At 47.9% G+C, this 70,359-nt stretch overlaps 2 protein-coding genes and 1 non-coding gene across 4 annotated transcripts; 2 read left to right on the top strand and 1 right to left on the bottom strand.

Moving 5' to 3' along the window:
* Positions 1–36,396: 36,396 nt before the first annotated feature.
* On the top strand, positions 36,397–50,641 carry RTN2 (reticulon 2). 2 transcript variants are annotated; one of them, XM_049787280.1, is made up of 10 exons: positions 36,397–36,592; positions 39,495–39,539; positions 39,658–40,155; positions 40,252–40,497; positions 46,692–46,899; positions 47,103–47,241; positions 47,377–47,446; positions 47,535–47,581; positions 49,909–49,967; positions 50,136–50,641. In XM_049787280.1, the coding sequence occupies exons 1-10, from the start codon at positions 36,559–36,561 to the stop codon at positions 50,206–50,208; spliced, it is 1,419 nt and encodes a 472-aa protein (XP_049643237.1). In that variant the 5' UTR covers positions 36,397–36,558; the 3' UTR covers positions 50,209–50,641. The 2 variants fall into 2 exon arrangements, with proteins under 2 accessions (XP_049643237.1, XP_049643238.1); XM_049787281.1 differs by having other exon boundaries at positions 36,398–36,592; positions 40,252–40,494.
* A 4,279-nt stretch (positions 50,642–54,920) lies between these two features.
* On the top strand, positions 54,921–55,007 carry TRNASTOP-UCA (transfer RNA opal suppressor (anticodon UCA)). The gene has a single exon. It is a non-coding gene; the product is annotated as a tRNA-Sec (tRNA).
* A 4,237-nt stretch (positions 55,008–59,244) lies between these two features.
* Positions 59,245–64,443, bottom strand: FOSB (FosB proto-oncogene, AP-1 transcription factor subunit). Its single transcript, XM_049787298.1, has 4 exons — positions 64,226–64,443; positions 61,675–61,989; positions 61,315–61,422; positions 59,245–59,928 (listed from the first exon to the last, which is right to left on the bottom strand). Exons 1-4 carry the CDS (start codon positions 64,349–64,351, stop codon positions 59,464–59,466), a joined length of 1,014 nt encoding a protein of 337 aa, XP_049643255.1. The 5' UTR covers positions 64,352–64,443; the 3' UTR covers positions 59,245–59,463.
* Positions 64,444–70,359: the final 5,916 nt, after the last annotated feature.

Genomic DNA, 70,359 nt, shown 5'->3' with positions numbered 1-70,359 from the left:
GCCCCAAGAAGGTAAGTTTTAACATCTTAAAACAGTCATCTCTGGCTAGGTCCTAGGTTTCCATACTGATGTTGACTGAGGGAATAAAAAGTTAAATTTTCCTATCAAATTTCCTTTTCCTGAGTGAACAGGTTTTTTTGTGTAAAGGTCATATAAAGGAGACAATCTATATCAAAAAGAGCTGCACATTTTATTCCTGGTAAAAGTTCAACAGCACAATGCTATATTCTGGCCAAACCTTTTTGATGTTCATTCTGAGGTAAAAATGAACAGTCAACAATTAACAAATGGAGTCGGAGAGATAGCATGTAGGTAAGGCACACTTGCCTTGCACACAGAAGGTCGGTGGTTCAAATCCTGGCATCCCATATGGTCCCCTGTGCCTGCCAGGGGCGATTTCTGATCATAGAGCTGGGAGTAAACCCTGAGCACCACCGGGTGTGACCCAAAAACAAAAAAAAAATTAACAAGTAATAAGTACTATGGCATTTTAAAGGCAAAAAGAAAATAAATAGTTTTTAAATGTGTTTGGTGCTGAGTTTTCCAGGTATAGAGAAATATAATCAAGGCTATATTTGCCTGTAGAAGTCCTTATGTGAGGAAGTAAAAATTTTAAATATGGGCCCGAAGAGATAGCACATGGCATTTGCGTTGCAAGCAGTCGATCCAGAACCAAAGGTGGTTGGTTCGAATCCCGGTGTCCCATATGGTCCCCTGTGCCTGCCAGGAGCTATTTCTGAGCAGACAGCCAGGAGTAACCCCTGAGCAACGCCGGGTGTGGTCCAAAAACCAAAAAAAAATTTTAAATATACACACACTTAATAAATACAGCAGATGGTAGATTCATCTTTAGGCCAAGACATGTTTGTTACTAAGCATACAGAATATCAGTTCACTAACAGAAATCTTGATCAGTCATCTACCCTGAGGGAAGACTTCTCAGTGGGACTTCTGAGGATATTTCTCTTCACCTTCACTATTAGACATCTTGGTCAGTCATCTCCACTGAGGAAGGCATCTCAGTAGGTCTATTGACGAGGTTTTGATTGAATGGTGGGAGGTTCATATTTAGTAAGCATGAACAAAATTGCCTTGCACTGTCAGAAATCATGGTCAGTCATTCCCCTAAGAAAAGGCTTCTCAGTGGGCTTTTGTTTGTTTGTTTGTTTGTTTTTGTTTTTGGGCCACACCCGGCAGTGCTCAGGGGTTACTCCTGGCTGTCTGCTCAGAAATAGCTCCTGGCAGGCACGGGGGACCATATGGGACACCGGGATTCGAACCAACCACCTTTGGTCCTGGATCAGCTGCTTGCAAGGCAAACGCCGCTGTGCTATCTCTCCGGGCCCTAAGAAGTCACTTTCTTTTTCTCAGTGGGCTTATTGACAAGATAAGACCGTGGAAGGCGATAATTCCCTCTTTTTTTTTTCAATGTTTAGAAGTATGGTTGCAATCTCAGTCATGTCAAAATGTGACTTACAGTTATATCCTGTTGAAGCTGTTTTATATCTAAGGTCATAGCATTATGATGCCATACTGTTGAAGTTCTTTTAAGCACTTCTATAGTTTTTTATCAAGTAATAGTAATTTCATAGTTTATTGCGTTTAACCAATCTGCTAGCTTCTGATTTCTAAACTCACTGGTTTACCATTCCCAGGCCCTCTGCCCCTGATGACACCAGCAGCTAGAAAGTAAAACAATTGATTGACGCCAGTGAACTACAGACTAGCTCAAAATACAAACAGACCTTCACAATGTGAGCTGAGATCAATGGTGTCAGGAAGGGGGTCTGAGGATTGTATCCTTTTCTATAAATGTTACTGAATGGTGGGAACTAAAATTTATGTGGACCTGTGGAATGTTTTTTTTTTTTTGGGTTTCATAACTATTTTATTTTCTGTTTATTTTTCTTTTTTTTGTTTTTTTTTTTTCCTTTTATCACCAGTGCAACATTCCCATCACCAATGTCCCAAGTCTCCCTCCTCCCCACCCGACCCCCGCCTGTACTCTAAACAGGTTCTCAATTTCCCTCATACATTCTCATTATTAGGACAGTTCAAAATGTAGTTATTTATCCAACTAAACTCATCACTCTTTGTGATGAGCTTCCTGAGGTGAGCTGGAACTTCCAGCTCTTTTCTCTTTTGTGTCTGAAAGTTATTATTGCAAGAATGTCTTTCATTTTTCTTAAAACCCATAAATGTGTGAGACCATTCTGCGTTTTTCTCTCTCTCTCTCTGACTTATTTCACTCAGCATAATAGATTCCGTGTACATCCATGTATAGGAAAATTTCATGACTTCATCTCTCCTGACAGCTGCATAATATTCCATTGTGTATATGTACCACAGTTTCTTTAGCCATTCGTCTGTTGAAGGGCATCTTGGTTGTTTCCAGAGTCTTGCTATGGTAAATAGTGCTGCAATGAATATAGGTGTAAGGAAGGGGTTTTTGTATTGTATTTTTGTGTTCCTAGGGTATGTTCCTAGGAGTGGTATAGCTGGATTGTATGGGAGCTCGATTTCCAGTTTTTGGAGGAATCTCCATATCGCTTTCCATAAAGGTTGAACTAGACGACATTCCCACCAGCAGTGGATAAGAGTTCCTTTCTCCCCACATCCCCGCCAACACTGTTTATTCTCATTCTTTGTGATGTGTGCCATTCTCTGTGGTGTGAGGTGGTATCTCATCGTTGTTTTGATTTGCATCTCCCTGATGATTAGTGATGTGGAGCACTTTTTCATGTGTCTTTTGGCCATCTGTATTTCTTCTTTGTCAAAGTGTCTGTTCATTTCTTCTCCCCATTTTTTGATGGGATTAGATGTTTTTTTCTTGTAAAGTTCTGTCAGTGCCTTGTATATTTTGGAGATTAGCCCCTTATCTGATGGGTATTGGGTGAATAGTTTCTCCCACTCAGTGGGTGGCTCTTGTATCTTGGGCACTATTTCCTTTGAGGTGCAGAAGCTTCTCAGCTTAATATATTCCCATCTGTTAATTTCTGCTTTCACTTGCTTGGAGAGTGCAGTTTCTTCCTTGAAGATGCCTTTAGCCTCAATGTCCTGGAGTGTTTTACCTACGTATTGTTCTATATATCTTATGGTTTTGGGGCTGATATCGAGGTCTTTAATCCATTTGGATTTTACCTTCGTACATGATGTTAGCTGGGGGTCTAAGTTCAATTTTTTGCAAGTGGCTACCCAGTTGTGCCAACACCACTTGTTGAAGAGGTTTTCTTTGTTCCATTTAGGATTTTTTGCTCCTTTATCAAAAATTAGGTGATTGTATGTCTGGGGAACATTCTCTGAGTATTCAAGCCTATTCCACTGATCTGAGGGCCTGTCCTTATTCCAATACCATGCTGTTTTGATAACTATTGCTTTGTAGTAAAGTTTAAAGTTGGGGAAAGTAATTCCTCCCATATTCTTTTTCCCAATGATTGCTTTAGCTATTCGAGGGTGTTTATTGTTCCAAATAAATTTCAAAAGTGCCTGGTCCACTTCTTTGAAGAATGTCATGGGTATCTTTAGGGGGATCGCATTAAATCTGTACAGTGCTTTGGGGAGTATTGCAATTTTAATGATGTTAATCCTGCCAATCCATGAGCAGGGTATGTGTGGGGGGAGGTCAAACCCCTTGTTGATGGTCTCCAAGTCAAAGAATGATTCCCAAAAAGATAAATTGAATCCCATTCTTCTGTCCCCCCTTTTGGGGGAGACTTTGATAATAATATCCGACGTGAATAATCAACGAATGCAAAAGATTAGGGGGCCAAAGGTTCAGCAAGGAAAGTCTTTTGTCAGTTGCAGCCAGCTCCAAAAAGCAAACCGAACCAGCAGTCAGTTCTGGCAAAAGAGCCCTATGCCTCCCCAACAAGCTATTTATTTGTTTCCTTAATCACCCCCACCTGGAAGATCCAGGTGGGATGACAGGCAAAAACATTATTATAACAATCACACAACAATTCCCCCTTTTTTGTAAGCAAACAATAATAATATACAATACAATACAATAATAATATACAATACAATACAACACTACATAATTACAAATACAAAACTTTAATGAAATATTAAATACTATAAAATTAAAAACATTAATTTCAATTAATTAAAAACATTTAATTACACTAATCATAAATTAAATATACTTTAAAAGATTTTAGTCATAAAAAAATACAAATATATAAGTTAAATTTTTTTTTACTAGGTTCAAAGTTACTCTCAAAAAATAAGGAGTATAGAACTCCTAAAAGTCCAATCAAAGACATTTGATGAATCAGGAAAGACGAGTTGTAACTTGATATAGAACACAGCACTGGAACAGTTAATGATGTATTCCTCAGTTCGATATCAGGAGGCTTGCAATTGTGATGAGATTCCTACAAATAAAACGTTAAGAACTAGAAAAAAAAGATGAATTGTAAGAAATAATAAATTAAGGCATAAAATATCAGGAAAAAAAAACCATAAACAAAAATTATAAAACTGATAAACATGAAAATACATACTGTACAAAATTATGGGAATAACACTCATTTATAATTGCCAGAAATATCTATTTGACAGGAATCAAAATAAAGCCAAAGAAAAATTTGAATTAAATCAAAAAGAAAAAAGAAAAAACACTTTGAAAATATAATAATGAAAAAACTGTTTAAATGAATATTTCAAAATAACAAAAAATTATAGTAACAAAAAAAAACTTTTTAAATCAAAGTCGAGTAAATCTAGATGATCAAGAATTTCATATACACCATAACCATAACATTCTATAATGCAAATATGAAACAATAAATGTATTATAATCAGTCATCAATAATGAGCACTGTGAACAGAGTCTACCCAAAATTATGGTTATATCAAAACTATGATTATACCTTCATCTCAAAATCTATGTTGAGAGCAATAAAACACTGATGTTACAATGAAAAGTCAAAAGTTGCCAAATGAACATATATTGATACACAATCATAAAGCAACATTAACATGATTAAGAATCTTTCTTTCATATAGGTCTTAAGTAACATCAATATATTGCAAAATCTTCTAATTAATAGTGACCTAAAACAATACTGAAATTAAGGCATAAATACATCATACAAACAACCACAATGGGGATTCATCGTATTCATTCCTATTAAGCAATCATACCTAAAAAATGACCAGTAAAACATCAATGATAATCAACAAATAAAGGAAATGATCATTAAGTATTCATAGTAGATCTCTGAGAAATATAAAACAAGATATATGCTGCTGTAGATTTTACCGATGCAATAGGGATCTTCTTGATCTTCTTATCATCAAAATTGATCCAATACTGTTCTGTGGCAATTTTACAATATGAAGTACAATGTCCATAATGAACTTGACCAAAATGATTTGATACTGATGATAAATTATATTTTTCAATCTTGTTATTATCTTCTTGAGTGAATTCTGCTAAATTAAGGTCTTCCAAAGGAAAATCCACATAAGTGTATAATTTTTTAATCTGTTTTCCATCAAAAGCAAAACGTTTCAAATGAATTATCAATACGGGAGGTATTTTCCATAAATATGTTTTCTTTGAAAAATCTCTTTTAGTATTGCAATTATTACAGTGAATTCTATTGTTATCTCTCAAATCTTCTTCTTTAAAAAATTCAACAAGGCATTCCTGTAAAGTACATTTATCTGCAGACTTGACAGCCAGGGACAACTGAACAAATGTTTCATAAACCTCAGACTTTTGGTAACATGTAAGACACTGTAGTATAGATTTAAACTGTCCTTGAAAGGTATCATAGATAATAGATTTGCAAACTCTAAATTGTTCATATTTATCATTGTCTATGAAGTGTACAGTTTCATCTGTTATTGAATTTTTAAGCAAATCTTGATGTAGTCCTTCTATAAGAAACATTAATAATTCGTGAGGATCCTGTTGGTTGTGTCCAGCAAATTGGTCATTGAGTAAACTTACTGTTGCTTTGAAACTTTCAGGATTGAAATACTTATGGCATCCATTTCCCATGATTTTGATAAGATGACCAAATTCATCTGCTAATTTACCTTTATGTCCCTTTGGATTTTCTCTGTTAATATCTTTTTTATAATAATCTTGATAAAAATACTGAGTCAAGTCTGTAATATTATACAAGCATTGCAATATTGAATTCATGTAACATGAGTTACCCAAATTTTGTAATCCAGTGAAAACAGGTTTCCGTTTTTCTGTTTGTAGTCCAGACTGTAAGGATTTTTCACTTTTGTCAGATTCACTGAGAATATGAGGTATGAAAGTTGATCCTTCACTTACTTTCCCAGTCACCTCAGCAGCACCACAACTGTCAATATCTTGAGCACTCTGTACTTGATGTGGGGAGGAGTCTATAGTCCCAGCAACCTGACCTTGATCATCAGTGCCAGTCCGATTTCTAACGAGACGCAAGGGGACCCAAAATTTCTTAGGAGGGTTGTCATTTGTAGAAACATAAGCATAACCCCTCCCTCTCAAGAGGAGATAACCAGCAATCCATTTTTTATCCTCTTTTATCCAAATTGGAATATTTGTTGTTTCTTGTCTCTGATTATCTTCTTTAAAATGTTTTTCCCCTGCTGTATAGCTCTCTCCCTGAGGTAAATTTAGATAATTTAGTGTAATGAGAGTCAAAGATAACAGCTCCATTGGCATCAAACCTCTTTTTCTATTCTTTTGCAATTGAGTTTTCAGAGTTCTATGGGCTCTTTCCACAATTGCCTGTCCTTGACAATTGTGGGGAATTCCTTTAATATGCTTTATCTGCCATTCATTACAAAAAAATTCAAAAGTTTTACTTATATAAGAGGGTCCATTATCAGTCTTAATAGAATACGGAATACCCATAACAGAAAAACATTGTAAAAGAAAACTGCAAACTGCCTTAGATTTTTGGGAAGACATAGGAATTGCCCAAATAAATCGAGAATATGTATCCACTACCACATGAAGGTATGGTTTTTTGAGAAATAAGTCTGTTTGAGTTACATCCATTTGCCACAATTCGTTAGACTGCAAGCCTCTTGGATTTGCTCCTGCTATATGGGTCTTTTGTGCTAGCGGGGCACATATGTTACATCTTTTTATAATTTCTCTCGCTTGCCTCCATGGAATTTGATAATTTACATGTAAACGACGAGCATTTGTGTGTAAGGCTGAATGTTCCTCTACAGGTGATTTAAATATAGGCATTGCCAACAAATCAGCAGTTTTATTTCCTTGAGCCATTGGCCCTGGAAGGCCTGAATGAGCTCTAATATGTGTGATGAAGATAGGTTCAGTTCTTTTTTGAATAATGTGTTGTAACTTTTTTAATAAATTCTGTATAATAGGACTATGAGAATTGAGGGAGGCAGTGGCTATCACCGGGCATAAATTTACAACATATAAAGAATCAGAAACGACATTCATGGCTTCAGATACATTTTCTAATAGATAAATTAACGTTGCTAATTCAACTTTCTGTGCAGACTTATATTTGGTTTCTATTGTTATGTTTATATTTTCTCCGGTTATTCCACCCCGTCCCCCACTTGATCCATCTACATAAAAAACTTTTGCATTGGGAATAGGAGAATCCCTCACAATTGAAGAGATAACAAACTGAGTCTTTTTCAAAAAGTCCCAGGTCTTTCCTTTTGGATAGTGAGAAGAAATCTCTCCTGTAAAATCTGAGAGAGCCCTTTGTAGAGATTCATTAAGAGGCAATATTAACTCAATTTCCTTTTTTGGTATTGGCAATACTATTATATCTGGATCAAAACCTAACAAAGATATTGATCTGAGTCTTGCTTTGATAATCAATTCTGAGATTAGTTGCAGGTAAGATATCACAGACTGAGGCTGTTTGTTATGTAAATACACCCATTCCAAAGGACCAGCCTGTTGCATTAAAGCTGCAGTAGGTGTTTCTTTTGTAGGGAAAATTAATAAAAATACCTTCTCTCCAGGGATAAATCTTAAAAGAAATGATTTTTGCAGTCTGTTCAAGAAAATGTCCAATTCATTTTTAGCAGCTTGTGTTAAATTTCTGGGACTATCTAATGCAGGATTACCTTCCAAAGTTTTAAACAGATTAAACAGCTCTGCATTTGAGATTCCTAGTGCTGGGCGGAGCCAATTTACATCACCCAAAAGTTTCTGAAAATCATTAAGCGTTTTAAGGTTCTCTTTTTTTTTTTTTTTTTTTTTTTGTGGTTTTTGGGTCACACCCGGCAGCGCTCAGGGGTTATTCCTGGCTCCATGCTCAGAAATTCTCCTGGCAGGCACGGGGGACCATATGGGACACCGGGATTCGAACTGATGACCTCCTGCATGAAAGGCAAACACCTTACCTCCATGCTATCTCTCCGGGCCCGGTTCTCTTTTTTTATGGAAATTTTTTGTGGACGTATTGATGTTCTGTCCAAAATAAAGCCCAAGTATTGATATGGTGGCATGGTCTGTATTTTTTCTAAAGCTATTTTCAGTCCTGCCATTTGCAAACAATTGATCACATAAGCATATAATTTCTGTAAATCTGTTTCATTATTCATTGTAATTAAAATATCATCAGTATAATGATAAATTATAGCTTGGGGAAATCTTTCATGAGCAGGGCTCAAAATTTTGTCCACAAAATGTTGACACATAGTTGGTGAATTTAGCATGCCCTGAGGGAGAACAGTCCATTGAAAATGCCTGCAAGGGTGAGTATTATTAATAGAAGGAACTGAGAATGCAAAACGGTGTTTATCATCTGGGTGAATAGGAATATGATAGAAACAGTCTTTTAGGTCAATTATAATTAGTGGCCATTCCTTAGGGATTACTACAGGTGATGGTAAACCTGTCTGTAATTTTCCCATAGGTACCACAGATAAATTCACAGCTCTCAGATCCATTAACAATCTCCATTTACCAGATTTCTTTTTTATGGTAAATACAGGTGAATTCCATTGAGAAAACGAAGGCTCAATATGTCCTAATTTTAGCTGTTCTTCCACTAATTCTGTCAGCACCTTTAATTTATCAGTTTTAAGGGGCCACTGGCCTATCCAAATTGGTTCATCAGATTTCCATTTTATTTTTATTGGTGCTGGGGTTTTACTGGCAGTGGCCCCTACCAAAAATTTTGGGTTTTTAATTCAGAAGAAGGTTCAGGCTCACCTTGAGCTAATGGAATATGGAATTCTGCCTTCCATTGTTTATGCAAATCACGGCCCCACAGGGATGGTGAGAATGGGCCCACATGAGGTCTGATTATAGCCTTTTGATTTTCTGGGCCATAAAATACCATGGTTCTTGTGCTTAACAAGCAAGAACTCAGGCCTCCTATTCCTTTTAACGAATATGGAATTTCTTGCAGAGACCAATTTTTTGGCCATTCTTTATCAGAAATTACAGTGACCTGAGCACCTGTGTCTATCATGCCATTAAAGACTTGCCCTTCTATATTAAGTTTAATCATTGGATTTTCATCTTTACATTTAGTAATCAGAGCCACTAATGGGTTTTTGGCAGCCCCTGGATCTGTGCTTCCAAAACCTCCAGTTCTTATCTTATCTGAAGTCCCAAATTTAACATAAGGTATTATTACTATTTGGGCAATTGTCTCCCCTTTTTTGAAAGTCCAAGTAACAGGCACATTGATAACTACAATAATTTCTCCCTTTGAGTCTGAATCAATAACACCTGTGATTACTGATATACCTTTTACATTAAGGGAACTTCTGCCCAGAATCAAACCCATTGTATCTGGGGGTGGTGGTCCCACTATGCCTGTGTGTAGCATATAAGGGCATTCTCCTGGATAAATTGTAATGTCCACTGGGCAAGTTATATCAAGCCCAGCACTGCCCACAGTGGCATGTGTTAATTCACTGATTGAAATTAATCTTCTTGGGCTGGGCTGGGGAGAATTATGGTTTGATGACTTTGCCCCTGATTTGTAAGGACCTGGGGATTGGCCCTGTAGCCGTTTCCCTGTTTTTTAATTGTAGATCCTGGAGGAACTGAATTTAACAAAAGATGGCAATTCCTTTTAATATGCCCTTGTTTTCCACAATGGTAACAAGAAAATTGTCTTCTAGGGTTTGTATTAAAAGTTCTTCCTATGTTATTACTATGGGGATTTCCAGATCTACAGTCTTTCGCCCAGTGGTAACCCTTATTACATTTTGGGCAGAGACCTGGTTTTCGGGCAAGTTTTTGTCCCCTTTGGTAAAGAGGTATATTTCCTTTAGTAATTGCAAAGGTTTGCACCTGATCTGAATTTACTAATGAATGGGGTATATCATAAACATTCCTACATGCATATAAAAATCCATTTAAATCAGCTTTTTCCTGCAATGGAGCCAATACCAATTTGCAAGCTGAATTAGCATTATGATAAGCCAAACATTTTTCTAGAAATTTCCTCACCTCATCATTTTTAACTTGTATTTTTAAAGCATCTTTGAGTTTAGCCACAAATTCTACATAAGGCTCTTGGGGACCTTGGATGATTCTTAAAAAGGTTCCCTCACCAGTACTGTTAGTATCAATTCTTTCCCATGCAGATAATGCAATGTCTTTAATTATTTTTGAGATTTCCTTTGGTAAAGCTGCTTGTGTCTGTATATCTGAATATTGATTTTCTCCCATTAATAATTCATATGAGAGATTAACCCCTGCCACTCGTTTTTTGGTTCCATCTGGACTATATAGTTTGGATTTCACACCCTCTGCATATAACATTTCCCATTCAGTTCGCTGTTTAGATGGCAGGCATATTTCAGCAAGTTTTTTAAAGTCATGCAGAGTCCAAATTGATTTTCGACACCACATGCTTAGCACCTCCTGACAATATGGAGAGGTAGCCCCATATTCTTTACATGCTTTCTTAAACCGTTCTACATCCTCCATTTCAAGAGGTTCATAATTTGAAACATATACTGTTTGAAATGGAGTTGAGGCTGGATTAGCAGAAGTACCTTGCACAGGACTCTGATGCCTGAGGTGTGGAATACTAGAATGTGGTTCATTGTCTGAGTTGGCATTAACATGTGAGTCCATACTGTGAACAGAATCAGGACTCTCTTGTGGACTTAGCACTGGAGGCTGATCATCAGTGTCAAGATCTTGATTTGGATTATGAGTATCTAAATTACGTGTCTGAGTTGATTTTTTACCGGCAATTTTTTTGCTGCCAGTGTCAGATTTATCAGCCTCTATCTTAGTCTGAATTTTCGTAGGAAAAATATTTTTATTGTCCATACTAGTCATCACTTTACAATTTCCACATTGTCTATTTCCTAACCACCAGCCAATGACTATGCATATGGTAGTCATATTAGCCAACACAGAAATTCCACAAACTATGACTAATGGAGACCACTCAAGCAATGCAAATATTGGAGTAGAAATTTTTGATTGAATTGTAAGCAGCAACCATCCAACGACAATGATATTTACTAGTATCAAACCAAATGGTTTATATCCAAGCAGAGTAATGCACTTGAGTAATGCCAAACCGATGTATTTAATAACAGATGGCATAGTGAGCGTGAGTATCCATAATAACCAGCCAAGGATCTCCAGAGGTGATTTCCAATAAAACATGTCACTTACAGTTCCAGAGGGTCCAGATTCACCTGTTCCGGGCGCCAAATGTGGGGGGAGGTCAAACCCCTTGTTGATGGTCTCCAAGTCAAAGAATGATTCCCAAAAAGATAAATTGAATCCCATTCTTCTGTCCCCCCTTTTGGGGGAGACTTTGATAATAATATCCGACGTGAATAATCAACGAATGCAAAAGATTAGGGGGCCAAAGGTTCAGCAAGGAAAGTCTTTTGTCAGTTGCAGCCAGCTCCAAAAAGCAAACCGAACCAGCAGTCAGTTCTGGCAAAAGAGCCCTATGCCTCCCCAACAAGCTATTTATTTGTTTCCTTAATCACCCCCACCTGGAAGATCCAGGTGGGATGACAGGCAAAAACATTATTATAACAATCACACAACAGGTATGTGCTTCCATTTCCGCGTGTCCTCTCTTATTTCTTGGAGCAGAGTTTTATAGTTTTCCTTGTATAGGTCCTTCACATTTTTAGTCAAGTTGATTCCAAGATATTTGAGTTTGTGTGACACTGTAGTGAATGGAGTTGTTTTCTTAATGTCCATTTCGTCCTTATTAGTATTGGTGTATAGAAAGGCCATTGATTTTTGTGTGTTAATTTTGTAGCCTGCCACCTTGCTATATGAGTCTATTGTTTCTAGAAGCTTTTTGGTAGAGTCTTTGGGGTTTTCTAAGTAGAGTATCATGTCATCTGCAAACAGTGAGAGCTTGACTTCTTCCTTTCCTATCTGGATTCCCTTGATATCCTTTTCTTGCCTAATCGCTATAGCGAGTACTTCCAGTGCTATGTTGAATAGGAGTGGTGAGAGAGGACAGCCTTGTCTTGTTCCAGAATTTAGAGGAAAGGCTTTCAGTTTTTCTCCATTGAGGACAATATTTGCCTCTGGCTTGTGGTAGATGGCCTTAAATATATTGAGAAAGGTTCCTTCCATTCCCATCTTGCTGAGAGTTTTGATCAAGAATGGGTGTCGGACCTTGTCAAATGCTTTCTCTGTGTCGATTGATATGATCATGTGATTTTTATTTTTCTTGCTGTTGATGTTGTGTATTATGTTGATAGATTTACGGATGTTAAACCAGCCTTGCATTCCTGGAATGAAACCTACTTGATCGTAGTGGATGATCTTCTTAATGAGGCATTGAATCCTATTTGCCAGGATTTTGTTGAAGATCTTTGCATCTGCATTCATCAGCGATATTGGTCTGTAATTTTCTTTTTTCGTAGCATCTCTGTCTGGTTTAGGTATCAAGGTAATGTTGGCTTCATAAAAGCTATTTGGAAGTTTTCCTGTTTTTTCAATTTCATGAAAGAATCTTGCCAGGATTGGTAGTAGTTCCTCTTGAAAGGTTTGAAAGAATTCATTAGTAAATCCATCTGGGCCTGGGCTTTTGTTTTTGGGCAGACATTTGATTACTTTCTTAATTTCCTCAATAGTAATGGGTGTGTTTAGATATGCTACATCCTCTTCATTCAATCGTGGAAGATTATAAGATTCCAAAAATTTATCCATTTCTTCCAGGTTTTCATTTTTAGTGGCATAGAGTTTCTCAAAGTAGTTTCTGATTACCCTTTGAATCTCTACCATATCAGTAGTGATCTCTCCTTTTTCATTCCTAATACGAGTTATCAAGTTTCTCTCTCTTTCTTTCTTTGTTAGTTTTGCCAGTGGTCTATCAATCTTGTTTATTTTTTCAAAGAACCAACTTCTGCTTTCGTTGATCTTTTGGATGGTTTTTCTGGTTTCCACTTCATTGATTTCTGCTCTCAGCTTTGTTATTTCCTTCTGCCTCCCTATTTTTGGATCCTTTTGTTGAGCACTTTCTAATTCTATGAGCTGCGTCATTAAGCTATTCAGGTATGCCCCTTCTTCTTTCCTGATGTGTGCTTGCAAAGCTATAAATTTTCCTCTCAGTACTGCTTTTGCTGTGTCCCATAGGTTCTGATAATTTGTGTCTCCATTGTCATTTGTTTTCAGGAAGGTTTTGATTTCCTCTTTGATTTCATCTCGGACCCACTGATTATTCAGTATGAGGCTATTTAACTTCCAGGTGTTAAAATTTTTCTTCTGTGTCCCTTTGTAGTTTATATATAATTTCAGGGCTTTGTGGTCAGCAAAGGCAGCCTGCAAAATTTCTATCCTCTTGATATTATGGAGGTATGTTTTGTGTGCTAACATGTAGTCTATCCTAGAGAATGTCCCATGTACATTAGAGAAAAATGTGTATCCAGGCTTCTGGGGGTGGAGTGTCCTGTATATATCTACTAGGCCTCTTTCTTCCATTTCTCTCCTCAGGTCTAGTATATTCTTGTTGGGTTTCAGTCTGGTTGACCTGTCTAGTGTTGACAATGCCGTGTTGAGGTCTCCCACAATTATTGTGTTGTTGTTGATATTATTTTTCAGATTTGTCAACAGTTGTATTAAATATTTTGCTGGCCCCTCATTCGGTGCATATATGTTTAGGAGGGTGATTTCTTCCTGCTGTACATATCCCTTGATTAATACAAAATGTCCATCTTTGTCCCTTACAACTTTCCTAAGTATAAAGTTTGCATCATCTGATATTAATATGGCCACTCCTGCTTTTTTTTGGGTGTTGTTTGCTTGGATGATTTTCCTCCAGCCTTTTATTTTGAGTCTATGTTTGTTCTGACTATTCAGGTGCGTTTCTTGTAGGCAGCAGAAGGTTGGATTGAGTTTTTTGATCCATTTAGCCACTCTGTGTCTCTTAACTGGTGCATTTAGTCCATTGACATTGAGAGAAAGAATTGTCCTGGGAGTTAGTGCCATCTTTATATTAAAGTTTGGTGTGTCTGTTGGTAAGCCTTGTCTTAAAGTATGCCGTTCAGTTTTTCTTTTAAGAATGGTTTTGAGTCTGTGAAGTTTTTGAGCTGTTGTTTGTCTGTGAAACTATGTATTGTTCCTTCAAACCTGAAAGTGAGTTTTGCTGGGTGCAGTATTCTAGGTGAAGCATTTATTTCATTGAGTTTTGTCACTATGTCCCACCACTGCCTTCTGGCCTTGAGTGTTTCTGGTGACAGGTCTGCAGTAAATCTCAAGGATGTTCCCTTGAATGTAATTTCTCTTTTCGATCTTGCTGCTTTCAGAATTCTGTCTCTATCTATGGGATTCATCATTGTGACTAGGATGTGTCTTGGGGTGTTTTTTCTGGGGTCTCTTTTAGTTGGCACTCTTCAGGCATGCAGGATTTGATCGCATGTATTCATTAGCTCTGGTAGTTTCTCTTTAATGATGTTCTTGACTGTTGATTCTTCCTGGAGATTTTCTTCCTGAGTCTCTGGGACTCCCATGATTCTTAAGTTGTTTCTGTTGAGCTTATCATAGACTTCTATTTTCATCTGTTCCCATTCTTGGAGTAATTTTTCCATTGTTTGATCATTTGCTTTGAGGCTTTTTTCCAATTTCTTCTGCTGTATGTAATTGTTATGTATCTCATCTTCCAGTGTACTGATTCTATCCTCAGCTGCTGTTAACCTGTGGGAAATCTCAAACATGTTTTTCTTCAATTCATCTACTGAGTTTCTCAGACCTGTTATTTGATCTGAAATTTCTGTTTGGAGTTTTCTCATTTCTATCTTCATATTCTCCTGATTCTTTTTAGTTTTCTCTTCTATACTTTGTTTGAGTTCTTTGAACATGTTCCATATTGCAACTCTAAACTCCTTATCTGAGAGACTGACTAGGTGGTTGGTCATGTTCAAGTCATCAGAGTTGCCATTTTCATTCTCTATGTCTGGTACTGGCCCGTGTTGTTTCCCCATTGTCACACTAGTACTGCGTGTTTTTCTACGTGTTGTGATTGTATTCATCGGCTAAATGCTGTGCACCGTCGCGAAGGGGAGCGGAGCAACCGTGCTCCTCTGGCTTCTCCCTTTCTGGGTGTGTCGACTCACCTCCACAGAAGGCTCACAGGAAGGCAGGCTGGCAGATGGGCCACACCCAGGATGAAATCAGGCCAAAAATGCAGGACAGCAGAGTAGAAAGGCAGAAGTGTGCTGGCATCTGAGATCCAGCGAAGTTCAGTGGCTCCTCCCTTTCTGGGCGTGTCGACTCACCTCCACGGAAGGCTCACGGGAAGGCAGACTCCCCGGAAAGCTCACAGGAAGGCAGGCTGGCTGATGAGCTGCACCAAGGGTGAAATCAGGCCGAAAATGCAGGACAGCAGAGTAGAGAGGCAGAAGGGTGCTGGCATCTGAGATCCAGCGAAGTTCAGTCGTAAGCGATCATCTGCAAACATGCCTCTTGGCAGCCTCTCTAGGATTCCATCCTCCAGCCAGGAGATCAGCAATGGTTTCACCTTGCAATGCCCGACTGCCCGAAGGTGCTCATACGTCTCCAGCATCACGTCTCTGTAGAGCTTCCGCTGACAGGCATCCAGGCACAGCCATTCCTCCGGGGAGAAGTTCACAGCCACCGCAGGGAAGGAGACCATGTCCTCGGGACTGGACATCAGACGCTGAGGGCCCATCTTCTGCAGCCTGGATCCTTCCCGAAGAGCAGCAGCAAGGCCCATGGCACACACCTAGAGACCCGCAGCTCGGGGCGTGGAGCGGCCCCTCGACCGACCGGCGCAGAGGAATTCGGCCCCCCAGGATTCCTGGCAGCCGCGGGGACCCCGAAACCGTCAGTCTGGGGGCCGAAGAAGGCGGATGGGGCTGGATTGCCGGCGCTTCCCCCTCGCGGTCTGGCAACAAAGAAGCCTGTGGAATGTTTAAATGTAGTTGCGTGGCCAGAGAGATGGCATGAAGGTAAGGCATTTGCCTTGCATGCAAAAGACGGTGGTTCGAATGGCAGCATCCCATATGGTCCCCCGAGCCTGTCAGGAGCGATTTCTGAGCATAGAGCCAGGTTTAACCCCTGAGGGCTGCCTGAGTGAGACCAAAAATCAAAAGAAAAAAATGTAATTGCATGTAACCTTGTTATGATATGAATTTCTGTAAGAATCTGGAAGTTACTGAGCTCAGGGCCACTGCAGACTGAATTCCTGACTCGACAGGAGCAGAAGACTTGCTGTGGATTCGAGCTCTGGTAATTACAATTAAACCCTGAATTTGTTGTTTACATCTCTGAAGTTTCCTGGACTTCATTGAGGCACTGGGTTGTCCCAGACTCAAGACCACCCTTGGGCCCTCTTGAGGCCCTTGGCGCTCAGTCCCCCTTTAACAATACACCAAATAAATTGTTCTTCAACTTATTCCACTGTTGTGATTGATTGTAGGGATAGGCTGTGACACAAAAATACTTATATTTATAATGACATCTTGTGGACATATGGCCTTAATAGTTTGAATAACATAACCTAGCCAGTAGAACCTAACAGTATCCTCCAGGGCACTGACCTTTGTTACTAACTTTTGGACAATTAATTCCTCTTCAACGAAAGCAAGAGAAACATTTCCAGATAAATTATTTATATGAGATGCACTGTGTATCATTGATGCGCTATGAGCTGTGGTGGATATAGCCAGAGATGGAAGGATAGTAATCACTTCTCTAATCCCCAGAATTAGGGCTGATACACACCTCCAAGGTCTGGCTAATGTATCTATTTTATTAAAGCCATGATGGCTGAGTTCTCATACCAATAATTATCTATTTTCACGGATACCATAACAGAGGCTGGTTGCATTAGTATAATAAAGACTGAAAATTATCCAACGCCGAGGAATCAATACAACTAGTTAAAAGACAATTTCTGCAAGAAATTATATCAGAAGCAAGAAAATAATGAAGTAATACTAACATCCTCTGCTATGCCATAAAATAATATATGAGAAATATAAACAAGCCTTGATAGGAATTTCAGTGGGTGTTGACTGCTGGCCTCCTTTTTTGCAATAAAACCAGGTAAAACTATATTAGTAGTGCTTTTAAATGAAATAGGCTTGGGGAAAAGTAAGTCAACTTGTGGTGAGGAGACACACTAAGATAATTGGGTTCAACATCCTGAGGCAAAACTTGTTTGAACACAGATGTTTCTAGAAGATATATGATTAGAAGTTTGAGCATTACTTCTAAGCTACAAGACATGAGCATTACTTCCTTGGAGTAGGAATTTTCCTGATCTGGGTACGGAACAGAAAAATGACAGTTCTTCAAAGATTGATATGGGCTGGAATATTGCAGCTTTGGTAGAGAAGCTGCACTCAAACCATCTAGGGAGTTTCTGAGAGGGTTTCTTTGGTCTTGGTCATGATCTCTGCAGTCAGTGTTTATGCTGTGACTAGGCACCTTCTGAAAGGTGTCATTAAGACTATTATACCTCGGTGTCTGTGAGGTTTCCCAGGTCTACACAAGGTAGGGGACCTTCCGCTGCCTCCATCCCTCCCTGATCGCATCTCTGAGGTCTCTGGTGCCCCCTTTGGGATGGGCTAGGAACTACAGTCAAGAGGGGTTTCCGGCAGAGGTCTGGAGGAGGTGTAGCTCAGTTGACTTCGAGGTAGGGGAGGAGGGCATAGGAGCCTGGCTCAACAGCGTCCTCCGCCATTGTGGCCAGGAGCAGTACTGCACTGGCTGGCAGCAAGAGGGAGAACAACTAACCAGGCTCCCACTAGAGAGAGCGAGAGAGGCCATACCTCAGCCAGCCCATCCAACAGTCCCACCCAGAGCTGCAATCCAGAAAAGGGACCAGACCCACAGCACAGGGGGCAAAAACAGGATGAAATCAGAAGGCACTGCTCTCCCAACCACACCAATAAATGCAAAAAAAAAAAAAAAAAAAAAAAAACATGGGTAAACCGAGGAGGACCCTAACAGCTGGACACATGGAGAGAAACCCTAGTAAGTTCCCAAGTCCACCAAAACGCACAGAACCAACAGACAAAGTTTTAAAAGCAGCCATGAGAAAGGAAATGCAAGTCATGATCATGAAAATGAGAGAATCGCTAGCCACCGAGTACAAGAAATCCATGGAGTAACAAATTAGCCAAATTAAAGATCTGATACAGAATATGAGAGACGCCATACAAAAGGAATTCAAGAAATTAACAGACACCGTAAAAAGCCATATGAGCAGAATCACAGAGTTGGAGAAACACATAGAAGCACTCGAAGAAAAACTGCAAATTAAAAACGACCAGGAAACCAACAAGGAATTAAGAGGCAAAGCACTGGAAGGAAAAGTCCAGTACTTAATAAACAAAGCATCTATGCAGGACTGACAGGAAAAGGGCATGATCAAGGTCCTTCCTAGAGTTGGGACCTGCAGGCTCCCCTCTCAGAGAGAAGGGCAGGTCTGGAGGATCACCCAATATAAGAAAGGCAGACCAGGTCCAGGCGCTGAGCCCCAAGAATAGAAGCCTGCCAAACATTCCATGTGTTTTGGTCAGTCACAGGCCCAAGAGCACCTGGGGGAAGAGGGGGCACTGGATCAACAGTACAGAATGTAGGACCTTAGCCTTGCACATAACCAACTCAGGTTTAATCCCTGAGGGTCTTACGATTCCTTGGACACCAACCAGTGTGATTCCTGAGTACAGGGCCAGGGGTAGCCCCTAAATATTGACAGGTCTAGTCCCCCAAAATAGGAGCCTCCCAGGATTCCCACAAAGACTCAGTCTGGAAAGCCCCTACCAGGCCCTGAGTCCGTAGCCCTGGGGAGCCCACCAGAGCTGGGGTAGGTTGCCGAAGGACTATCAGAAAAGAAAGATTCCTGTAACCTGATTTCCAAAGCCCCTAGCTGGTTTCAGCAATGGCTCAGCCAGGGCCACATGCAGCAGGGACACACCTGTCCTTTCCCTCAAAGTCAACACTGATGGGGGCAGGGGAGAGAGGTCTCACATCCACTACCCCTGGGCCTGAAGTTCTCAGGAAACTTCAAAGGAATTCAGTGACCACAGAGGGTCACATAGGGCAGGAAGAAACATAATACTGGCAGCCCTGCTCTCAGCTCTATGACATTGCATGACATTAGCCCAGATGACAAAAAGAAGAACAGACCCCCAAAAGGGATGGTTATGGAATGGTAGTACAGAAGGTAGAGCACTTGCCTTGCATGCAGCCAAGTGTTCAATTCCCAACACTCCATAGGATCCCCTGAGCACTGCCAGCAGTGATTCCTGATATCAGAGCCAGGATAAGCCCTGAATATTGCCAGGTGGACCCCCAAACAAACAAACAAACAAACACAGAAGCTATGGTGTCTGATGCTGAAATGGAAGGAGCAGGGCCATAGACGTGGTTGATGTGAACAGTCCAATCTTTGGTGCACTCTGATCACTTTTCCAGAGTTTCCCTTGGGAGATGAGAGAAAAGGGCTGGGAAGTGAGCACCCTCTCCAGATTGAGAGAAATCCCTGAGTTAGGAATAATCCAGGGCCTGAGGTAAGAGGACTGGCTGGGCTGTCCTACTCTCGACTTAAATATTGAACAAGAAAACCTTTTCCCTTCATCCTATAAAACCTTACACCTAGATAAAGAGGTATGACCTTTATAAAGAAAGATTAAGGAGCTGTAAAAAAAGAGAGACAGGGGGCCGGGTAGGTGGCGCTGGAGGTAAGGTGTCTGCCTTGCAAGCGCTAGCCAAGGAAGGACCGCGGTTCGATCCCCCGGCGTCCCATATGGTCCCCCCAAGCCAGGGGCGATTTCTGAGCACATAGCCAGGAGTAACCCCTGAGCGTCAAACGGGTGTGGCCCAAAAACCAAAAAAAAAAAAAAAGAGAGAGAGAGAGACAGGGCCCGGAGAGATAGCACAGCAGTGTTTACCTTGCAAGCAGCCGAACCAGGACCAAAGGTGGTTGGTTCAAATCCCGGTGTCCCATATGGTCCCCTGTGCCTGCCAGGAGCTATTTCTGAGCAGACAGCCAGGAGTAACCCCTGAGCAATGTCAGGTATAGCCCAAAAACAAAAAAAAAAACAAAAAAAAGAAAAGAGAGGCAGAGGGACAAAAATTCCATCCCTGAGGTGCCATACAATCGCTGCGAGGAGGTTCCAAAAGCTGTTGTTGAAGATCTAGAGAATGTAGGTGCAGCTGGAGACATCTTGAGTTCAATGGGGTTCAGCAGTAGAGAAGTTGCATTTCCTTAAGTTGGATGCAGCAATAAACACCGTCACTGAGAATGGCTCCCCTCTGGTGCCCTCTGCAGACCCTCTTTGACACAGAAGGACTGAGATGTCTGATGAACAAGCAAGCCCAGGCCCCAACCCATTGGTAACCCTCACCCATTTTCCCACAGAGCCTGTGGTGCAGCCCTCAATCTGAGTCTCCTCTACCTCAGTGGTCCTGACCTGCGTACCGTATGGCTCTGGAGTCTCCATTCGGTGGTACCTCAATGATAAGGAGCTGCAGCACACAGGGACAAAAATGCTGTCATCAGACAACCAGACTCTCACCCTCGAGCCTGTCAGTTGGGCAGATGAAGGGGACTATCAGTGTGAGGTGTTCAACCCAGCAAGTTCCTGCCGAAGTGCCCACATCAGGCTGAAGGTGACAGCTAAGTGACCTGAGTCCTCCTTCTCTAACACCCTCCTACTCTGGGCCTCAGGCATGGGGACTATTATGGGCAAAACAGCTGGTGACCCTGGGCAAAATTTCTCTCTGGAATTGGCTTCTGGGGCAAGGCTTAGGGGGAGGTTAAGGAGACCAATTCCCAGAGTTGGGGACCAGGAAAGTTTCAGAAGTATTTCCCCTTCCTGTTTCTTCTCTTATTGGGGCTCTTGCTATGACATCTGGGGCTCACACACAGGCTTGGTGGCAAGTGGGGGTCACACATTCATGATGGACCCATGATGTTAACCATGGGGCTGGGAGTCCCTGAGAGGAATTGCTGGGGTACAGGAAACAGTCTATATGAGAGACTTGGAAAAGCTGGGGGCTGCTTAATGTGGGAGCAGGGGCACGGATGATGCAGTGAGTACTCAGGTTTGAGAGAAAAGAAGTGGAGAAATGGTTCTGTCATGATCACTGTGAAGGAAGCAAAGAAGGGGGCTTGAGGTTTGAATGGCGGTGCTGAAGGAAGATCCTGAAACCAGGAGGAGGGGAATGGGGTCCCTGCAGGGCAGGCCAAGGGATATAGGATGAGGATGGGTGGGTACATGGGAAAGAGACTCTGAAATCTGGAGAGTGGAGAAGGACAGGGAGAGAACCAGGCTGCTGACAGGAGCTTAACTCTGGAGGTACCCGAGAAATCCTGGTGCACCTGCAGAAGTTGAGATGACCTGATGGGCACCAAGTGGGAAGGAAATTACAGCAGGAGAGGTCAGTTGTTGTGGTTACAGAATCTGCCCAGACAAATCTACTGCATGCTGTCAGGTGTAGGGATCAGCAGGGAGGTGGGGATGTGGTTTCCCAGAGATACAGGGCATTGTGTGCCTCCAGCGGAGACTGAGAGGAGAAGCAGGCAGCAGTGTCATGGTAAAGTCTGCCTTGGTAGGACCATTTTTGCCTCATCTGCCCTCAGTGCAGTAGAGGGAAGGACAGTCCAGTCCCACCCCCTCATCCATATAATGTACCTGGGACGGATTGCACTGGGCTCTGGGTGGACCCAAAGGCCAACTGGTCACCCAAGGGATGCTGAAACATTGGTGCTCAGGACAGAGAAGAGAGAGCCACGATCTGCAGGAGCTGAGTTTTGTGCCAACATATGGGCTTGCTGCTGTGGGTTGGGGGCTTATTTTGGGAGAACGATTTAGGATGCAATGCTCCCTTCTCTCTTCCTCCACAAATCAGAATCCAAGGCCCCAGAAGCTGTAATCACAAGTGCTAAGCCCAACAGTGCCTAGTGTCCACCAGAGGGTGAGTAGCTCTAAGTTCTCAACAGAGACACCAATCAGATTCAACATCTAGGGGTACTGTTATTTGGGCTGGTATCACCAGGACATATTTGGGGATAAATGTAGAAGCCCTGGCAGCCAAACACACACCCTACAAGAGCCGCAGTTTCCACAATATCGCTTGGAATCCCTGGAAAACTGCATTTCTATTTAATATTGGACCACACCAATTTTGACCCCAATGCCTGTTGGAAGTAACCTAGTGTTCAAAAGAAAAGAAGTGACAATATGATCAACTAACAACAAGAGTTACTAAACCTTCTGCTCATGACTTAATAACCTCTTTGTGAGGTACAATACTCTTCACAAATTTTCTTCTTGCTGTATTCTTTTGTTTTTCTTTCTTTCACTTCTTTCTTCTTTGAAAAATAATTCCCTGGGGCTGGATAGATAGCACAGTGCGTAGGGCATTTGCCTTGCATGGGGCCAACATGGGTTCAATCCCCAGCACCTATTTGGCCCCCTGATCCCACTAGGAGTACTTCCTGAGCAAAGTCAGGAGAAAGCCCTGAGTATTATAGGTAGGGTCCGCCCCCCAAATTAAGGACTCTTAGCCAGGGGAACTTCCTTGGTTCTTTGTCCCCCTCAATCTCATCAATGCCTCTTTCCTGCTTTTAGTGTCCTCTGGATCCTGTTTGGGTCCTGGGCTGGCATCATGGAACTCTTTTCTCAATAAATCTCAACTTTGCAAACATTTCTTGTGTTTGATAAAAGTTACTTCACAAGCCTTGCACCCACCTGACTCCCCACCCAGTAGGAGAAGAATTCCAGAATGGCCAGATGAGATCAGGAAAGTCTGTCCAGTGATGCCATGCGTTATCACATCCGCTCTGCTCAGGCAGCTTTCAGGGGCTCCTTTGGCAGCAGAGAGGCCAGGTGTGTTGTAAGGCCACCAACAGTGGGGAGCACCAGCTGGTGATGTCCTACCTGTGCCCACCTAGAGCCTCCTCCATCTCCCGTGTGCACATGGGTTCAAGCCGCCAGCACCAGCCACATCAGCCATACAGCCAGCATGTCAGGAAGATGTGGTCAGTACAATGTCTCACTCACAAGCACTTCGCGTGTGTTACCTGCGGAACCAACGGTCCAGACCTTGACACTCTACTTCATGTTTGTTAATAAAAGAGGAAAGATGGGCCAGAGAGATAGCATGGAGGTAAGGCATTTGCCTTGCATACAGAAGGTCAGTGGTTCGAATTCCGGCATCCTATATGGTCCCCCATGCCTGCCAGGGGATTTCTGAGCATAGAGCCAGGAGTAATCCTTGAGCACTGCTGGGTGTGACCCAAAACCTAAAAAAAAAAAAAAAAGTAAAAAAAAAAGAGGAAAGATGAGGAGTTAAAGGGAATTTGAGTCAAGATACTTGTAAGAGAGTTGGAGTAAGGTTTGCTTGCTTTTAATTAATTTTTAACTAACAAAGTTAAAGTACAAAGTTATTCAGAGTTGTGTTTCAGGCTACAATTATTCACCTCCACTAAAGTTCCCACATTAATTCTCTCTGAAGAAAGATGATGTGAGACAAGGGCAGGGAAATCATAAATGAACAGATTTTGTTAAAGAAATAAGACAATAGAGGAGAAGTTGAAAAAAGCTATTGGTGTGAGAAAAGTTTTTTTTTTTTTTCCTATTTAGTTTCTGCCATTTAGGAAAACAAACTTTTGGTAGAATTTGGTAGCTAAAGGAATAATACTGTTACGTTTAATATTTCCAAATAAAAAAATATACCATAGAGGGCTCGGAGAGATAGCACAGCGGCGTTTGCCTTGCAAGCAACCAATCCAGGACTAAAGGTGGTTGGTTTGAATCCCGGTGTCCCATATGGTCCCCCGTGCCTACCAGGAGCTATTTCTGAGCAGACAGCCAGGAGTAACCCCTGAGCACCACCAGGTGTGACCCAAAAACCAAAAAAAAAAAAAAAATACCATAGAGAGGGCAAGAATGATAGTATGGTTGGTAGTTTATTTACCTTGTGTAGGGTTCACCCAGGTTTGATCCCTGGCATTCCCTGAGCCCCACCGGGAGTGATCATTGAGTGCAGGGCCCAGAGTAGACTCTGATTACCCCTGGCATGGCTCAACAACAACAACAAAAAAAAACACACAAAACAGCATCACTGGGGCCGGGCGGTGGCGCTAAAGGTAAGGTGCCTGCCTTGCCTGCGCTAGCCTTGGACGGACCGCGGTTCGATCCCCCGGTGTCCCATATGGTCCCCCAAGCCAGGAGCAACTTCTGAGCGCATAGCCAGGAGTAACCCCTGAGCGTTACTGGGTGTGGCCCAAAAACCAAAAAAAAAAAAAAAAAAAGCATCAAAAGTGCAACAGAGGGTGGGGGTGCCGAGCCATAACTAAGTGGCAGGGCATTTGCCTTGCATGGAGCTGAGCCAGGATGGACCTCAGTTCGATCCCCGGCGTCCCATATGGTCCCCCAAGCCAGGAGTGATTTCTGAGCGCATAGCCAGGAGTAACTTCTGAGTGTCACCTGGTGTGGCTTAAAAACGAAACAAACCAACAACAACAAAAGGCAACAGAAGAATAAGATGAGATATGACATGTGTGAATGAGTGTGTTCGTTTATGTCCAAGGAAGTACTTACAGCACTACGAGTAACCCTGAAAGCAACATGAGAACAAGCTCCCTATATGCACACAGAGGCAGGGGCTTCTCCAGAAACAGGACTAGAGGAAGGTGTCATGGCTCTGGAGAAGGCAGCTGAGAAGGAATGGCAAGTGCTGTGTGGCTCTTCCACCAAAGCTCTCATGAAAACATCACTTTTGACAGCTGGGATTAATGAAGACAGCCTGGAAAGACACTTTTCTATTTCAGTTTGCCAATCAATGAGAAAAAATGAGCAGGATTTGTTGAGGGGCTGGCTGTAATACAGTACTGGCCACAATTACGTTGAAAGAGAAAATGGCATACTGAAGGAACAAGATTAGGTTGTTTTAACAGAACTAAACTCAGAGGAAGATGAGATGAGCCCCGGTGGAGAGAAGAGATAAGATAGTGCAGCAGCAGGAGGGAAGAGTCCTGAGTTCAATCCCAGGACTGTCAGGAGTGATCCCCGAGCACAGAGCCTGAGTGAAACTGGGACAGAGCACTGCTGGGGTGGCCCAAACACCAAACCATCAAGGTTCAAAAGGAAGCACAGGGGGCCGGGCGGTGGCGCTAAAGGTAAGGTGCCTGCCTTGCCTGCGCTATCCTTGGATGGACCGCGGTTCGATCCCCCGGTGTCCCATATGGTCCCCCAAGCCAGGAGCAACTTCTGAGCGCATAGCCAGGAGTAACCCCTGAGCGTTACTGGGTGTGGCCCAAAAACCAAAAAAAAAAAAAAAAAAAAGGAAGCACAGGAGCTGCTGTGGAGGGTAGAGAAAGCAGCTTCTAAGCCACTGGACATGGAGTGTCAGGATGTCACCAGCTGGTTCCACAGACCCTAAGCTCACCCCCCTGTCCTACTGCTCAATACAAGCCTCCTTCTTTCCTCCACCTCTGGCCCTCAGTTCCCTAAGGGTATGTGCCTCCTGTTCACTCACACTCAGGAACCTGGGAAGAGGAGGCTGCTGACACAGAGGTTATTGTCCTGAAACAGGCCAGGTTTGGGGAAGGGATGGAAGGGGTCAGCAATGGGTTCCAGAAACTGAGGATCAGCATATCAGGATCAATCCGAACTGATAATCCATGGGAAACATCAGGGTTGGGGGGGGGGGGAGGTGTTCAAGAATCAAGCTAAATGGCAGAAAACTTTTTTTTTCTTTTTTAGTTTTTGGGTCACACCTGGCGGTGCTCAGGGGTTACTCCTGGCTGTCTGCTCAGAAATTGCTCCTGGCAGGCACGGGGGACCATATGGGACACCGGGATTCGAACCAACCACCTTTGGTCCTGGATAGGCTGCTTGCAAGGCAAATGCCGCTGTGCTATCGCTCCGGGCCCGGCAGAAAACTTTTATACTTAGAATTGTTCAAAGAAAACGCTACAAAATATTCAAGTATGTTTTTGGGTTCCAAAGTCTGTCCATCAGAAATGTTCCCTGAGAGCATCTGAGTGTCACCGAAGGGGAAAACAGTAAAAAAGTAAATGTGTGTGTCTTCTCTTTCTGTCTCCTTGCTTCTTAAAAGATTTTCAGATCACACCCAGCAGTGTTCAAAGCTTACAGGTGAGTCTGCTGAGAGTTCACCTCTGGTGGCCTGGGGAAGAGATCATAGGGGATACCGGGGACTGAACCCGGATGGGTCCCATGCAAAGCGAACTCTCACCTCTTTGTTATCATATCGTTCCACCCCGTGCCTCACATGTTTTTCTTTTTAAAAGAAAAAATTTCCAGCACAGATTCACCTCAACTCAAACCTCTACCACAATCCCATCATGGCCAAGCCATTTACAAACATGCTTGTTAGTACAACCAACAATTCAAACACACTTGATAGGGCCCAGTGACCCCAAAGAGGACTATAGCAACAAGGAAGTTATTACACAGATATGACTCTTTCAAATGTGAGTGGGAGAGGAGGAAACAGGCACTCAGCAAACAATATCCAGGACTGGAGCAAACATGTACACCTGCAGGTCATAGAAAAATCTCATAATTTCTGGGCCCGGAGTGATAACACAGCGGCGTTTGCCTTGCAAGCAGCCGATCCAGCACCAAAGGTGGTTGGTTCGAATCCCGGTGTCCCATATGGTCCCCCGTGCCTGCCAGGAGCTATTTCTGAGCAGACAGCCAGGAGTAACCCCTGAGCATCGCCGGGTGTGGCCCAAAAACCCAAAAAAAAAAAAAAAAGAAAAGAAAAGAAAAGAAAGAAAGAAAGAAAAATCTCATAACTTCTGAGGCTGCAGTAGGAAATTGGTAAGGAGGGACCAATGAAAACAAGACCGAAAATTCCTAGACACCAAAAAGGCAAGAGTGAATAAATCTTCATTGCTGAAGAACTGGAATGTAGCAGCTAAAAGAACAAGAGCCTGGAAGATGCAAATGAGGATATCAGCCATGATGAAACCAAAGGGAATTTTGCACTGGACTCAGAATCCAACCCACCCTCCTCTGGCCTTGGGGTGATATGAACAGAATGAATGTCTCCACAGCCTAGAAACAGCAGCAGGGTTGGATGGATTCCTTGCATGAGGCCTTTTAGGGTTCAATTCCCAGCATGCAAGAAGGTCTTCATCAGCTCACCAGGAGTGACAAGTAGCCTGTGAGCCACAAACAAAGCCAAACAACAAAAGAATGTCTCTCTTGAGACTGACTTTGACAACCAGGACTGAGCAGAACTTCTCCTGGGACTATCTTGCCATAATGAGGAATTTTTAGATTTCTAGTGGAAGACCAATAGAAGGCCAGCAAAAAATGCCATTTTCTTAGTGCTGATTGCTGTTTCGAAAATTCCCAAGGGATATTTCACCAGAAGGTCCACTGGGAAGCTTCCCCCCCCCCACTGTGGATGGCTGGACTAATTCCTGAGAAAGATTTCTTGCATTACCGAAAAGGTCTGACCCTCTTCATGGCCTGTTCAATATTCTTCTTCTCCCTTGATGGTCTTAGGATTGGCTCAGAATAAAACAAAGAGTACAAAAAGTTTTAACTGGGGGTGATGGTGGAGGCAAAGGAATTTGTCAGCCCTATGTTCTATCTACCTTAACATAGACTTAGTGGGGAAGAGATATACTGAAGTAAATGCATCTGGACAATATGGTAATTGGACATCTGAAAAACGAGTTAAAAATGTTTTCCTATGCCGGGGTTCGAACCACCTTCCATCCTGGATCAGCTGAGTCTAAGGCAAATGCCCTACTACTGTGCCATCTCTCCGGCCCCTGTGGAAAATGTTTAAGAAGCCCTGTAAAAAATGTTTTCCTAGATTTCCTAGAAGTCACTGCTTAATATTACGCATAAAATAATAAGCCTGTTGGATATATATAGAAAATTGCAAGTAATCAAATATCTGGTGCAAGAAAATATATAGGTATTTAACAACTAGAAATTCAAATAAATAAATAAATGCACTTAGTTATTTTTTCTATTCTTTTTATTCGAATTGGGTCCCTCCCAGGTGAGCCACATACAAGGCAAAAATGCCCTGCTGCTGTGCCATCTCTCTGGCCCCCCAAGTGGCCATTTTGATGTGCATTTCCCTGATCGTCCACAAGGGGAGGCATTTTTCACCGATCTCTGGCCATTTGCGAGATCTCTTTGGACAAATGTCTGCTTGGGACACTGGAGCACTCTGAGCTACTTATTGTCTCCAGAGCACTGAGCCTGCCTCTGAGCACTGCCTGGTGAGACCCAAAAGTCAAACCAGGAAGTGTCTGTTGAGTGTTTCTTACACCTTTTTATTTGGGGGGGGGGGGAGAAGGGGAGCACACACCCAGCTGTACTGTACTTAAGAATATCCGGGGCCCGGAGAGATAGCACAACGGTGTTTACCTTGCAAGCAGCCGATCCAGGACCAAAGGTGGTTGGTTCGAATCCCGGTGTCCCATATGGTCCCCCGTGCCTGCCAGGAGCTATTTCTGAGCAGACAGCCAGGAGTAACCCCTGAGCACCGCTGGGTGTGACCCAAAAGCCAAAAACCAAAAGCCAAAACCCAAAAAAAAAAAAAAAAAAAAAAAGAATATCCTGGGCCTGGAGAGATAGCACAGCGGTGTTTGCCTTGCAAACAGCTGATCCAGGACCAAAGGTGGTTGGTTCGAATCCCAGTGTCCCATATGGTACCCCGTGCCTGCTAGGAGCTATTTCTGAGCAGACAGCCAGGAGTCACCCCTGAGCACTGCCGGGTGTGACCCAAACCCCCACCCTACCCCCCCCAAAAAAAAAAGAATATCCTGACACTGTACTCAGGAATTACTGGATGACTGGGATCAAATCTGCCAGGAGGGACCCCCCAAAGGGAGCCAGGAATAATGACTAAGTTTTGCCTGGTGTGGATCAGAAACCAGATCAATATCCACACCTAGTCCAAAATAATGAGAAAGAGGTGTGCATGACAAGGGTCATACCCACTGGACTCTCTGGCCTCCTTTGGTAATTTCTTCCTGCTGCTGAGTTTTGTTTTCCATAAATATCTGGTGTGTGGGGATTAGGACTTCATCTATAGCACTGGGTCAAAGCAACCATGCCCTTCCATACTGTGGAAGGACCATACAGCAAAGGACCCTGTGCCTCAGTTTCCCCTTCTATGAAAGGCATCTGACAGTAGCACCTGGCTCAGGGAGCTGCTGGGAAACTAAGTACTCAACTGTGGGGGCCCTCAAAATAGCCCTGAGCTATGGGATCAACTTGTGAGCGGCCGCTGTGTGATATGTAAGGGTTAAATCGCAACTGTTATCCCTGTTTTTGAATTAAGAAATGTCTTATCTTGGGGCCTGAGAGATAGATCTTCCCCCAAAAGGGGAGAGGGGAATTGGAATCAATTTTTCATTCTGGGAGCTCTTTGAGGATACGCAAATAACAAATAAAGGAGTAAACGGGAGCCTACAGGGTTACCATATGGGATGCCGGGAATCGAACCTGGTCGCTCCTGTCTGGCTGCATGCAAGGCAAACACCCTACCGCTGTGCTATCTCTCTGGCCCTGCAATTCCCCGGAAGGTGGCACTAGAGGTAAGGTGTCTGCCCTGCAAGCGCTAGCGTAGGACAGACAGCGGTTCGATCCCTGGCGTCCTATATGGTCCCCCCTAAGCCAGGGCCAATTTCTGAGTGCATAGCCAGGAGTAACCCCTGAGCATCAAATGGGTGTGGCAAAAAAAAAGAAAAGAAAAGAAAAGAAATGGAAAGACAATTCTGACCCAAGACCAGGGCCATCCTCAATGACTTCCTGATGGACTGTGAGCTCATCCACACATAGCTCATTCTGGGAATCAGGTTGTCAACATTTTTTGCATTTTGGTGCTTTAGTGCCTTAGGGAGGGTGGGGCACAGGTGACCCATTTCTCTTCCTTCCCCTCCCCTGCAGCCTCCCAGCACCATTGTCCATTTATGGGCATATGCTTCTCTATCAGCTAAGTCCTTCCTCCCCTCTGACCTCAATTTCCCATCACTAACCGAGGTGGATGGAATAGTCTAAATCACTGGTTTCCCAGGGAAACATTCGAGAATGTTCAAGAACATTCCAGAACATTCCAGAACACAGATTCAAACGCCTCTCAAACGCAATCCTGGGGCCTAGCAGAGCTGAAATAAGTGTCAGAGATGATGATGTCTGAGATGATGTCAGAAGCTGATGAAGACCCTAGAAGGGAACCTTCCTACCCACTCCCGCTCACTTTTGTAGGTTCCTCCTCCAGGAGGTAAATCTGGGTTGTCCTGAAAACCTGAGGCTTTCACACAGTTCTGAGGAGATGGAGATGAGGGTAGTGGGGTAGTCCCTGCTGCTGACCCCCTCCCTCCCTCAGGGCTTCTGTACCTGCTTACTGGCCATCCTGAGACCCAGTGAGCTGTCAGCCCACTTTTTTATCGCCTCCTCACAAGGCCTGGGGTGGTGGTATCCCCAGACCAGGAGGCAGCTGGTCATTGTGTCCAGGCTGTTCTGTAGGTGGAGAAAAGGAGCTGCATGGGACAAGGATTGAAAGCTGCAGGGCCCTGTGTCCTTCAAAGTGAACATCCTGGGGCAGGAGCACAGCGGGGAGGTCATTTACCTTGCATGTTACCTACCTAGGTTTGATCCTTGGCATCCATAGGGTCCCCTGAGCATGCCGGGAGCGATTCCTGAGTGCAGAGTCAGGAGAACTTTTGGATGTAGTGTCCCCCAAAAAAGGAAAGTGGACAACCCAATAATTTATTTTTATAATTTATTTATTGATTAATTGGTTGGTTTTTGGGCCACACCCAGTGGCGCTCAGGGGTACTCCTGGTTCTGCTTTGAGAAATCGCTCCTGGCAGGCTTGGGGGACATATGGGTTGCTGGGAATCAAACCCAGAGTCTGTCTCGGGTTGGCCTTGTGTAAGGCAAACACCCTACCGCTGTGCTATCACTCTGGCCTCTGTATTTTTTTAAATTTTAATATAGTTCTTTATTTAATATATTCAATATAATTGAATATAATAATATCCAATATAATTATTTATTTAAGCAGCATGGTTACAAAATTGTTCGTGGGGGCCAGAGCGGGAGGGCGTTTGCTTTGCACATAGGCAACTAAACAAAATACAAATACAACAAAAATACAAATAATACAAATAAAAATGCAAATAAACTATATATGTATATATAAATATAAAAAATATAAATATAAATACATGCAATATATAAAATATAAAAATATAAAATATAGGGCCCGGAGAGATAGCACAGCACCATTTGCCTTGCAAGCAGCCGATCCAGGACCAAAGGTGGTTGGTTCGAATCCCGGTGTCCCATATGGTCCCCCGTGCCTGCCAGGAGCTATTTCTGAGTAGACAGCCAGGAGGAACCCCTGAGCACTGCGGGGTGTGGCCCAAAAACCGAAAAATAAAAAAATAAAATAAAATAAAATATAAATATATAATATATAAATTTATTTATAAATAAATATATATATATATATACACCACTAGCTCCCAGCTTGTTTTATCCAAGAAAGTTATGCCTTCCCCAAAACTCCTCCCACTCCACTGTCTAACTCTTGTTTTTGCCACCTCACGGAGTACTGCTTACCCATTGCTCCTGACAGTGCTCTGGGGACTATATCAAATGTCAGGCACCAGGAACCAAGCCCGGGTTAGCCGTATGCAAGGCAAGTGCCCTAGCTGTTTCGTGCTCAGGGCTCACTGCTGGTCATCTCAGGGGATCATACTCAGTGGTGCTGCTGGGGTCAGCTGAGTGTATGGCAGGTATCTTAGACCCTGTACTATATTCTGTCCCAGTTGTTCCTGAAATCCCTTCAACTCTACCCTGCTCCCCTGCTCTCCGTTCCAATCCAGCCGGCCATACCCTTCAAAATAGAACCTTCTTCACTACCCTACTTTGAAGATTATTGCCTTTCCCTCAAATTATTATCAGATTATGCCCATCCTTGAGTTCTGTCCCTCAACGATCTGCCCCCAGGAATTTGCATAGGCAAATGTCCCTGGCTTGGACCAAACGGAGATGTGATGCCACCAGACAGCGCATCCTAGATGACGTCCAATGCCAAGATCAAGGCAGAATGTTAAACCTCAGACTTGGCAGAACCAGCTGTCAATCACTCGAGATGCCTTCCTGGAGCCTCTGTAGGCAAAGTCACCCAAGAGTTTGCAACATAGCTAGAGTGCCCTCGACGTGTAGGCAGTGGTCAGTTGGTGCCACTGGAATCCTGAATTTGCTTGAGATGGTCCTTGGTGCTGAAGGCCAAAGTGCTGGCATGTCTCAGAAGGGCCTGGGCATTCTGCAGGTCCAGGGTGTCCTACACAGGGGCTGGCAGGTGGCATGCACCTAAGAGGGCAGCTCGTGCCGGGCTTTGACTGTCCAGGACGTCAAAGAAGATCCAGCCTGGGGGTAGCCCCAGGAGCTGCGGCATCCCACAATGTGTGTCCTCCAGGTGCATGCACCAGTCTTGAACCTTGGAGGCCACTGGTTTAGTTGCTGGACACATATCTGCTCATCTAGGAGGGGACCATCTCGAATCCTGGGCTTTTACTCCACCCCTTCTTCCTCCACCGCCTCCTTTCCTTTTGAGCTGGTCAAAGGCGCTCCAGCAGGCGGGTCAGGGAGGTCATCCCTTATCCTGGCATCCACTTGCGTCCCTCCCCTCCTTAATCCCTATTCATGTCCAGTTATTAATCTAATTAAATCTATGCCCGATGCCCTTGACCTGTAACTTTAGGTCGAATCAGGAATTGGATCCTGTAATTTCCTTTCTCCATACCTTAAAGGGCAAGTTTGGTAATAGTAGCAAACTCACACTTAAAAAAAAATTAATTTAGGGGAGGTTGAGCATCTGGTGGTGCTCAGAAATTACTTATGGCAGGCTCAGGGGGCCACATGAGATGCCAGGAGTTGAACCCCTGTGTGAAAAGCAAAATGGGCAAAGCAAATGCCCTCCTCGCTTATTATCTCCAATTTATGGAGTAGGACACAGAGTCACAGAAGAAACCAAACTGCATTTATTGGACATGGATATGTGACATCAGGCCATATGCTTCATGTAATAAGGCTCTGGGTTTCATCCCCAGCACTGCAAATAAAATAAATACCCAACCATGGGCCAGAGAGATATCACAGCGTTAGCGCATTTGCCTTGCACATGGCCGACGCAGCACAGAAGGTGGTTTGAATCCCAGCCTCCCATATGGTCCCCCTGAGCCTGCCAAGAGCAATTTCTGAGCATAAAGCCAGGAGTAACCCCTGAACACTGCCGGGTGTGACCCCCCTCCCAAGAAAGAAAAACAAAAAATAAATACCCAACCAATGGGTATTTATAGGATTCTAGGTATGTATAGGATTCTAGAATTTGTTTTATTGGGCCATATTAGATTATTAGTTTATTACTCTGTCCTTATTGCCCCACCTGGGGGTGGTTTCTGTACTCAATAAAAACCGAAGTTCTGTGGGGCCGGTGAGGTGGCGCTAGAGGTAAGGACTACGGTTCAATCCCCTGGCATCCCATATGGTCCCCCCAAGCCAGGGGCAATTTCTGAGCGCTTAGCCAGGAGTAAGCCCTAAGCATCAAATGGGTGTGGCCTGAAAAAAAAAAAAAAACATAGTTCTGGCAGGCAACTCGCTCTTGAGATGAGATAGAAGATTGCCAGACTATACTTGTTTCGTCCTCAGTCTGGTCTGGATTATTTCATGTGCAACCCTGCTTTAGACTTGTTCACCTAGGGTTAGAGATAAGGCACGTGGGGTGATTTTACAGGGCCAGAGAAATACAGCAGGAAATTAAGAACTTGCCTTGCATGCATTTGGCACCAAAAAAATTACCTCTGGCACAGCTGGGTGACTGGGTGTAACCCAACCCACCAACCACCACAAAAAAAAATGTGTATATATATATATATATATATATATATATATATATATATATATATTTCATGTTCCCAACACAAGACTTGGTTTCTGGTTTTCTGGTTTTCAGCCCTGATAATTCAAGTTTCCCTAAGAGGTCTCAGTAAATGGTCCTGCCCAAGTATCAAAATCTTTTGGTTTGGGGTTATCCCTGACAGTGCTCAGGGATGACTTTTGGCAGAGTCCAGCAATCTTATGTGGTGCTGGAAATTGAACTCGAGTTGGGCGCTTGCACTACAAATGCCCAACCTACTGTACTATTGCTCTAGCCCAGTATCAAAATATTCATTTATTTATTTTTGGTTTGGGGGTTACACCTGGAGGCACTCAGGGGTTACTCCTGGCCCTGTACTCAGAAATGACCCCTGGCTCGGGGGACCATATGGGATGCTGGGGATCGAACCAGCGTCTGTCCTGTGTTGGCCGCATGCAAGTCAAACACCCTACAGCTGTGCTATTGCTCCGGTTCCCCCCTCAAAAATTTCAACTCCTGAATTTCTTTAATTTCACCCCCTTCGCTCTATATCTTGTTCTGGTGAGTCAGTATTTTTTACAGGTCCAAAGTTAGTCTCAGGACCACAACTCTGATTTCATTTATTAATATTCAGTTTATTCAAAGGGGGACAACTCCTCCTTGCCCCAATTCAAGCCCCCTCCCTTACCTGTTCTTTCCAGTTGCCTCTGGTTTTCACCTTTATTTAGCCTCTTTCAGACTAAACCTGTGCAGCTCTGAACTCCTTTTTGGGTGGGGGGGGGGATTGTGTATAAGGGCCACACTTGGAGGTGCACAGTGGTTACTTGTGTCTCAGCATTCAGGGATCACGCCTGGTCTTGGTCCGGGGACCATATAGATAGGGCATCAGGGAATTGAACCAGGGTCCGCCTCGTGCAACCCTCCCCCAACTCTCAATATTTCTAAATTGACTTAAAACCCAACCCTCGCCTCCTCTCAGCACTTCAACAATTGTCATTTCTTTCCACCTTCTTTGCAGATCACCTAGAATTCAAGTTCAGATTCTACCCCCAGAAGTGTGGAAACTGGCCAAAATGATTAGAAACTGGCCAATTTTGCACCTGCCTTGCACAAGCAGGTAGATGTAGGTTTGATTCCCCGCAGCCCATATGGGTCCCCTGAGGCCGCTAGGAGTGAATCCTGAGTGCAAAACCAGGAGTAAGTTTCAAGCACATCGGATATGGCCTCAAAAGCAAAAAACCAAAGAGCACAAACAAAGGAACAGTGAAAAATTTGTACCCACTCCCTCAATAACACCCCTCACTGAGCCCCAACCAACCCTCTCTTATATACACTGTCCTGCAGTCTCTCCTCTTATTTGGGGGGGATTGGATCACACACTCAGAGGTTACTCCTGGCTCTGTGCTCAGAAATCGCTCCTGGCAGGCTTGGGGGGCTATAGGGGGTGCGGGGGATCGAACACGGTTCCGATCGGGTAGGCCACATGGAAGGCAAACGCCCAACGCTATGCTATCTCTTCAACACCTCTCGTATTTTAGGTGAAAGGGGCGTGGTCTAAAGAATGTAGGCGGAGCTTAGAGCGAGGATCAGCTACTAGTCTAAGCTCCGCCCACATCCTCTAGACCACGCCCTTATTTTTGCATAAACCGCTCCCTCCAAACTCCTGGTTGGCTGGGCTACGCCCTTACGCTATAGACCACGCCCCCTCGTTTCGCCTTTTTAGGATTGGTCCCTCTCCGCCGTGGCCCCGCCCCCGGCCCACGCCGCAGTGATTCGCCGCCCAAGAATGTGGGCGGAGCTTAGAGCGAAGGGCCAGCGCACCTTTCTATGCTCCACACACATTCTCTAAGCCACATTTTTATAAACCACGCCCTCCAGACAACTGATTGGCGGGTCACCCTATAGCCACGCCCCTCAGCTATTAATCACGCCTTTCCCGCCCCTTTGCCTTCTCGTGATTGGTCCCTCTCGCAGTGGCCCCGCCCCCGGCCCGCGCCGCAGTGATTCTCCGCCGCGCGCGGCCCCGCCCGCCCCGGCCGAGCGGAGCCGAGCAGAGGGCGGCGGCGGCGGCGGCGGCGGCGCAGGAGCGGGGCCTGCCTGGAGGAGGCGGCCTGCGGCGGGGATGGCGGCGGCGCTGGCGTCGTGGGCGCGGCGGAGATGAGCGCCGTTGGCCCCAGGCCCAGGCGGGCGGCGTGGCCGGAGTGGGCGGGGGTCCCGATGCAGGCCCGAGGGGGGCCATGGGGCAGGTCCTGCCGGTCTTCGCCCACTGCAGTGAGTAGCGGTGCTCGGGATGTTGGGGTGCAGGGGGTGCTCCCCGCCGGGGTCCCCGTGCAGCCGATCCCCGAGCGAACGGGCCTGGGGTGGAGGCGAAGAAGCAAGACAAAGGAAGCCCTACCCTCCCCCCAGATCCGGACCCACAACCGGGCCCACCTGACCCGCAGGGCCGACTGGAGGTCGGGGGGACCCTAGGGGATCGGGGAGAAGCTCGCAGGGCGCCCCATTCGGCCTCCAGGCCCCGCCCGCGTGTGCAGAGCTCTGGCCGGGAGCTGTCCCCTCGCTCTGGTGCTGGCGGCAGCTGGCAGGGAGGAGAGTTGCAAGGGAGAGGCCCAGGCAGGATCCAGCCTAGGGGTCTGTCTGGCTGGCTCCCCCTGCGCCCCCAAATCCATCCCTGCACCCCAGCTCCATTTCCAGCATGCACCTCTTGGCCGCAGGAAGCACCCAGCCCTAGGGCAGGCCCAGGATTTGAGCTGTTTTTCTCAATTTATTTTTATTTCTTAACCCCAGAGTAGTAATCCTGGAAGCGACATTCCTCCCCAGCACCCCCACCTTTGCCCTGCACCTCCAGATTCCCCAGTGGGGGGCTGGGGGCGTCCAATTTCAATCTCCAAAGGGTATAAACAGCATCTGCTCCAGGCAGATCTTCAAGTTAGCCTGGAAGGAGAAGTGGATTCCACCCAGAAACTCCCAGGCTGTCCCTTCCTTGCTGTCTCTCAGCCCAGGGTTCTTTCACACCCACCCCCTGTCCAACCTTCTCTGGTCTGACACCCCTCTTTTCACTTCGAATCTTTTGCATGTCTTGGAAGTCCAGGCGTCAACATTTCTGAGAACTGGTCATTTCAGCGTTGAAGATAATTTGTGTGTGTGTGTGTGTGTGTGTGTGAGAGAGAGAGAGAGAGAGAGAGAGAGAGAGAGAGAGAGAGAGAGAGAGAGAGAGAGAGAGAGAGAGAGAGAGAGAGAGAGATCTTGTGCTTGACTCGGCTGGCTTGGGGAAGAGCTTTCTGTCTGGTTCTTTCCACCTTTGCTTTATCTCTCACCACCCTCTGCCTCAGTTGCCCTGCTCCAGTCATACCTTCTTTTACTCTGCTCCTCGCAATCGCAGGGCCTGCTACAGGGCCTTTGCACTGGTCCATTCTGCATACATTTTCTGCACGACTTCCTCATTTCATTCTCATCTCTGCTCAAAAGCCATTCTACTATTCTAGCATCCCTTCCCGTTCTTTTCCTTTATCTGCTTTACTTTTCCATGTATTGAGCACCCATGTTATGGTTGTTTTTGTTGTTGTTGTTGTTTTTAGTTTTGGGGTCACACCCAGCAGCATTCAGGGGTTACTTCTGGCTTTGCACTCAGAAATCGCTCCTGGCAGGCTAGGGGGACCATATGGGATGCCAATTATCGAAACTGGGTCTGTCCTGGGTTGGCCGCTTACAAGGCAAAAGCCCTACTGATGTGCTATCTCTCCAGCTGCCCCCCCCCCCCGTGTTATGTTTAATTCCTTCCATACCTCCATGGATTTAAAAGACTGGGATGCCAGGGATCAAACCTGGGTCTGTCCCAGGTCATCTGCATGCAAAGCTAATACCCTACCACTGTGCTATCTATCCGGCCCCTAGTCTCAAGGTCTAAAACAGTGCCCAGAGCAGTGCAGGGCTTTTGTTGTTGTTGTTTGTCTTTGGTTTTTGGGGGGTCACACCCGGCATCGCTCAGGAGCTACTCCTGGCTCTATGCTCCGAAATCACCCCCGGCAGGCTCAGGGACCATATGGGATGCCAGGGTTTGAACCACCGTCCTTCTTTCTGTATGCAAGGCAAACGCCTTACCGCTGTGCTATCTCTCTTGCCCCCAGTGCAGGGCTTTACTAAGTATGATGGATAAACTGAAATCTTCTTTTTGTTTTGTTTTGTTTTATTTTGTTTTGGGTCACACCCAGTGGCACTCAGGGGTTACTACTGCTTCTGTGCTCAGAAGTCTATCCAGACAGGTTTTGGGGACCATATGGGATGCCGGGATTCAAACCACTGTCTGTTCGAATCAGCTGGGTACAGGCAAAGCCCTACCGCTGTGCTATCTCTCCGACCTGGCTCCTTTTTTATTTATTTATATATTTATTGTGTGAACTGAAATATTTAAAAACTTCTAATGTGAGGGGCTCAAATGGAGCGCTTTGCCTTGCATGACCGAACCTGAGTTCAACCTGGTCGATCTTCAGCATCTTATGCGGTGCCTGGAGTAGTTCCAGAGAACAGTCAGGAGCGATCACTGAGCTTGTGACATAAGATTTAAAAACTAAAAAAGAGAGGGAACCAAGACTTCTAATGTGAAAACTCTTCAGAAAGAATGCCTGGTTTTAAGACTGAAATTTTATTGCAGCGAAATCAAGATGTAATTGTATGTGGAATGTTCTCCAGCTTTTGTGACTCAAATCTAAAATTCCTTAATTCGGGCGATCAAAGTTTCAGAGGGGGTGGGCAGAGCGGTGGCACAAACGGTAGGGCATTTTTGCCTTGCTCACGCTAGCCTAGGACAGACGTTCCATATGGTCCTCCAAGCCAGGAGTGATTTCTGAGCGCATAGCCAGGAGTAACCCTATCACCAGGTGTGGCCCAAAATCCAAAAGAAAATTTTTTTTTCTGCAGGCACTTTATTTTGGGGGTGGGGATGAGGTTTGGGTCATATCAGACAATGCTTAGGACTTACTTCTGGCTCTGCATTTAGGAGTTATTCTTGGCAGGCTTTGGGGGGACCCTATGGGATGCAGGGATGGAACCCAGATTGGCCTTATGCAAAATCAAACTCCCTCCCTGCTGTCCTATTGCTCCGGTCTTGGTCTTAGGGACCGGCCACCTTTATAGGACTCAAGACAGTCTAAATTCTTGAATTCTTTCCTTGTCACAGAAGAAGCTCCATCGACAGCCTCCTCTACCCCGGACTCCACAGAAGGTAAGTGGAGGACAGCAGGGGCACCTAGGATCTTGGGGGGCCCGGAGACGAGGGTACTCAGAACTAGCTTAAGGAGGTTGAAAATCCTACCAGAGTTGCTCAGGGGTCTTTCCTGCAGGTGGAAACGACGACTCGGAATTTCGGGAGCTGCACACAGCCCGGGAATTCTCAGAGGACGACGACGAAGAGACCACGTCGCAGGACTGGGGCACCCCCCGAGAGCTGACTTTCTCCTACATCGCCTTCGACGGTGCCGTGGGCTCTGGGGCCCGCCGGGATTCGCTAGCTCGACGCCCCCGACCCCAGGGTCGATCGGTCTCAGAACCTCGAGACCCGGCCCCCCAGCCAGGCCTCGGGGACAGTTTGGAGAGCATCCCCAGCCTGAGCCAGTCCCCAGAACCCGGGCGCCCCAGCAGCGAGCTGGACCCGGCGGTGCCCATCACCATCACCGCCGCCGATCGCCCACTGGAGGACTTGCGGCTCCGCCTGGATCGGCTGGGCTGGGCGACTCGGGGCTCGGCGTCCGGGGAGGACTCGGACACCACGAGCTCCACCAGCCCGCTGGAGGACGAAGAAGAGCCCGAAGAAGCCGAGAGGCGGCTGGAGGCGAGCACAGGTTAGATTTTGGGGGGTGCCTGCTAGGTGGGGGGAGGTTGATCCCTCCTCGGAGCATCCCCCACAAGCTCACAGCGTTCTCGCCCACTCGCCCCAGATTTGGATCGACAGATCGGGGGGCTCGCCCGGCCATCGCCGCTGCAAAGTCCCGCTGCTGGGAGCCCCAGGGCCTGCACCCCGTCTCCTCCTCCAGGGTCGGCCGGTCCCAACTGTGCAATTGACCAGCCCTCGCGGAAGCAGGGGGAAGAGCCAAGGGGGCAGCTGGAGCGGGAGCCAATCAGCGGGCAGAGCCTCGATAGCGCCGACCAATCAGGATTCACGCTGGAGCCACGCCCTCGAGGTAGTAATTGACAGGGGGTGAAATTGACCAGGATGGCAGGGGTGAAATTGACTAGGATGGATGGATCCTGGGCCCTTAAGGGACCAACCTCTCTTGGGAAAGTTGGGAAGATAAGGGATTGCTATTAATTTATATGCCTTATAAACTTATATTCCTTATAAATATATTTCTTTTTTTTTTTTTTTTTTTAGTTTTTGGGCCACACCCGTTTGACGCTCAGGGGTTACTCCTGGCTATGTGCTCAGAAATCGCCCCTGGCTTGGAGGGACCATATGGGACGCCGGGGGATCTAACCGCGGTCCTTCCTTGGCTAGCGCTTGCAAGGCAGACACCTTACCTCCAGCGCCACCTACCCGGCCCCATAAATATATTTCTTATATCATATTACATTATATATTATAAATATAATCCTTATATTTTTTATAAAATTTTGTTCCTGCTGTTTAAGATTGCCGTTTGGATTCTTTTAGTTGTTTTTATTTTTTTTCTGTTTATTTTGGGCGGTCACATCCATCAGTGCTTAGTTTTATTTGATTTGATTTTTTGGTGTTGGGGTCACACCTGGCAGCGCTCAGGGTTTCCTCTTGTCTTTACGCTCAGAAGTCGTTCCTAGCAGGTTCTGGGGACCATATGGGATGCTGGGATTCGAACCATTCACTGTCTTTCTGTATTCAAGGATCTATTCCTAGCAGGACTTGGTGGGACCAGATGGGGTTTGGGGGATCGTGGAATCCAGTGACGTTCCTCTCAGTTGCAATGTTTCTGCAGCCTATGGGGTGATGGAGTTTTTGTGCCCTTTAGAAACCTAAGCCTCTTTTTTAGCATTATGATGGGCTGATGACTGAAAAAAAAAGCAAATGATTTTTGTTTTTTGTTTGGGGCTACACCCTCCAGTGCTCAGGGGTTACTTTTTGTTTGTTTGTGCTTTGTTTCTGGGCCACACCTGGCAGTGTTCAGGGGTGACCCCTGGCTCTGTGCCCAGGAATTACTACTCCTGGTGGTGCTCAGGGGAATCATATGAGATACTGGAGATCGATTCCAGGTCGGCCTGTCCAAGGCAAGCGACTTAGCCCACTTATCTCTCCCTTTCCTTATACAAAAATTATTTTTTTATTTGGGGGATGCTCCACCTAGAGGGTGAGTTTGGGCTCTCCAAACCATCCTTATCATCCCCTTTTGGGGTCATCGTCGATCAGTCAGAGGGGACCCCTTTAGAAACCCCCCTCCACCGTCCGATCTACCCACTGTTGTCGCAAACCGACCAGTCTGGTTTAAAATCGGCTCAGACTCCCGCCCTGGGGTGTCTCCAGACTGGCGCTCTCAGCTTGGGGCTTCTGGTTGTTTACCGAGAGCCACCGGGTTTGGAACTGTCCCCACCTCTTGGGCGAGCTATTGGCTGGACCCAGAGGGTCCCGCCTCCCTCCAGTCCCTCCTCCCGCCACCGAGGTGGGCCAAGTCCCCCAGAAGCCCGGGAGGCCTGCAGCGGAATCCCGAGAGCCAAGATGCAGGGTACCGGTGGGTCCAACCGTGCTGGCTGCGATGGGGGGTGGGTGGGGCACGGCTGATCGAGTTCGGAATCGCTCAGAACCCTCCACCCAAAAAAATGGGGGAGAGGCCTTTCCTTCTGGGCCCTAGATTCCCCAGGGCCCGCAGCCTGGGGGCCAAAGTAGAGTGGGGGAGATTACAGGGGTGACCAGGGCGCTTGGGGAGCAATCGTGGGGTGTCCCCGCGTTCTGCGTGCCGGGGCCTTCGGGGTTCCAGAGAGGGGGACCCCCCTCCCCCAGCGGCAGGCCCAGGCGGCGCTGTCACTCAGGAGCTGGCCCAGGCTGCACAGCTGTGAGCCAGGCCCCCTTCCCCCCAGGGCCTAAACTTAGCCCCCGCCTCAGGCGACCCGGTCCCTCCCCCACGCACTGGCACCCCGGGAGCTTGCAAGGTGCAAGGTGGCGTGGGGGAACCTAGGGACACAGACAGGGATAAGCCGCTTGCTTTGCACGCAGCTGATCTGTTTGTGGGATCCCAGGAGATCCCTGAGTACTCCGGGGGTGTGGCCCAATCCCACCCCACCCCACCCCCAAAAAATGAAGGGTGTCAGGTTGAGCAGGACAGAAGTGCTGCACTAGGGCTGGACAATGGAAGGATTTGGAAGGAAACAGAAAGCTGGGACTCTGAATATGTGGCTTTAGTGGGAGGACTATTGAAGTTTTAGAGGGCTGGGATCAAACTTTGGGGTCTTGAGGTCTGTGTCAGGCTGAAGCGTAAAAGTTGGGTACAGACTATAGATAGTGACATTTCTCCATTTATTTTATTTTTTGAGGGTTTTTTTTTTGGGGGGGGGTCACACCTGGCACTGCTCAGGGGTTACTCCTGGCTCTGTGCTCAGGAATCATTCCTGGCAGCCTCCGGGGATGCCAGGGATAGAACCCAGGTTACCCGGGGCAAGGAATATGCCTTTTTTTTTTTTTTTTTGGCTTTTGGCTTTTGGGCCACAATCATTGGCCCTCAGGGGTTACTCCTGGCTATGAGCTCAGAAATCGCTCCTGGCTTGGGGGACCATATGGGACACCACACCGGGGGATCGAACTTGGTCCGTCCTAGGCTAGAGGCTTGCGCCACAGCTCTGGCCCCTTGACTTGCTTCTCTTTTTTTTTTTTTTTTTTTTTTTTAATTTTGAGGGTTATTTGTTTTAGTCTTTTGTTCGTTTTGGTTTGATTTTGGGGCCACACCTGGTGGTACTCAGGGATTACTCCTGGCAGGCTTTGGGGACTATATGGGATGCTAGAAATGGAACCCAGGTCAGTCACATGCAAGGCAAATGCCCTTCTTGCTGTGTTCTCGCTGATTTGTTTGTGTTTGTTGTTTTTTTTTTCGAGGGGGGCAGAACCAATGATACTCTGGGATAATTCCTGACCTTGCACTCAAAAATTACTTACTCCTGGAAAGTGCTCAGGAAACCATATGGGGTGTCGGGGATCGAACTCAGGTAAAGGATCACGTGGTGCTACAGCCGTACCCCTTTCCCCTCCTTCCTTAGGAAGGGACCTGTCTTGCCCTGCTTGGCTTTTAGGATTTAGAACACAAAGTGGCTGGAGAGGACAAAGATGACCTTGTTTGGTTGTTTTATTTATTTTGGGGCTGGGTCTCCACTCAAGAGTAACTCCGGGAAGGCTTGGGGTACCCTCTGGGATGCCGAGGATCAAACCCGGGTTGGCTTAGTACAAGGCAAACACCATTCCCTCTGTGCTATCACTCTGGCCCTGTGGAGGTCTTGCTTTATAGATAGGTCACACCTGCAAACTTTCCAGAAACCCAGAGCTCCTGGGGTGGGACAGAGACAGGGAAAAGTCTCTGGCTGCTCCTGGAAATAGGCAGGAGGAACTCAGAGAGATGCTATAGGAGTTAGGCACTTGCCTGGCACCCCGCTGGTCCTGGTTCGGGCCCCAACACTGGTGTGCTACCTGGAATAGCCCCTCATAGAACACTAGGGGTATAACCCAAAACAAATAACAAGGCTGGGGACTGGAGAGATAGCACAGCGGTAGGGCATTTGCCTTGCAAGCAGCTGAGCTGTGAAGGACCCAGTTTTGATCTCTGGCATCCCATATAGTCCCTGGAGTTTACCAGGAGTGATTTTTAAGCACAGAGCCCGGAGTGACCCCTGAGTGCCGCTAGATATGGCCCAGAAACCAATCAACAATCAGTCGATTAATGAAGTTTAAAAAACATTAAAAGAAAAAAACTAACAAGGACAAGAGGGCTGGAGCAATAGGAAAAAAAAAATTAAAAAAAAATTTTTTTTCACAGGGCTGGAGAGATAGTACTGTGGGAGGGCGCTTGCCTTGCACAGAGCTCACTTGATTTGATCCCTGGCACTGCATATGTTTCTCCCAGCACCACCAGGAATAACACCCCACATTTCCAAATTTCCAAATTTTCAAAAACAAAAGTAAGGGGGCGGAGAGATAGCATGGAGGTAGTGTGTCTGCCTTTCATGCAGAAGGACAGTGGTTCAAATCCCGGCATCCCATATGGTCCCCTGAGCCTGCCAGGAGTGATTTCTGAGCATAGAGCCAGGAGGAACCCCTGAGCGCTGGCAGGTGTGACCCAAAAACAAAAACAAACAAAAACAGAAGTAAAAGAAGCTACAGGAGTAGTACATGTTTCATATGTATGAGGTCTGGTTCTTCTTTTGTTTTGTTTTGTTTTGTTTATTTTTGCGCTCAAGGGTTACTCCTGGCTCTGTACCAGAAATTGCTCCTGGCAGGCTTGGGGGACCCTATGGAATGCTGGGAATCAAACCCGGTTCTGTCCCGGATTAGCTGCATGCAAGGCAAATGCCTTACCGCTGTGCTATCACTAGGCCCCGAGGTCCTGGTTCTAATCCTGGTATACACAATCCAGTCCAGGATTGGATTGGGGCAGAGGAGAGTGCTGACTTATTTTTGTTCATTTATTTATTTTTGGAGTTTAGCCATACCTCGTGGTTTCAGGAATTACTCTTGGCAGGCTCAAGGGGACCCTATAGGATGCTGGGGACCAAACCTGTATCTGCCATGTACAAGGCAAATGCCTTCGGCGCTGTACCCCGAGTTTCTTTTGCTTTTGTTTTTCTGAACTCTGATTTTTTCGGGGGCAGGTTTGGTTTGGTTTGGGGACACACTGGCAATGCTCAGGGCTCACTCCAGTTCTGTATTCAGGAATTACTTCATATGGGATGCCAGGAATCAAATCCTGGTTGTCCATGTTCAAGGCAAACATCCTACCTATTCTATTATCACTCTGACGCCCACACTACTGATTTTTTTTGGGGGGTAAGGCAAGAGGTTGAGCCACCGCTGGCTGTGCTTAAGGCTTTCCTTGGGTCTGAGCTTAAGGATTCCCCCCTCTTGGGGTGCTCAGGGAACCACATGCAGTGTGTGGGATTGAACCCCTTCCAGACATGTGTCTGAGCCCCTGTACCATCACACCAGCCCTGGGATCAGGGATGTCACTTGGAAATAAGTCAGTGCAATGGCTTTGCACTCAGGAGCCCAAATTTAATCCTGAGGGTACTTGCCTCGCACGTGGCCAATCTGGGTTGATTCTCAGCACTTATAAGATCCCTCACACACCGCCAAGATTGATCCTAGAGCACAGAGGCGGGAGTAAGCCCCGATCAACACAGATTGTGACCCCAAAACAAAACCAAAAATGGGATAGGCCGGAGCGATAGCACAGCAGGAGGGCGTTTGCCTTGCACATGGCTGACCTAGGACAGACCTGGGTTTAATCCCCGACATCCCATATGATCCTGACATCCCTGCCAGGAGCGATTTCTGAGTGCAGAACTAGGAGGAACCACTGAGCGTCGCTGGGTGTAGCACAAAACACCGGCCCCCCAAATGGGGAACAGTGGCAAAGAGATAATATACGGGTGAAGGTGACTTACTGGCATGCGACAGACCCCAGTTCAGTATTCTGCATCCCCTTGACTCCTGAACACTGCTGGGAACAACCTCTGAATAGTCAGGAGTAGCCCCGAAGCATCATTGTGTGTAGTCTCACACCCCTCTAAAAATAACTGAAGGCAGGCCCGGAGAGATAGCACAGTGGCGTTTGCCTTACAAGCAGCCGATCCAGGACCAAAAGTGGTTGGTTCGAATCCTGGTGTCCCATATGGTCCCCCGTGCCTGCCAGGAGCTATTTCTGAGCAGATAGCCAGGAGTAACCCCTGAGCACCACTGGGTGTGGCCCAAAAAAACAAAATAAATAAATAAATAAATAACTGGAGGCGCCACAGAGATTGGGCAGGTGGTGGGACACTTGTATTGCATAGTGCCAACCTAGGTTCAAACCCTGGCACTTGTAGGGTCCCCTACACCCCACTAGGAGTGATCCCTGAGCTCAGAGACAGAAGTAAGACCAGACCACCACCAGGTGTGGCCCTAACACAAAACAAAACAAAACAATAAAATAGGGGCTAGAGCGATAGTATAGTGGGGAAGCCATTTGCTTTGCATGTGGCTGACCTGGGTTTGATCCCCAGCATCCTATATAGTCTCTTGAGCCTCCTGGATTAATTTCTAAGCCCAGAGCAGGAGTAACCCCTGAATGCCGCTGGGTGGGACCCCCAAAAAATACAAAAGTAAAGAAGACTCCTGTGCTGATGAAGTGGAGGGAGTCTGGCGCCCCCACCAACTACATCTTCTCCGCCCCCTTAGTGGCCGACCTGCTGTACTGGACGGACTCCAGGACGTCGGGCGCCGTGTTCACGGGCCTCATGGTCTCCCTGCTCTGCCTCCTGCACTTCAGCATTGTGTCGGTGGCCGCAAACTTGGCCCTGCTGCTGCTCGGCGCCACCATCTCTCTCAGGGTTTACCGCAAAGTGCTGCAGGCCTTGCATCGGGGTGATGGCGCCAACCCCTTCCAGTAAGGACCCCCTGAGATTCTCTCTCCCACAGCTGGCCAGCAAACTGCCAGCCTCACCCTGATCCATCCGTTCCTGACATCCACTTCCTCCCCTCACCTCTTACTCAACATCCTCCATTGATTTCTCCCTTTCTTCCCCCTTGGCTGCTCCTTCCTTCCTCCTGTCTCCCCACTTTGCCCACTGAGGGCCTGTGTTCCTTCAGGGCCTACCTGGATGTGGACCTGACCTTGACCCAGGAGCAGACAGAACGCCTGTCCAAGCTCATCGCCTCCCATGTGGTCTCGGGGGTCACGCAGCTGCGGCATTTCTTCCTCGTGGAAGACCTCGTGGACTCTCTCAAGGTGCCCCCCAAAACTCCCGTGTCTCCTGGGCCCCCCACCATTCACCTTTCTGCCCCCCACCGCCCCATGGGTTGGAGGGCCCTGGCTGTGAGTTTGTCTGACTCTTGACCCCTGACTCTTGACCCTTACCCCCAGCTGGCCCTTCTCTTCTACATCTTGACCTTCGTGGGTGCTGTCTTTAATGGATTGACTCTTCTCATTCTGGGTGAGCTGGCAGAAGGTGGGGTTTGGGCTGGGGGGCTGGGCTGTGGAAGGAACCATATAGTTCCCTGACTGCCCCCCTTCCCCCACAGGAGTGATTGGTTTATTCACCCTCCCCCTGCTGTACCGGCAACATCAGGTGAGTGACCGCATACCCATAGCTGCCAGCACCCCAAGCCCAGTGAGTGGATGGGCCCCTCTCACCCCCAAAGCCAGATCCTGTTGCCAGAGTCTGGATAGGAGGGGGCTCTGGGGTCTGGCCCCCCAGAGTCAGTATCTCCCTGAGCAGTATTCCAGTCTTAAGGCACCGACTGCTCCCTCTTAACACAACTGGAGTTTTTCTTTCTTTTTTTTTTTTAATTTATTTTTTGTTTTTGGGGGCCACACCTGGCGATGCTCAGGGGTTACTCCTGGCCCTGCGCTCAGGAATCCCTCTTGGTACGCTCAGGAGACCTTATATGCCTATATGGGATGTCCGGGATCGAACCTGGGTTGGTGGCGTGGTAGGTAAGCACCCTCCCCGCTACACTATCTCTCTCTCTCTCTGGACCCACAACTGAGTTTTAAAGAATAAGTTTTCAGACCAAGATTTAGCACAGCAAGGACCTTCCATGCAGCTGACTGGGGTTCGATCCCCGCATTCCATATGGTGCCCAGAGCCTATTAGGAGTGATTTTGCAGAGCCAGGAGTAACTCCTGATTGCTGCCAGGTGTGAACACAAAGCAAAACAAAACAAACAAACGAAAACCAGGTTTCATAGCCAGAGCACTGGAGAGAAAGCACAGGGCTGAAGGTGCTTTTCTTGCACCCCAGGAGCTGACCTCAGTTCTTCTTCCAGCACCTCCTGTTTGTTCTCTTGAGCACCACACGGGATGTCATTCCTGAGCACTGCTGAGGGAGATTCTCAACAAAATTTAAATAGGGGTCAAAGAGATAGTACAGCGGGTAGGAAGATACTTGCCTTGCATATGTGGCTGCCCTGGTTCGATTTCCAGCACCCCATATGGTGACCTGAACCTTGCCAGGGGTGATCCCTGAGCTCAGAGCCAGGAATAGGTCCTGGGCACAGCTGGGTGTGGCTTCTCAAACATGCCAAAACAAAATTAGCAAAATAATAAATTTCACAGCAGGACACAAAGGATTGGGGTAGGGTGGGGTTCCCCGGCAGAAGCAGGGTGTTACTGGCATGTACCAGCCTGAGATGGGGGGGCACTCTGAGAGGAAGCCAGGTGTCACTGACATGTCCCAGTTGCCCGGCCATATCTCTACTCGAGTCACAGAACAACACATACCCAGCCAGAGACAGGCGCCCTGAGAGCCGCTGACACCTCGGAAATTCCCTCTGGACACCGAGGTCAGAGCTGGTCTTGCACGTGACCTGGGGCTGAGTGACATCCATTTATTTTAGCCAATCAGGTGGACGAAAATGGCAGGGACTAACCCCCCTGTCAAAACCCAGAACAGTGGGGGGCCAGAGCCATTGAATAGGTAATTGGACACTTGCCTTGAACACAGCCAGCACCCAGACATTCCAGATGGTCCCCCCTGGTGTCTCACCAGCAGAGATCCCTAAGTGGAGAGCCAGAAGCAAGTCCTGAGAACTACTGGGTGTGCCCACCCCCCAAAAAAAAGTACAAAAATGGCCAAGAAGCCTGAGAGACTGCGACTGACCCTGGCCTCACGAGAAGTCCCAAACCTCCAGAGCACTGCTAGATGTGACTTCTGAGCACAGAGCCAGGATTACCCCCTGAGGGCCACCAAGAGTAGCAAAAATAAATAAATAAATAAATAGATCAAGAGCCCAGAGCAGGGAGGGCACTTACCCTGCATGTAGGTGACTTGGGTTCGATCCTTGGCATTCCCTATATGTCCCCAAGCACGGTCAGAAGTAATCTCTGAGGCCAGAGAGATAGCACAGCAGTAGGACGTTTGCCTTGCATGTGGTAGATCAGGACAGACCCTGGTTCAATCCCCGGCATCCCATATGGTCCCCTGAGCCTGCCAGGAGTAATTTCTGAGTGTAGAGCCAGGAATAACCTCTCAGTGCCATCGGGTGTGACCCCAAAACCAAAAAGAAAAAGGAAAACTCTTGGAACTTGGTTCTTGGCTCGGCTCTCAAATCACTGCTGGATTTTCTCTTAGGCTAAATTGTAGGTGGATTTGGATTTTGGATTGAGGGGGTGATGTTTTTACCCCCCTTATTTCTGACTCAAAAATGATCCCTGACTGCCAGCGACTAGAACTAGGCTTGGCAAACCAAGTGCCTGGCCTTACTTTGTCTGGTTTGGTTAGGTTTTTTTGGGGGGAGGTATACTGTGGGGTTCCTCCTGGCTTGGGAGTCATTGGCAGAGGCCCTGTAAGGGGACCTTGCTAGGGTCACTCAGCCTTTCAAATTATTGGAATTTCCGGGTGAACTGGAGGTGGTAGGGGAAGGAGCAGCCCCCTCACTTCTTGGTCTCCCCCAGGCCCAGATAGACCAGTATGTGGGATTGGTGACCAACCAGCTGAGCCACATCAAAGCTAAGTAAGTAAGAGAAGGGCTGGGGGAGGACAGGAATGGGAAACATCAGTTTGGGAGCACCCCTTCCTAGCTAAATGTCTCCAAGAAAGTGGGGGGATGCTGTGGTTTTCCCCCACTCGCTGTGTCTCCCGCCCCAGGCCCTGAATCTCCCTCCCCCTGTTTCTCTCCCAGGATCCAAGCTAAGATCCCAGGGACTGGAGCCCTCACCTCTGCAGTCTCCGGATCCAAAGCCAAAGCTGAATGAAAGGGGGGTGTCTCTACCAGAGGGACGTCTGCTCCCACCCCCTGCAGCCCCTCTGCCCACCCCCCCGTCTTTATTACCCACCCATCCCCACCCCTTACCCTGCCACTGACTGGCTCGAGCCATTTCCCTGCGGTGTCCACCGCGGGTTTGCGCAAATTGCCTGAGCGGACTACATTTCCCGAGAGGCTCTGCTCTAAGAGTCCGGAAAGAAGAGAGGCACCTCGGCCCCGGGGCCCGTTGGGACTTGTAGTTCACCCAGATAGGGCCCGCAGCCCTTGCTGCACTTTGGCGGTCTCGCCGCTGGAGGCGCTGTGACGACCGGTGTCTCCTGGACGCCGCTGGCCCCCCTTGGCCGGGGCTTTGCATGGGGCCCCAGGGAGGCCTGAGCTTGGATTTACACTGTAATAAAGACTCATGTGGAAAAAATCCAAAAGTTTCGCGTCTTCTAGCCTCCAGCCAGCTCTCACCTGCTGCCTGTCAGAGCAACCCCTGCAGAAGTTTCCAGCACAAGTTGCACCTTCAACCAGAAAGGTGGTGCCTTGCACAAGCCCACCCAGTTTGATCCTCAGTACAGCTTGTGTTTGCCCAACTACCATCAGGAATGACCTCTGAGTGTTGAAGTCACACACACACACACACACACACACACACACACACACACACACACATTTAATAGGACCCGATCAATAGAACAGAGTGAAGGACGTTTGCCTCGCACACAGGTGACCCAGGTTGGATCCCTGGCATCTCATATGGTCCCCTGAGCCCTGCCAGGAGTAATTTCTGAGTGTAGATCCAGGAGTAACCCCTGAGCATCACTGAATGTGACAAAATTTATTTTCTGCAACTAATGTTTGGTTTTTATTTAGGGGGGGAGTGTCCCAAAGTGCTGTTTAGGGGACCCAGGTGATTTTCCTGGTTTTTCTGGAATAGCAGGACCAATGGTTCAATGCAAGGGCCCTGGGACCTGTACTTGGTAGTGCTCCAGAAACCAAATCATGGCCATTCACTTTAAGCCCTGAGGTTAAATGCCCTGTTTATTTGGGGGGGGGGCACACCCATACTTAGGACACCTATACTTAGGACTTAATCCTGGCTCTGCACTCAAGGATCACGACTTAGGTCTTAGGGGACTACATGGGATGTCAGGGATAGAACCCTGGTCAGCTTTGTGTAACCATCTTACCTGCTGTATTATCTCTCTGGCTGCAAAACAAATGTTTTTTTTAAGGGGGGGGGGGTCATACCCGACAGCTCTCAGAGGTTGCTCCTGGCTCTGAGTTCAGAAATTACTCCTGGCAGGCATGGGGGACCATATGGGATGTAGGAATTCAAAACATGTTTTTTGTTTTTTGTTTTTTTTTTTATTTTTGGTTTTTGGGTCACACCCAGCAGCTCAGGGGTTACTCCTGGCTCTATTGTCAGAGATCTCTCCTGGCAGGCTCAGAGGACCAGATGGGATTCCGGGATTCAAACCACTGTCCTTCTGCATGCAAGGCAAACACCCTACCTCCATGCTATCTCTCCGGCCCCCAGAAAATAAAAAAGGTTGTTTTGTTTGTTTTTTTTTTTTGGTTTTTGGGTCACACCCGGCAATGCTCAGGGGTTACTCCTGGCTGTCTGCTCAGAAATAGCTCCTGGCAGGCACGGAGGACCATATGGGACACCAGGATTCGAACCAACCACCTTTGGTCCTGGATCGGCTGCTTGCAAGGCAAACGCCGCTGTGCTATCTCTCCGGGCCCATAAAAAAGGTTTTTAAAAGGAAATTTTATAAAAAAATTCCAGATCAATAGTACAGATGATAAGGCATTTGCCTTGCATGCAGCTGACCTGAGCTTGACACCAGGCATCCATATGTTCTCCTGAACCCCCCCATATGCCTCCTTGAACCCCCAAGGAAGGCACCGCATATGGTCCCCCTCCGGTGGCATGAGCCCCACCATGAGTGACCGCTGAGCGCAGAGCCAGGAGTAAGTTCTAAGCACTGCTGAAATTGCCCCAAAAAATAAAAAAAAATTAAAAATAAATAAATGAAAGGAAATGATGTTCTTGTACTGACAAGCAAGTCAGAATCACTTGCTAGAAATAGACAATGAAAGTATAAATAAACACAAAATGATTAGCATCTAAAATGTTTGTGCATGCATCATCAGAAAAATCAGCTGCCTTGCCTTTGGGCATGTGCATCCATTTGGTGATAGATCCCAGTTAAGAAGTCTGGTTACAACCCCAGATTTTGCCCAGGGAAAGTTAGAGCTATCTTGACAGCTTGTCAGAACAATCTAGCAAAACGTTGAGGGGGTATTGAAGAATAAACTCCGCAGCAACACAACCCATACCTTGTTGCATGCCTGAGGTCCCAGTTTCAAACCTGCCATCTCCTGCCTGCAAACAAACAGAAACAGAAATCAGGGACCAGAGCAATAGCGCAGTGGGTAGGGTGCTTGCCTGGCATGCAGCAGACCCAAGGTCAAAGGCTTCTTTTGCATCTGAATTACTAAGCAGAGTCAAATTAATTTGGGGGGGTCACACCTGGTGATGCTCAGGGGTTACTCCTGGCTCTGAGCTCAGAAATTGCCCCTGGCTTGGGGGACCATATGGGATGCTGGAGATCGAATCCAGGTCTGTCCTGGGTCAGCCGCATGCAGGGCAAAGGCCCTACTGCTGTGCTATAGCTCTCTGCCCCCTCCCCATTTTTTTTACACCCAGCTATGCTCAGGGCTCACCCCTGGCTCATCCAGGTTCTGCACTCACAGGACCCTATGGGATGCCAGATGTTGAACTGTGTGTAAGACAAGTGTTTTCCCCTTCATGCTATCTCTCTAGGCCCAAGGGACAATATTTTTAAAAAATTCCAAATCAAAATGAAACTACATTTTCTAAAATTTTAATGAGTTTTGTTGGAGGAATCCACACCCAATCATTTTTGGGGAACCATGTTGAACTTGAGGATGAAACCCTGAATTCCCACATATATGGCATGAGTCCAGTCCTTTGAGTCATCTCCCCAGAGATTTCTCTTCCTAGAGATTTTTATTTGCTTTGTTTTGTTTTGGGCAGTACCCAGCTGTGCTCAGGGGTTACTCCTGGCTCTGCACTAAGAAATCACTCCTGGCATACTCGGGAGACCTTGGGGTGCTGAGGATGGAACCCAGGTTGACAGTGTGCAAGGTAAATGCCCTACTGGCTGTACTCGGGCTCCATGGGTTTATTATTATTGCTGTGATGATGATGATGATGATGATGATGATGATGATGATGATGATGATTTTGGTTTTTGGACCACACCCCAGTGGCTCTTGGGGGTTATTCCTGGCTGGCTCTGAAAGATGCCAAGAATCCACCCAGGTCAGTCACTTGCAAAGCAAATGCTTCATCAGCTGTACTATCAGTTCAGGCCCCAAGAGATTATAATTTTAATTAAACTATCAGTCAACAGTGCTTAGGGAGATATGTGGCTAAGGTTAGTGATTAAACTGGGTTTAGCCCAGCAAGGCAAGTGGCCTAAGCCCTGTACTACCTTCCTGCCTTTAAGTGCCACTTGTGAGCATAGGCCGGTGTGTAGGGATGGTAGTCATGTGAAACAAAGGAGAATCAGGAAAAAAAAAAAAAGATTATCTGCAAATAATAAAAAAAAATCATGATGGGGAGCGTGCTTGCCTTGTGCATCAGAAGATTGCCCTGGAGAAGCATAAGAAAGAAAAGGAAGATGGGAGTCAGAGAAGTGAAAGGAGCTAATGGAATTCATCAGGATTTGCAAAACCTTAGAGAAAACTTTGAGTCTCACTCTGAGATGAGAATCACAGCAACGTTTATGTGGAAATATGGTGAGTCAAATTATGTTTTTAAATTATAATTAGAATATAGATTTTATATTCTATGTAATTTGAAAATAAATTTTGCCCAGATTTTTCCTGTTTCTAAGCTTCAGTTTCTCGGGTCATCAGCTGCAAGTGCAGAAATACAATCTCTAGTATTTTTATTTTATTATTTTATTTTATTTATTTTTATTTTATTATTTTATTTTTATTTTATTATTTTATTTTTATTTTATTATTTTATTTTATTTTATTTATTTTTTATTTTATTATTTTATTTTACAATCCCTAGTATTGAAACTCAAGGCAAGGGAAACAAATTTCTAGATTGTTCCCAGCACCTAGGACAGTGCCTGGCACTGATGCTTTTCGCGATTTCCGCGACTAGCTGCAGTTCCGCAAACGAACAGGAGGTGGCGCTCTACACCCGCCCGCCCGGAGTCTCCCAGCCTGGGATAAATCCGCGCGCCCAAGTTCTGATTTGGCTGGAGCAAGCATCTGCGCATGCTCAGTCTAGTTCAACATTTTTCAAGGACGGGACGGGACAGCTGGATCCCGAATTCCAACTATCACCTTCTTGGGGGGAGCTAGGGAGGGAAGAGACGTCTTTCACCCTTGAAGAACGTTTCCTAGAGACTTGGGAAGCGGTTTGGGTGCACTTCCCAGAATTCTCAGCGGCATGCAAATGAGAGAGTTGCCAACCAGCAGAATCATGAATATTGCAGGACAAAAACAATATTTTGTGAGGAAAGGTGCATGCGGTAAATAATTACAGGTGAATCTTTATAAATTTGATAGGAAACTATTTGTAGCATAAAAAAATTAAACACCATAAGTGAAAAATATTATTGATTTAGGGCTTTATATAGTCCAGGGGCGAAGGTGTGTCCTGCCCGGATGAGCCTCAGTGGTCTGGGGTGCAGGCTTCAAACCTGTAGCTGTCTAGCGACAGAGTGGTTCAATTCCACCTTTCGGGCGTGCAAATGTAATAATATTTTGTTTTTGCTTTTTTCTTAACTCCCTTTCTCCTTTCTAATCTAGGAACAACTAGCTCTTTTTCTCTCCCCTTCTCGAACCTTCCTTAGCCCATAGCTTGTTGCATGCTCAATTCTGTGCATTGCAATTTTCCCTGCACGTAGGTGGCTCCTTGTGGCAGCAAATAAATATCCCAGGCATGTCTGATGAGGCTTTCAAAGAAAAAATAAAATAAAATAAACTCATCTTTCCTCAGTTTCTTCCCTCCTCCATGCATTTAGTTTGGCAGTTAGTTTCTTTTTTTTTTTTTTTTTTTTTGTGGTTTTTGGGTCACACCTGGCAGTGCTCAGGGGTTACTCCTGGCTCCATGCTCAGAAATTGCTCCTGGCAGGCACAGGGGACCATATGGGACAACGGGATTCGAACCGATGACCTTCTGCATGAAAGGCAAACACCTTACCTCCATGCTATCTCTCCGGCCCGGCAGTTAGTTTCTAAGTAAGTTTCTGAGCATCCTTCTGGATCCCTCTCCTACAACTTGTTTACTCACTACCTCCTTTGGCTCATGCGTGTCTGTGATTAACCACATCTGCATTTATTACTCATCCAAATTGGGATCACTTGCTGATCCACTCACTCACTCACTCACTCATTCATTCATTCACTCATCAGCTTCTTAACTTCATGCCCGCCCCTGCACTGGGTGGTGCTGGGTACCAGTCACAGTCTCCCAGGCCCTAACCTGATGATGCTCTCAGGCCCTCATATCAGCTGGAAGAGGGAAATATGAAGCAATCATTAATTATACTTTTGAATGACAATTCCAAAAGTGATAACTACGAGAAAGGCAAGTTGAGGCCATCTGATAAGGAGAAGAGGATAGGATTCAGGGGAGCATTAGAACAGACACTTGAAGAATGCCAATGGCTGAAGAGCAGAAGGGAAAAATATTCTAGGCCCTGGGCCCCTGGAGCCAATGTGACTTAAGAACAATGGCTGACCTCTAATCATCAGCGCATGTGTGAGCTCAGGCTGCTCCTGCAGCCTTGGAAATTGTCCATCAGGGAGAAGAAGCCTCTTATTCAAGGTCACCCCAACTTCATGACCACCCAAGGCTTCCTCATGGCTGCATCTCCAATTCCCTGTAGTGACATTTCCAAACAAGCAACTTTGCTCTGCTCAGGTGTCCTGAATGTCTCTGGACCCCTTCCCCTCTCTGTTTGGCCCCCATACATCCCCCCTCCTTGGGACCCACCCAAGTCTCCACCAGGAGTCTCATACTTCTTTTGCAGCCACTGGCCTAGCCTGACATCTGCAGACGCTTCCCCAAGGGCCAGAGAGGTAGCACAGTGGTGAAGGTGCTTTCCTTGCAGGAGGCTGACCTGGGTTCGATCCCACATGGACTCTCCCAAGTAACCTGAGTGCAGCGTCAGGAGTCATACCTGAGCATTGCCAGAGTGTGGCCCCAAACCAAATCTGCAGGGGTGCTTGGGAACCATATGGGGTGCCAGGATCCAAGTTGGTCAGCTATGTGCTGTATTAGATGTCCGGCCCAAGACTATATCTAATTTTCTACTCTGTTCTAGTCGTTGTTGCTTCTTTCTCCTTCACTCTCCCAAGCTCTCTCTTCTCCTCCAGCCACAGAGTGGATGCAATCACCATCCTTCCCATCCCCTGGCTGTAACCTCTAGAATTCAACTTAGCTACTGCCTCCCCCAGCAAGTCTCCGCTGATTCCCAGGCAAGCTCCCCTATCCCCAAAGACTTCCCCAGCCTTGCCTGCTCTGAATTGTCCGTGTCTCTATGGGGATTTCAGGAATCGAACCTGAGTCAGCTACTTGTGAGGCAAACAAACACCCTCCCGTACTATCACTCAGACTCTATATGGATACTCAGGGGTTACTCCTGGCTCTGCACTCAGGAATCAGTCCTGGTGGGCTCAGGGGACCATATGGGATGCCAGGGACCAAACCTAAGTCAGCCATGAGCAAGTCACACCCTCCCTGCTTATGTAATCACTCCGGTTCTTGGTTTTCATATATTTTTCTTTCTTTCTTTCTCCACATACAAGCCAATAGCACCAGTAGCTTCTCCTTAACATACCTTACTGAAAATATCCTGCTTCTTTGTTCTTTCCAGAAGCAGGCCCCGGGCAGTCCCTCTGGCTGTCTAACCTCCCTCCATCCTGCTATTTCTCAGGGCTGATTCCTCCATGTTCTCCCAAAACAATGAAATCCTCCCCTCTCCTGCTGAAAGGTGCTGGGTGGTGGCAGATGCAGAGAGATGCCAAAGGGGGTGCATTTTAAAAAGCTTTTTTATTGGCGACAGTGCAGAGCCCCGGGGAGGGAACAGCCCGGTGCAGGGCTGTCCCATGGACCCAGAGTCAGGTGCAAAATACAAAATACAAAATGGTCACAAATACAGCGGGGGATGGAGGGTATTTGGGGAAGTCAATACAGTGTGGTCGGCATGGGTGCCCACTCTCAGTCTCACACTCGCACCCCAAATTCTTCCAAACTCTCAGGTCTCTCCAGCTTCCACACCAAGAATAAAAAAAAAAAAAAAAAAAAAAAAAAAAAAAAAATAATAAATGAAAAACTGAGGTCCCCATCAAAGCCAGAGTCAGGAGACAAGGGAGGAATGGGGACAGTCAGAAAGGAGACAGTCCTCCTCCAAAAACTCAATGGACATAGGCAGAAAGGATGAGGGGAGAGGCAGTCTGGGAAAGCGGCCACCCCAAACTCCAGTGGCCAGAAACTCCCCCCCCTCCCCAGAGTCAAGAGCAGCAGGACAGAGGCAGCCAGGTGTGGGGACACAGCTGGAGCGAAGTCAGCCTGACACGGGCTGACTCAGTTTCCAATTCCTCCTCAGCTGGCTCTGAGGGTCAAGGGGACCCCCACCCCACTTCCAGCAGAGGTGGCTGGAAGCATTCACACACTCACGCACACACAACACACATATACAAATACTCATATATAATATATCTCTTTATACATAATAGATAGAAGTGCTTTTCGGAACCCAGGAGAGGGATAAATAGGCAGGGAAAGGGGGGACCCCCCCTAAAGAGAGGTCCGGGCAGATGGAATCTGTCTTCCATGCAGCTGAGGGCGAGAAGGGCACCCCGTGTGAAAAAATAGGAATTTGCCTCGGGATAAAATTCTCATACAAGGGATTCTGGGTGGGGGGCAGCATCAAGAGGAGAGGTGGGAACCCAGTCCATGGAAGATTTTTTTTCGAGGGGGGGGTGGTCTTGAAAGCCTCAGCCTTGAGAATTTCTCCACAACAATGACAATGCCCCCTCCCCTGGCTCTGGTCGCCTGTCTTAGGCAGGGTTTGGGGGTGCCAGGGGGTGGGAGGAGAAGTTGGCGTCCTAGGCTGGGGGTACAGGCCTTGAGCTAGAGCAAGGTCAGTGTTTTTTGGGGGTAGGGATAGGTTCTGAGGAGAGAGGCCAGGTGGGTGCAGAAATACCACCCCTTCTGGATTCTGTCACCGTGGAGGGGTGGAAGTGAGAAGGGGCCACCAAGGGGAGATTTGGGGGACCATCAGGGGGGCACACAACCTTTGCACCCCGCCCAGCAACCAACTCATTTCACAGTATCAAACGCTGCAGCGGGATGTTCCCACGTGGCCCCCTGCTGTCCGAACCAGAGAAGCTCCGCAAGGAAGGCCTTGGGGAGCAGCATGGGGGACCAAAAAGATGGGGACCAAGGAGAACACTGTAGCTTCTCAGCAAGGCCCCAAGGATTCAGAGGGGTGGGGGATGATGCTGGCCAGGGGACACACTCAAATGACAGCCGTTTTTTCCTAGGGGTGCCAGGAAGTTCACATTTCAGATCAAGTGGCGGGGTTGGGTGATAGAGATAATAAAAAAATTTGGGGGGGTGGGAGTTTATCCTTGGGTACAACTTCCCTCTCCAGGGCGGGGGAGAGCTCAGCTTCGAAGAGAACCGAACCACATGGAAATGTTGGATAAATAAAATGATGGGGAATTGGGGGGGGGCAGCAAGGAGAACCAGTCTAGGCCTCCCCAACCCCCTTGCTCCAATAAAGGATTTGGGGGGGGGGGCTGTGTGAATAAGAGGAGGCACTTCCTTGATGGCCTCTCTGGAACGGACACCCCCAGCCCAGCCCAGCCCAGTCCAGCCTCCTTCCCCCCTTCCCCTTCAGCATCACCCTCCCACCCTCCCATCCCCAGGGCCCCCCACCCCATCCCCAAAGTCACCAGCTCTGCCCAAAGGGCTGCGGCAAGCCAGGCAGGAGGGAGGGTCCTGTCCTGTCCGATGGCAGTGGCAGCAGAGTCCGGTGGAGGAGGCGGGGAGGCCACAGCCCGGCTCTGTCCTCTTCCCCTCTCTCTCCTCCTCCTCCTCCTCCTCTTCCCAGTGTCTGTCTCTCTCTTTTTTGTTCCTCTCTCTCTCTCTCTCCCTCGAATGTGTGTTTGGTTTTGTGTCTAAAGGAGGTCACAGAGCAAGGAGGGAGGACGAGTTCAGGGGGTCACAGGGCTGGTCACTGCCGCTGGGGCGCTGGGCGCTGGCGAAGGCGGAGACCTCCGGGCAGGTGAGTACAAACGAGGAGGTATACGAAGGATTAACAACGGGGGGGCCGGGGTCGCCCAGGACTTGAACTTCACTGTGTGCAAAGAGAGAAGCCGTCAGGTTGGGGGGTGCGTCCTGGCCGACGTGGAAAGGCAGGGGCGCTGGTGGCGGCGGCAGCAGCCAGCTGAAACCGTCGTCCTTAGCGGCCGCTGACCCAGGCAAATCTCTCACCTCCGCCAGCGGGCCCGGCCCGGGGGGCCCCTCTTCGTAGGGGATCTTGCAGCCCGGTTTGTGGGCCACCAGCACAAACTCCAGACGCTCCTTCTCCTTTTGGAGCTCGGCGATCTCCGACTCCAGCTCGGCCTTCTCTTCCTCCAGCTGGTCTGTCTCCTGGGGGTGCCACCGCGGGGGTCCCCAGGGGGACAGGGAGAGGAAACAGAGTATGAGAAACGAAACGGAGGGGCAGAGACTCAGACAAGGGGGGACCCCTCCAGGGTGCTGCTGGCTGGCCACTCTCTTCCCTCCCTGAGGCTGAACTGAAGGGGAAGTGGGGTGGGGGAAATTGTACCCCAATGGAAAAGAGAATTGACCGATGGAGAGCTGGTAAGTTTGTTAAATGGCTCAATGAGGGTAGACTATGGGTTTCTTTCTCTCTCTTTTTCTTTCCTTTCATATTTTTGTTTTGGAGTCAACCCAGTAGTTCAGGGCTGACTCCTGGCTCTGAGATCAGGGATCACTCTTGGTGGGCTTGAGAGATTGATTATATGTGGTGCTGGGGATCAAATCTGGGGGAGACTTGCAAGGCAAATGCACTCCTCGCATTACTATCACTCTGATCTTTTTTTTTGTTTTTGTTTTTGGGCCACACCCATTTGACGCTCAGGGGTTACTCCTGGCTATGTGCTCAGAAATCGCCCCTGGCTTGGGGGAACCATATGGGACGCCAGGGGATCGAACCGCTGTCCGTTCCTTGGCTAGCGCTTGTAAGGCAGGTACCTTACCTCCATCGCCACCGCCTGGCCCCTGATCTTTTTTTCTTTCTTTTTTCATAGTGCCAGGGATCAAACTCAGAGCCTTACTCAACAAAGTGAGTGCTGTCCCTCTGAACCCTCCCCACATAAGGCCATAAGGCCACCTGTCCCCTTTTCCCCCCAGTCCCCTTCTTCTCCCAGGGCAGAGATAAGAACAGCCCAAAGTAGAGAATTTACTCCCTGTTCACTTTCATGAATCTGCCACAGCTGGAATCTCTCAGCATGGGTGGAGAATGGGGTGCGAATAATGGGAGGAATCCCTGGTGGACACCCCTAGTCCTGACAACTAGAGGGGTATGGGGCAGGGGTGGAATAGACCCTGGATGAAATGACTAAATTCCACAGACATTCACCATCTCAGAGAGAGAAGGGACCCAGGAGGCTGCAGAGGGGTTGAAGAGAGGGAGAAACTGAGGCCAAAGTGTCTGATCACTTGCAGAAGGCCAGATGGAAAGAGAGGCTGGAGCACCCCTCCATGCACAGCCCCCCACAAGCCCCCTGTAGGAAACTGAAGGCATGGCACTGAAGGCATGGCACAGGGCGGGGGGTACAACAAGCCAGAGCAGAGAGCCACTTGGCAGAAGATTGTGGAGGTCTCTGTGTGTATTGGGGGTTACCTAGTGGGTCACATCTCATCCTTATGTGGACACTCAAATGCTCAGCCCAGGAGGAGAGCCAGAAGAAGGGGAGAGAGCCCAGAGCCCGGCTGCAGCCCCCTAGCCCCCTGGGACCCCCCAAACCTTACCGCCTGGAGCCGGTCAGTCAGTTCCCTCCGACGGTTCCTGCATTTGGCCGCTGCCAGTTTGTTCCTCTCCCGGCGTACCCGTCTCTTCTCCTCTTCCTCAGGCGTGAGCTGAACAGGGGACAGAAGTCATGAGGCAGAGGGACACGGGGCCACTTCCTCCCAATGCTGCACCTCTGCTTCCTCCAAGATCTCTTGAGGAGCCTGGCCAGGCCCCCTTGATGGAGGATAGAGAGGCCTGGACACCCAAGCTTCTGCAGCTGGCAGACCCTCTTCCTGTCCCACACCCCAAGACAGAACAAGTTCCTGTTCAACTTTGGCTGCCTCCCCCAGCCCCAGTTCTGCATCCCATCTTGGACTCACCGACTCCTCTCGGGGTCGCCTGGGCCGGGCTCGGGTGGAGCGCATGGGACCAGAGGTACTGGGGGTCCCGCTGGTGGAAGGACCCCCACTTGCAGCCCCGCTGCTGTAGGTGCTGAGGCCCGGCGTGGAGTAACTGGTTCCCGGCATGTCATAGGGGTCGACGGCCGGTGGCTGCGAGGCCAGGGGCTGCCCCTGGGACTGGGCCATGGAAGAGATCAGGGTGGGTTGCACAAGCCACTGCAGGTCCTGGCTGGAGGTGATGGCGGTGACCGTGGGCACGAAGGAACCGGGCATTTCCCCGAGACCGGCGCACTCCTACGGGGTGACACATACACACACGGGCGTAGACACACAAAACAGGGACACTGACACACGCACACACACACACACCCCCAACACCCAGCCGCACCCGGACCCGGCGAGGTGGGGCGGCTGGTGTGGCTGTGTGTGTGTGTCACAGGCAAAAAAGCCACGACACCCCGACACCCACCCTTCCACTCCACTCCACCGTGACGCAGTGGTTAATGAGAGGATTTCTGCTCAACTGCCTTCTCCCTCCTCCTCCTCCTCCTTCCTCGGGGAAAAGGTTGCCCGGTTCCAGCGAGTGGTGGTGGGTGATTCACAGCCTGGCTTGGTGACTCTTAGGCTGGGGAGGTGGGGGGGGGGAGGAGACTGGACACAGCCAGCCTGCTAACAGAACCCCCCCTTTCCTTTCGGGGACCGAGTGACAGCCACACACACAGTCACACGTACCCCACCCCCACCCCAGATGCAAGGGGAGGGAGAGAGGGAGAGGGCCTAGACCAAGCCTGCTGCGACACACACACACACACACAGCACCAGAATCTGGGGTTTTGGGGTGTCCATGAGACACCCCCTTACAGGGATCAGGCGCTCATGGCCAATCAAGGAGGGTGGCACGGAGGAGTTTAGTTGCATTGGATCAAGTCATCCCCATAGGTCCCCAGAGTGGTGACAGGTTTAGGGGGGCCGGACAGGTACAGCAAAGTGACGCTCCGAGCACCCCCAGACTGTGGTGCAAGTCGTCCTGAGTCCCCCAAGAGCCAGCGTGGCTCGTTTTCTCCCCTCCCATCTTCTTCCTCCCAGCACCCCCAAATGGAACCCAAGGAGGGCTCGCAGGCAGAAAAAGAGAACGCTGACAGTTCTCCCAAGGGGCGTGGCCAGGGAAAGGGGCTGGTCCGCGCCGGCCAATCAGCGTCCGGGAAAACCCGAAGGGGCGTGACTTCCCGGGGCCACCTGCCCGGCCACCGCGTCCCGCAGGGATCCGCATCCACACGCGTGTGGCTGCAGAAGAGGCGCCTGCTGAGCTGAGCCCCTTCCCGGCTCTCAGGGGAGCGCCTTCTACACCAGCCCCGAAAGCAAAAAAAGAAAAAAACAAAGATTTCATTTCTGAGGGGGTCCTCTGAGGAACCCCCTGAGCTCCCGTCAAGACAGGTTCCGGGGAGCCCGAGAAAGAGACCGTCCACCCTCGCCCCGCAAGCGCAGCGCTGAGCAACTCAAAAAGAGTTCCGGGGGTCAAAAATAGGCTGCGGCGCCCGAGCGAGAGAGCAAAAGAGAGGAAGTGAGCGCCGATTGGCCGCCGCCGCCACGCCTCCTTCTGATTGGCCGAGGGCGTCGCGGCGGCGGCCAATCAGGATGCCGCGTGGCCGCCCCCGCCCTTAGCAACGTGGCCGCGGCGTTCCAAAATAGCAGCGCGCGCGACGTCAGGGGCGGGGACCGAGGGGGGGGCGTCGCGTCTCGCCGCGCCGCGCCGTGCGTGCCCCGCGTCAGCCGGAGGATTCCAGCGCGTCAGCCGTTATTACGCACGGGGTCCCCCGCTACGTCCTCGGCGCAGTAGGCGGGGGGCTGCTGCGTGCGCGGGACCGAGTTCGAGGCCCGACGAGCCCGCGGCAGGGGAGGATGGAATTGGATGGAAGGAGCGCAGCCGGGGGGCGCGGGAGGAAGAAGCCTGGAAGCTTCCGCAGGACTCTCTCCCTCCTCCTCCTCCCCCTCCCCTCTGCTCTACCTGGGACCCAGCTAGCTAGCCACTGGGGGATCTGGAGAGATCTGGGGATCCAGCGGGGGGATCCCCGCAGTCGATCAGTCCCAAGCTGGAGGAAGAAAAGTTCTCTAGCTTCTGCTACTGCATGCATACACGTTGCAACTCCTGCCTGGCTCCTCTGATTTATTTATTAATGATCAATTATTCTAGATCATATTCTATATTGATTATAATGGTTTATTCATATCTATTTTTCTTCTCCACCCCACAGCTGGCCCCCCAAGTTGTCTCCTGCACCCCACCACGTTGCAAAAATAAATAAATAAATAAATAAAAGAGATCCTGCAAATTGTGCAAAGCGTGCACCCTTCTAGAGGCTTCTTCTGGGCGACTGGGATCGCTCCCTTCCTTCCTGACACCGCACCCGGGATTCTGCATCTGGTGGGAGCGATCGTGGAGCCCCCCACTTCTTCTTCAACCCCCCCCCGGGATCTGGAGCTGGTGGAAGCGAGTCCCCCGATTCTTTCCTCACCCCCTTTTCGAACTTACCTGGGAGGCGGCGGCGGCAGGCGGGCTGCCGAAGGAGTCCACCGATGACAGGTACTGGGACTCGGCAGAAGGCGAGGAGCTGCACCGGGAGCCGGAGTCGTAGTCTCCGGGGAAAGCCTGAAACATTTCCCTGGGCACAGGGGGGGCCCTGTGACCACGCTGGGGTCTCCGGGAAGCCAAGGCTATGGCCGGGGTGGGCGACGAAGAAGAAGAGAGATAGAGCCGAGCCGAGGCCAGCGCGCACGTCCCCCCAAAACGCGCTCTCCGTCCGGGACAGGTGCTGGGGACCTCACTCCGCCAGGGGCCAAAGTTTCCTCCGCAGTTCCTCTGCACGATGTGCCGCCGCTGGATTTTGGGGTGCGGAAATCAACAAAGAATCCAGGCACCCCTTCTCTTTAGCTTCCGATCCAGGGGGATATGGGGAGGAATCTCGCTTCCTTTCCTTGCGCCCCAGAGGCTGAAATGAAGACGCTGTCCTGTGTCCGGCGGGCCCCCCGTTGGGGTGAAAAAGGGAGGGATGCAGAGAGAGAAGGCGACCCCCCAAAAGTCAATCAAAGTCCAAGGAAGAAGAAGAAGAATCGAGAAGAACGAAGCAATCAGTCCCGCCGGCCAACTTTCTCTCCGGAAAGAAAAATCCAAAACGCAGAGTCCCGGCAGCCGCCGACTTCCGCAGCCCCCCCAAAAAAGGCCGAAGCGCCACCACAAAGCGAGTCCCCCCAAGTTTGCTCCTGTTTGCTCTGCTCCGCGTGTGCCCGCCGCGGCCGTAAGCGCTCAGTCTTATGAATGAAATCTACAAGCCGGCCCGTATTTATAGCCCCGGGACCCGCCCCCTTGCTGACGTCACCCGCCCCGCGCGCCCCGAGCGGCCCCCGATCTCGCGGCCCCGCGGCTCGAACCCGGGCAGCGAGCGCCTGGGGGGGCTCCTCGGAGGCGCCTCAAACCGGCCGCTGCTTTATCCGGACCCCGGGGGTCTCGGGGGCGGCGTGGCGGGGTCCCCGGCCGGGAGGAGATCCCGGCCCCGCCCCCTCCGAAGTTCCTGTGACGCAATTAGCCATATAAGGAGCTCGGCCGGCGCGACCGACTGTTTGTTTGGTATCCTAGCAATGACGTCAGAGGGAATCCCTCGCTCGCTTGCTCGCTCTCCAGCGCCGGCCCGCGCCTGCGCAGAGGCGCGCCGCCCCGGAGGCTGGTATTCCAGGCGCTTGCACCGGTCCGGGGAAGACCCGGTCGCCCCACCACCACTGCCAGCTCCTTCAGCGGGGTCCCTCCACCCCATTTTCCTTCTGAGCTTCTTTCTCAGTTATCAGGGGAATACAGAGGGCCTCCCCCAACTCCAGGCGAGGTCAAAAAGGAGCTGGGAGCTGCTGCTGCTGTTGTTGCTGCAGCTGGTGGTGCATGTAGGCGGGGAAACTGAGGCCGGAGCGGGGCTAGGAGGGGCTGTGACGCTCCAGGTGAAAGTGGAGGTGGAGATCACCCCCTACACACACACACACACACACACACACACACACACACACACACACACACACACGCAATTACACAAACTTTCTCTGGCCAGGCTGCTTACTGTCCTGTCTAGAGGTGGGAGCTTGCAAAAGGTTTTTTTGGGTTTTTTTTCTCTCCACTCAATGATCTTCAGATTTATTTTATTTATTTATTTTTTTTTTTTGTCTAGTTGGTCGGGGTTAGGGGACATTGCAAAAGGGGACGTGGGAGACGGTGAGGAGGGAGGCCACAGGACTGGCACTGGGGAGATAGGGGGTTTGGGAAAAGAGATCCTGTGGATGTGGTTTGGTTTTTTATCTTTAATTAATTAATTAATTTAGGAGTCACACCTAGCTGTGCTCAGAGGTGACTTCTGGCTCTGAACTCAGGAATTACTCCTGACAGTGCTCGGGGGACCCTATGGGGGCCCAGAGATAAAACCCAGTTAGCCGCATGCAAGGCCAACCACCCTCCCCACTGTACTATGAATTACTTCAGCCCCTGTTTTAGTTTCAAAATATACTAGGGGCCGGAGAGATAGCATGGAAGTAAGGCGTTTGCCTTTCATGCAGGAGGTCATTGGTTCGAATCCCCGCACCCCACATGGTCCCCCATGCCTGCCAGGAGCAATTTCTGAGCCTGGAGCCAGGAATAACCCCTGAGCACTGCCAGGTGTGACCCAAAAACCAAAATATATACTATATCCAGGGACAAGAAGAATGTGGGGAGAGGAGTCACTAATAATAATTATGCTTATTTATTATGGATGCCAATTATTTTACAATTCTCAAGTACTAGGTCTGATACCCAGTCTCACAATACAAAATTTGTCATCGAAAAAAAATTGTCATCGGTGAGTGAAGGAAAAAAAAATCTCATTTAGCACAAGAGGGAAAGGAGAGGCTGGAGAGATAACAAAAGGGTTAAGGCCAATCCTCACATCCTCAAACACCAGCAGATGGGACCCCAAAACTCACCGAAATAAATAAGAGGAAAACTGATGATCAGGAAAGAGTTGTTTGTGGAAGACCCCATTATGAGAAATTTTTTAAAAAGCCAGACCTCAGGGCTTTCTACCTTCTCAATTTTAATTTATTTGGGGGCCACACATGAAAGTACCCCCAGAGAATCTATGTGCAAAGAAGACCATAGCAGTACTGGGAATTGAGGCCGGGCCAGCTGTGCGCATAGCAAGTGTCTTCTCCCAGTGTATTCTGGAGGTTCAGTCCCCCAGCACCCCATATGATCCCTGAGCACTGCCAGGAGTGATCCTAAGCACAAACTCAGGAGCGAGCCCTGAGCATCACTGGATGGGGCTCAAAAACAAAAATAAAACCCTCTAGGCCAGTCCCAAGTGCCCCTTCTCCCGCATCCCCCAACGCCCCCTGTCTGGACTGGATGACACAGCAGTGGGCAGTGACTCGGTCCAGCCTCAGACAGGGAGGGACCCCTTGTCCCCTTACGCCGGTCAAGGTCCCTCATCTCCTCTCCCACAAATACATCCTCTGGCTGCCCAAAGCCTGTCTCGCCACGCAGGATCAACCACCCCTGCAGCTGCCTGCAAATGCATCTGGGTCATCCCAGACATACAGACATTCACCCCCTGAGCAACTGCCTTAAAGAAACTTTCTCTCTCAAGAACAAACCCTCATCCAACTTTCTTTCTCTCTTGATTTTTGGCTCCGGAGCCATTATCTACTGGTGCTCAGGGCTTCTCCCAGTTCAGGTTAAGCATGTAAGGTCTGTGCTCCAGCCTATTGTGCTGTCTTCCCAGCCCCAGACTTTTGGAAAGCCATATGTGAGGCTGAGCATACAAAGCAAGTGCCCTACCTGCAATGCCATCTCAGTTTGCTTTGTGGGTTTTGCAGGTTTTAACTTTGTTTTGGGACAGCCCCTGGGAGTGTCTAAGGTTTACTCCTGATTCCATTTTCGGGCCCTTACCTTGGACCTGCCAACCCACTAGACTGAGAAATGCCAAAGGGGTCCCCGGATTCCTCTTGACAGTCCCTTTCCATATTATGTATTGAAGCTTTCGTTTTGTGTTTGTTTCAGGCACACCCCGTGGTGTTCAGGGGTTACTCCTGGTTCTGTGCTCAGAAATTACTACTAACGCTCTTAGGGGACCATATGGGATAGAAGGACTAGAACCCAACTAGTACCTTATGCATTAAACTATCCAGCACTGAAGTTTTGTTTTGTTTTTTTAAACTTTAAACAGTTTTAGAGGGGCCAGAGAGATGCACAGTGGGTAAGGCATTTGCCTTACATTCAGCCAATCCAGATTTGATTCCCGGCATCCCATATGGACCTCCACACATGTCCAAGAGTGATTTCTTTTCCTTGTTTGTTTTGTTCATTTTTGGGCTACAGCAGCAGCATTCAGGGGTTACTCCTGGCTCTGCACTTAGAAATCGCTCCTGGCGGGGCTGGAGAGATAGCATGGAGGTAAGGCGTTGGCCTTTCATGCAGAAGGTCATTGGTTCGAATCCCGGCGTCCCATATGGTCCCCTGTGCCTGCCAGGAGCAATTTCTGAGCACGGAGCCAGGAGTAACCCTTGAGCACTGCCGGGTGTGACCCAAAAAAAAAAAAAAAAAAAAAAAAGCTCCTGGCAGGCTCTGGAGATCATATGAGATGCCAGGGATCAAACCCAGATTTATCCTAGGTTGGCTGTGTGCAAGGCAAACTCTACTACTACAGCCCCTATTTTAAAAAATATATATATATATATATATATTTGTTTGTTTGTTTTTGTTTTTGGGCCACACCTGGTGATGCTCAGGGGTTACTCCTGACTATGTGCTCAAAAATTGCTCCATGCTCGGGGGACCATACGGGATGCCAGGGATCAAACCCAGCTCCGTCCTGGGTCGGCCACATGCAAGGCAAATGCCCTACCACTGTGCTATCGCTCTGGCCCTATTTTAGAATATTTTAAAATAATTTTTAGAAGAAATCCAACATTTTTGTGGGCTAGGAAGTTATTATGGACCTGCCCAGTACACATTCAAACACACATAAACACAGGTTCGCTCAAACACACACACAAAGACAAACATACCTACCTATAGAATATAAAATGGGCAAAGCAGGTCGGAGAGATAGCATGGAGGTAAAGATTTGCCTTGCATGCAGAAGGTCAGTGGTTCGAATCCTGGCATCCCATATGGTCCCCCAAGCCTGCCAGGAGTAACCCCTGAGTGCTGCTGGGTGTGACCCAAAAACCAAAAATATATATATATAATAATAATAAAATAAAATGGGCAAAGCAAGTATTTTTTCCACAGAGGCAATCTAGGGAAGCTGTACGGAGGAGGAAAACCTGGGTGATGGGAGAGAGCAGGACCCCTGCTATAGCTTTTTAGGGTGCTGAAGAGAGGACACAGGAGACCTCAGACATGAGGCCCGGAGGTAGAGGTGGGGTCACAGTGCCTGCTCAGCACCCTATTAACAGCTCAGGTTGAACATGTCAGAGGCAAGTCTTTGCTTGTCCTTCCTTTGGCAAAACAAACACCTCTGCCACTGGCTTCCTTCACTTTCCCATCCTGAGATCAAGAGCCTTGGGGGGGGGGGCAAGGGGATCCCCCAATTCCTTCATGTTTGTTTTGATTTTGGGCCACACCCAGCGTTGCTCAGGGCTTACTCCTAGTTCCATGCTCTGGAATCACTCCAGGTGGTGCTGGGGACCATACAGAATGCTGAGAATCGAACCCAGGTTGACTGCCTACAAGGCAAACATGCCCTCCTCGCTGTACTTTGCTCTGGACCTTATTTTGATTTATTTATTATTATTATTGTTATTTTATTATTATTATTATTTATTGGGTTTTGGGCCCCACCCGGTGAGCTCAGGGGTCACTCCTGGCTATACGCTCAGAAATCACTCCCTCCTGGCTCGGGGGACCATATGGGATGCTGGGGGATCGAACCGAGATCCATCCTGGGTCAGTCACATGCAAGGCAAACTCCCTACCGCTGCACCACCGCTCCAAGCCCTGATTTATTTATTTTTTTAAGTTTTTTTTTTGAGGGGGGTGTTTGGGCCACAACCTAGCTGTTCTCAGGATTTCCTCCTGGCTCTGTGCTCAGGGATCACTCCAAGCAGTGCTCAGAGCTTGTATGGGATGTTGGGGATCAAACCTGGGATGCCTAAGTGCAAGGCAAATGCCCTCCCTGCTGTCCTTTGTTTCATTCATTGTTCAAAGAAGGAACTGAGGCTGGGGAGAGAAATAAGACTGCTCGGTGGCCCATAAGACCCAGGCAGAGTTGTGGGGTGGTCTCAGGCCTTTCCAGCCGACGCTGGTAACTCTGAGATGGAGGCTCGAGAGAGATCAAGAATGTTCTAGAAAGTTTCTGAGAATGTTCCAGATTTCGGAGGCCCAAGAGGGGGTGGGGCCGTGGATTTGAGTGGGTGGGTCTGTTGGCTGTCATAACTAATAGTTCTCTGTGCAGGTTGTTTAGGCTGCTTAATAACTGCTGTGTCTGCGTGCCCAGAGTGAGGCGAATTGGCAGGCGGGACCAGCTTCCCCTGGAGCAAGCCTGAGAACTTCCTGGAGGGGTTGTCTGTGATGTTTCAGGGGGGAAGAGTGAACCAGACGGGGTCCTGAGCCAAGCCTACATTCTCCACTCAAAGGGCTACACTCACCATGGT

Source organism: Suncus etruscus, chromosome 14 (genome assembly GCF_024139225.1).
Source record: "Suncus etruscus isolate mSunEtr1 chromosome 14, mSunEtr1.pri.cur, whole genome shotgun sequence".
NCBI lineage: Eukaryota > Metazoa > Chordata > Mammalia > Eulipotyphla > Soricidae > Suncus > Suncus etruscus.
Note: the sequence above shows the minus strand (reverse complement) of the source record. Positions and strands in the feature narration are given on the sequence as shown.

What these genes read in the sequence shown, in the direction of transcription:
- FOSB (XM_049787298.1), bottom strand. Translation starts at nt 64,351, where the DNA reads ATGTTTCAGGCTTTCCCCGGAGACTACGACTCCGGCTCCCGGTGCAGC. An exon ending in CTGCCGCCGCCGCCTCCCAG is followed by an intron (nt 61,990 to 64,225) that starts GTAAGTTCGAAA and finishes GTCACCCCGTAG; the next exon opens with GAGTGCGCCGGTCTCGGGGA. An exon ending in GGCGACCCCGAGAGGAGTCG is followed by an intron (nt 61,423 to 61,674) that starts GTGAGTCCAAGA and finishes TCCCCTGTTCAG; the next exon opens with CTCACGCCTGAGGAAGAGGA.
- RTN2 (XM_049787280.1), top strand. Translation starts at nt 36,559, where the DNA reads ATGGGGCAGGTCCTGCCGGTCTTCGCCCACTGCA. An exon ending in GCCGGTCTTCGCCCACTGCA is followed by an intron (nt 36,593 to 39,494) that starts GTGAGTAGCGGT and finishes TCCTTGTCACAG; the next exon opens with AAGAAGCTCCATCGACAGCC. An exon ending in GCGGCTGGAGGCGAGCACAG is followed by an intron (nt 40,156 to 40,251) that starts GTTAGATTTTGG and finishes CACTCGCCCCAG; the next exon opens with ATTTGGATCGACAGATCGGG.